Source organism: Thamnophis elegans, chromosome 6, assembly GCF_009769535.1.
Source record: "Thamnophis elegans isolate rThaEle1 chromosome 6, rThaEle1.pri, whole genome shotgun sequence".
NCBI lineage: Eukaryota > Metazoa > Chordata > Lepidosauria > Squamata > Colubridae > Thamnophis > Thamnophis elegans.
Window position 1 is genome coordinate 74950051 of NC_045546.1, and position 72089 is coordinate 75022139.

A 72089-nucleotide genomic window follows, 5' to 3' on the forward strand; every position below is an offset into this window, starting at 1 on the left:
CATCCCTTTCTGAGTCCATCCCATTCCCAAAGAGAATAGTCAGACTTTTATTTTCTCCAGGATTGAGTGATGCGTTCTTCTTTCAGGTTTGTCCTACTGTTACTGTCTCCAAATATATAATTCAAAAGCATCTATCTTCTTTCTCTTGCCCTTTCTTCACTGTCCAGTTTTCACAGTTGTAAATTTCCACTGAAAGGGCCGTTGCTCTAACTATTCTGATCTTTCTTGTCTTTGAAGTGTCCTTTTTCTTCAGGATCTTCTTCCTTAGGATTTATCTTTTTTTAGTTTTCCAGATGGTTCTTTGTGCCCCAGAAAACATAGCTATTAACACTTCATTTCCTTGCTTCCTTGCTGTGAAATGTTAAGTTGATTAAGCAGGTTGGTTGACATTTCCTTTTCTTCTTAATATTCTACATTAATCCAGGTTTTTTACTTTATATTTTATTTTCCTAATGAGTTTCTCTAGAGCATTTTTTAGCCAACAACCTTTTCGTATATCCCAGTGTGTTAATATTTCAACCATTCACTTGCCATTTTTATAACATATATAAATTAAAAAGACATGGCAGTAATAGATATTCTTCATTCACCTCCCTTCCTTATTCAGATCCACTGTGTTTCTCCAAATCTGTTGTATACAACGAGCTTACGGTATTTTTCATAATGAAATATGAAACTCATTTGTCCAGAATAAATGGGTTAAAATATACACTTGAATATTTACATTAGCTATGTATACATAGAATTGCGATCGGTTAGAGTTATATATTATACTTGGTTTCTCTTTTTTCTTTTTCCCTCTTCTTTTTGCTTTTCTTAAAGTATTTTAAAATATTTATATATCTTTTATTTTTCAAAAAGCCCTTTTATTGTTTTGCTTTAGTTTTGAGAATGCATCAGTGATGTGCAGTCACTAGAGGCAGGGGAGGCGGGGCCTCACCAGTCTCAGGAAGAAAAAGAAAGAATTTTTTAAAATAATTAAAAAGGCCAGGGTAGTTGCTCCCAGACTCCAAGTCACAGTGACTCTGAGTCTGCTTAATGCTAACTGTTGGAGGAGGCTCAGGGGTGGGTTTCTCGCCTCGTGCACGTGTGCGGCGCGCGCATGCGTACTAGCATCTGTGCGATGCTCCAGCTGCTCCTGGAGGATCGCGCAGGCGCTGTATGCGTCCTGCGCATGCGTGGAAGCGCAGAACTCGTCAAAACCAGGTAAGGAGCGCGGGCGGGCGGGTGGGCCCTTCGCCGTTCCCGGAAGTTACTTACTTCCGGATTCGCCGATCAACCGGTTCGCAGGGACCGCCGCGAACCGGTTGAAACCCACCCCTGAGGAGGCTAGAGAACTATGGGCCTCCTTTGCATAAGGAATTTTTTGGCTTTTAAGAGTTAACCAAGTTGCGCGTTTTGCTCGCCTTTTCAGCGCAGGGGTGCAGGCTGGGGTTTGGGGGCGCAGAGGAGGAAGGGGTGATCTCCCCCTCCGTTCATCTGTCCCGCTGCAGAGCTCCTCCCAGGGGAGGGGGAGGCGGCGAGTGCGCTGATCCCCGTTTGCAAGACCAGCCCTCCGCCTTCTTGTCCCGTTGGGAAGGGGGGTGGGAGACAAGAAGGGGGCAGGCTGGCCTTGCCACTTGCATTTCCCCTATTCCCCCCTCCCAATATAGGTGCAGAGAAAGAGCCAGGCTTCAGAAAGGAAAGGATATTTTTAATGATTTTCTTTGTCTGAATATGATTTCCCATTGAGGAAAAGGGGAGTTTTAATTCCCCACCAGTAAAAAAAAGAACGTTTAGTCTTTGAAGGGCCCTTGTGTGACATCTGCCTGTGTGTTGTGTGTGTATGTGTTTGTGTGTGTGTGTGTGTGTGTGTGTGTGTGACATCAGTGCCTCACCAGCCATAAACGTCACCGCACGTCACTGGAATGTATGTACTTGCATCATAATTATCTTTGGGTGTTGACATCTTTCTTTTGTTCTGTTATTATTCTAAAAGCACAATAAAATAAAAATACAGTAGATTCTTGTTCATTGTAAATATTCCTGAAAAGAATCATCGGGGGTTCTGACCCACCCAGTCCTACGTGGCTTGGTTTCCTTCATGCCTGAAAAGGGAAGCCTCAGCTCCCTTATCATTCCTCTTCTTTCAACTTTACTAGTGATGGTGATCCTACCAGGACCTTATGCTCCTTTCAGCATTATTTTCATGGTCTTTGTTGCTCCTGAACCCACTGCAGAATTGGCCAGATTGTGCAAACTATCCAAGAAAGATATCACAACCACATCTTGACATGTGTTAAGCTTGACCTATGCAAGACTGTACCCCTCAGAGAATTTAAATAGAGCCACATTGGTTAAATGCTATAGATTTGAGTTTCCTGTAAAATCTGTTTGGAATATCTAGACCAGTGATCTCCAACCTTGGCAACTTTAAGACTTGTGGACTTCAACTCCCAGAGTTCCTCAGCCAGCAAAGGAGACCACTGATCTAGACCACAATAATGATAGTGAATTCTTAGGGCAGCTGGGAAGCAGCCCTGTTTGTATTGACACCCCCTCACCTCCCCCACTCCAGTGATGTTGTTATGCCTTAATAGCACCATAGTTCTGGAAGTCCCTAATAAAATTCACAGTAGAACAATTGGGGGTGGTTTTTTTTTAAAGTTCAATCAAAATATTATAAAGCAATCAACTATTGCGTAAGGATTTTGTTGATCCTGCTTCAGCAGATGGCTGCACCAGGCTGACTTTGGCTGGTTTGAAAACTATGCAAGGTTGATTTTGGTTGGTATGTGGATTAGAAGCTACCAAGGAATTCCTTAGTTGTAGAGTAGATTGGGAAATCAATGTTAGAACATCATTTGTCGGCTGTGACCAGGGGGCCCTTTGCCCAGGTTCGCCTGGTGCACCAATTGCGACCCTATCTGGACCGGGAGGCCCTTCGGATGGTCACTCACGCCCTCGTCATCTCAAGACTGGATTACTGTAACGCGCTCTACATGGGGCTGCCCTTGAAGAGTGTTCGAAGACTCCAGTTAGTCCAGAATGCAGCCGCGCCCACGTCACACTTATCGTCACCCACGTCACACCTATCCTCCGTGAGCTGCACTGGCTTCCCATTGGTCTCTGGACACGCTTCAAAGTGCTAGTCGTCACTTATAAAGCCCTACATGGTATCAGACCTGGTTACTTGAGAGACCGCCTCCTGCCAATTACCTCCCTGAGGCCTATAAGATCCCACAGATTAGGCCTCCTCCGGATTCCATCTGCCGGTCAATGTCGGCTGGCGACCCCCCCCCCCCTGGGGAGGTCCTTCTCTGTTGCTGCTCCAGCCCTATGGAACGATCTCCCCGTGGAGATCCGGACCCTTACTACCCTTCCGGCCTTCCGCAAAGCGACTAAGACCTGGCAGGCCTGGAGCTGTTGAATTTGTCCAGCCCCATCCTAAGTTGTGAATGTTGTGGATCTTTTAATATTGTCTTGTTTTTGTATGTCCTTCCCTTCCCCTTTTTTACTTCTAAGCCGTCCTGAGTCTCTCTGAGAGTGGGCGGCATACAAATTAAATAAATAAATAAATAAATAAATAAATGAATGAATGAATGAATGAATGAATGAATGAATGAATAAATAAATAAATAAATAAATAAATAAATAAATAAATAAATAAATAAATAAATAACACAACTTTCCTGAAAAAGGAAATAGCAAACTAATTCTGTAGTGCAGCCCAAAGGTTTTATAAGCTCCAGTCAAAGGTATCTTTAGCTTTATATTGGTATTGATGAAAATATTGTCCAACTAATCTGTAATATTTGATAAGAGCCAACACAGCAATATGTTTATTTGCCTTTAATAAATTTTGGATGAAGCATAATGAAAAATTGGAATGATTATGTGGCAAACAAGTCCTAGAATCAATGGAACTAGTATGAATTTGAAGGAAGGCAAAGGAATAGGAGCATGACAGCAGTTCTTAAATGCTTTCCATTATCTACAAAGGTAGAATTAAGTCCAATACAGGTAGTCCTCGACTTACGACAATTGAACCCAAAATTTATGTTGCTAAGTGAAACATTTGGCCCGGTTTTATGATCTTTCTTGCTACGGTTGTTAAGGGAATCATTGTAGTTGTTAAGTTAGTAACATGGTTGTAAAATGATTCTGCATTTCTCATTGGCTTTGCTTGTCAGAAGCTCACAAAAGATGATCACATGTACCTAGGACACTGCAATTGTCATAAATATGAACCAGTTGCCAAGCATCTGAATTTTGATCACATGGCCCAGGGGATGCTGCAATGGTTGTAAGTGTGAACAATAGTCATAAGTCACTTTTTTCATTGCCGCTGTAACTTTGAACTCACTAAATAAGTCTAGGACTACCTGTAGGCTAGTTATGGGACAGTTATCTTGTCAGGCCTGCAATTATATTCCTTTTAGAATTTTGGCCTGCCACACTTTCTCTTATTTCATTATGCTGTTTCATTAGTATAGTTGATGGGAGGGGGGAATAGACAGGAGTAGGATTGTGGAATGTATTGTTGTCATTCTTTACTAGAAGCCAAGGTCATCTTTTGTCTCCGCACTTTTACACCTGACCGGAAGCAGCTGGGTGGAGATGCCAGCGTGGAAGAAGATTGGACCATGTGATGGATTGTGGGTGTGGGGACAAGATCATGAACTTTTAACTGGGTGGGATTCTGATGTAATTTCCAGAATTGAGATTTTCATAGCAATGTGCTAAGATGTCTGTGTTATTAAATTGGAACTTTAAGGATCGTTTTGCCTTGGACTCTGATTTAATTCTACATGATACTTGGAATGCTGACATATCTTAAATGTTAGAGTGGTCTGAATACATTACATGGGCTAGAGTTCTCTTCATTCCAAACCTTCACATGGAGACAATTAACCTTCAGTCAGAATGGAGGAGGCTCTGAGATGCCAGCTAGAGGTCGGTCATGATAGTTTTCAAGGTCTTCTTGATGTTTCTGTGCTATCAGCTTATGAAATTGTTGCTCTGAATCCCCTTAATGTTATTTTATTGCATCACTACTCATGGTCTCAGTGAAGGCCTGGTACCGCTTTGAATATCATGAAAGCTCCTGGCATTGTGATAGGATTTACTGAAAGTCCAGTGAGCCCAAACCTGATTTTGTTCATGTTTTTCACTGGAAAAAAAAAATCAGTTAAATGCCACATAAACATAACCTGTAAACATGCTGCATATTTTAGCTAAAGGCTTGATTGATTAGATTTCCTTCTGGTATCTTCCAAAGGGGCAAACCCCAATGATAACTTGGCAACGTACATTATTATAATGACCAGTTTAAACAAAATCTTTACCATCTGTTCTGGTATTCAGCAAAGAGAGACTGATTTGCAGTTGAAAGAGAAATAGGAAGTCAGAATGAGGCTCCTCCACGTTATTCTTTAGAACGTTTTTAATGGTATTGAAATGATGAACAAAGAATGAGAGGCTTTCTAATTATGGTTTCGAACTCGCCAATTTCAGGAGCTGTTTTTGAGGGTCACTGCTTTTGTGATGGAAAACTATTGGAGACCTTGGAAACCAATTGCAATACATGTTTCCTTTCATATAATATATTTTTAATCAGCCCAGTGCTGATTAATCTGCCGATACGTCTTGCTTGAGATATAGTTTTTAGCCAATGTTGCTTCTCCACAGTTATTTTCTCTATATTTGAGATAATGGTTTAATTTTCTTCTTAGAGAAGCTTGACAATGGCAACATTTCATTGCATCTCAAATGTCAAATTTCAAGTATTGCATTTCAATGTTTTCCAATTTTCCATGTTTTGCAATATTTGCTAAATAAGAATTTGACTTCCCTTAATTCATTTACAATTTCATTGCCAGCTTCTCCATGAAATTGTTGCTGGTGGCAACAAATGGTGTATGGCTTGCCATGCCTGTTCAGTTCCTTTTTTCCAAGCAGCCATTTTGATTTTTTGAAATATAACTTCCTTCCGGAATGTCTGTGGAGATTCTTAGTAATCCAGGTCATGGTTATCCCAAAGGTCCTTTCTTCTTCTTCTTCTTAAGCTTCTTAGGTGAGAAGTGAAACATCTTCAAAGAAAAACCAGAAAGTCCAGTTGCCTCTTCAAAAAGCACCTTTGGAATAACCTTCTTCCATTTCCCCCCATTCAGAGGTGGGTTCCTACCAGTTTGCACCTATTCGGTAGAACCGGTTCGTCAAATCTACCGAACCGGTTAGAAGAGGTTCCACCAGTGGACCCGGAAAGCAGGCCACACCTACAGAAGAGGTTCCAAATTTTTTTGAAACCCACCACTGGTCCTTGGATAGGATTATTCTACACTATCATGCTCCTATTTATAAAACTCCGTGCCTCTGTGAAAGGTAAGGATGACTACTGCGTTTGTGGTGCAATCAGAACATTGCGTGTGTTGAAGGTGTTTTAACGCAAACCAAAGATGCCTTTTAAAAATCATATTCTTATGCATGCCAGTGCTGTGTGTGAGGTAATTTAAGGTGGTTCTGACAAGTGTCGTCGGCATCTTCATATCCGGTCACATGGGCGGCAAGCCACTCCCATCCGGTCACATGGGCGGCAAGCCACTCCCACAAAGGAGGCCACACCCACAGGATAGGTTCAAACAATTTTTGAAACCCACCACTGCCCCCATTGTAGGGTTTTTTGGGGGGGGGGCATAACAATGGAAGCCTGTTAATCAAATACTTTCTCCACTGTTCTTCAATAATGTGCAACTGCATTGATTAAAATTTGAAGTTCAACCATCAAATACTAGGGAAGCAATCAAAGGGTGAAATAATTGGAGAAATCAGTTAGCAAACGTGCTACTTGTAACCAACAAGGAAGATTGTAACTCCTTCCAAGTGTAGGAAGGCTGGCTGTGTCCAATTAGATTGGATTTGCGTATTTTTCAAGTCTGGCAACTTTAAGATGTGTGAATTCAAATCCCAAAATTCCCCAGCTAGCATGATGGTCCCTCTTTTAGTCAGACCTTACGCCACAAAGGGCTTTCAAAGTGATTAATTGCACTTGGAAGCCAACAAGTAGCCAGTACAGTTTGTGAAGTAGCAGGGATAGTTGTATGTTCTATGACACAGCCATGTCTGAGGTAGTAGTTATAGCTGTCCTATGTAGTAAGCGTTACACTAGTCCAATTGAGAGATGACTATGAGAGATGACTATAGGAAGGTCCTTCCAGTCCAGGAATAGACACAAATGATGGACACAATGAACCTGTGCATAAATCATAAAAAGATCTCACTGAGGATGAGATGGCTTTCAGTGTCAAGCATAGCAATGTATCATCATTTTCAGTTTCAAGCTCTAGAGCAGTGTTTCTCAACCTTGGCAACTTGAAGATGTCCGGACTTCAGCGAATGCTGGCTGGGGAATTCTGGGAGTTGAAGTCCGGACATCTTCAAGTTGCCAAGGTTGAGAAACACTGCTCTAGAGCAATGTTCTGTTGCATTGTATTATAAAGCCATACTATTGGAACACTCTAATCGGACTGAAAGGCACTAAAATAGGGTTCATTTGTAATAAATTGGTTGGAATGATGGATTTGACAACAGACAACCAAGGGTTAAATCCTCTCTCATCCATTAAATTCACGAATGACCTTGGAACAGAATGGCTTTTTCAACAAAACCATTCCAGCAGCTGATACATCTTCATACTCAGAGAGCAGTGTCAGATCCAAGTAATCAAAAGATAATATCTTAAAACACAGGTCCAAACAACATTGTCCCTTGTCACATTTGTGTGTATGTATGTGTGTGTGTGTTTGTGTGTATGTGTCTGATTTCCTGCCTATAAAATTGATGCCTCTATTTTAATTTTAATCAGCTAAATTTCTTCTGCCTTTTTTGTTGTTGAACAATTTGGATCAAATCTTCCTTAAAGCATATTTTCTTCAGGCTGGTAACTATTTCATCTCTCTTTTCCAGCTCTCATTTGCATCTTTCATGAGGCTACTTACCTGAATTTCTCAATTCTTTCTCACACGGCATCCTTAACAAACCAAATGAGCTTGCCTTTGGCTAAATTTCCTGTGCTGGGTTTTTTTCAATGCAGAAGACCCCTTTCCCTCCCTCAAAAGCCCTGAACACAGTTCACAAGTGCCATCTGCTGGTAGAAAGTATAAATTTGGGGTCTCTGAAGTTAGAAAAAACATGGAAGTGAACTACCGTAGTTTATACAGTGCAGATAGGAACATGTACTGTTTACTGATGAAATGTAACAATTCTTTATTAACCAGAAGTTTGGCAATTACTTCGACATTTCATTTGACATCACAACTTAGCCAAGCAATTAGATCAGTCAGTCTATAAAGCTTATAGAGGCAACAGATCCACTTTCTCAGCATAAGGAATTTCTCATCCCATCATCATTTTTGTTTTAAATAATTCTGCTTGACTGTCTCTTGATTCCAGCTTTTATAACCAAGGCCTTTGAACAAATGCTGCTATGTATTTTCACTAATTCTTGCTGATTTGTAAAACATTGTTAAGTGTTCTGATTCCCCTCATCCCACACCACAGCACGCTGAGCCAAAGATACTTTACGGAATTTATTCACAGACAGACAGGTCCTTGTCAGCAAACCAGCACAGACAGGCCTTGGCAGCAATCCAGCACAGAAAAGCCTTGGCAGCAATCCAGCACAGACAAGCCTTGGCAGCAATCCAGCCTGCCAAGCTAACACCACAGTTCTCCAACAGTAGTTAATGCGTTGACTTCTGCAAAAGGGGTGTGTGCACAAGCATTCCTTTTATAGTCTTGAGAGGAGCCTAATTACCACCAGCTGAGTGCAATTACCTCCTGTAACTGCGCAACTGTTCCTTACGCCTATTAGCTCTCTGGTGCCGGGCATCCAGGAACAACTCCCTTGGCTCCTCCCCACTGCTGACGTCCAGATCACACTCCCTTGTCTCCTCCCTACTGGTCCAAGGCTCAGGCACCTCCTGGTGGCCAACCAGCCTCTCTGCGCCCTGCTCGGAGTCGGAACCCTGTCCAGGGTCCTCCACATCCTCCAAAGCCGACTCATAGGGCTCCTCGCTGTCGGAATCTGGTAGCAGCTCCAACGGCTCCTGCTGGGCCACTACAGTTAAGTATTATTTTGTTTTCGTTGTTTTGTAGCCTGACTGCGAAAGTACTGCCTTTGAACCCAACCAGCAGCTCAAATCTTGATTGTGGATATAGTATGGGAAGATGTTCAACTGAACATCTTTGTCCGGCTTAATGTAATTCAGTGCCTGAGCCATGGTGGTGCAGTGGTCAGAATGCAGTATTGCAGGCTGACTCTACCAACTGTCAGCAGTTCAATCCTGACTGGCTCAAATTTGAGTAAGCATTCCATCTTTCTGAGGTTGTTAAATGAGGACTCAGATTGCTGGGGCAATATGCTGATTCTGTAAACCGCTTAGAGAGGATTCAAAGCACGATGAAGAAGTATGTAAGTCTAAGTGCTATTGGCATTGCTGTTCCTTGTAATTCTTCTTTCCTGCTCTAATGTTTTATATGAGGTTGAGCCTATGTTTCTATGCTCTATTGCCGTGGCATGAAGAGCCATTTGTCCCGAGGGCACGCGAGGCATTGCCCTGTCAGCTCCAGCGCATGCACGCACTGGCCAAGTGACTTCGGCCTTTATTTTTGGCCATTTTTCGCCTTCCAGAGGCTTCCCTGAACCCTCCAGAGGGTGAAAAACAACCCAATGCACAAACTGGAAGTTCAGGAATAGACTTCGGTTTGCGCATTGGGCCATTTTTTGCCCTCTGGGGGGCGAAAAACAGCTCTACGGGCAAACCAGAAGTCTGTTCCCGAAATTCCGGGTTGCCTGTAGGCCCGTTTTTTGCTCTCTGGAGTCTTCAGGGAAGCCTCCTGAAGCCTCCGGAGAGCCTCCGGGAGAGGACAGGGGAGGCCGTTTTCGCCCTCCCCAGGCTGTTAGAAAGCCTTTGGAGCCTGGGGAGGGCAAACAACGGGCCCATCGGGCACGCCAAAAGCGGGGGGAGGGTGGGGGTTCCACACGCTTGTGTGGGTGTGGATTGTGCGCATAAAATTATGGCTTTTGGCACGCGATGGGAAAAAGGTTAGCCATCATGGCTCTATTGTCTACTGGGAAGTGTGAGGGCATGTAGAATGGACTTTGCAATGCTCACAATATGGGTTTTGTTGTAGTGTTACACTAGCTAACTAACATGAATTTTCCTGTACTTTAATTTGCCTTATTTTTTTTCTTTTAAATGTTAATGTTGGCCCTAAACCTATTGTTATTGCCTAGCAATAAGAATATAAAAAGCCTATAAAAAGAATATAGAAACCAGGCTCTTACAGAAGTATTTTGTACATTGTAAATAAACACTTTTGAGCCCAGTGCTGGGATAACACTTGGAATGTATCTTTATGTTTTTCCCTTGCACATGTTTCTTTTACTTTTAAAATCAAATCAAACCTTTATTGTCAATGCACAACATGTGTATAATGAAATTGAATGAGCCTCCCTTGGTGGCTCTCCGAAATACAAAATGCATCTGAAACTCACTCCATTATAATGCCAGGAGCTCAAAGTTACAACGTCTACGCACGCCGCCATCTTGGATGGAATTATTTATAATTATAAGTTATAATAATTAATTATAATTATTCAGAATACAATGCTCTTTTCAATCCTGATGCTTACATGTTATTGGATGTTGAATTTTTCATAATGTAATTGGACACATCATTTATTCTAAAGCAATCAACTTTTACTATGAAGTCTCTTTGTTATGCAATCTACAGAGATAAATGCAAGTGACGTTCCACATTCCTTCCTCTAAAGGGAATCCTTTTTAACTGAAACATTTTAAATGATCAATTAAATAATCTTCCTTGTCTCAGTTGCCTATTTGGGGCCCAGCATATATGAGGCTTATAGCAATAAGTTATATAGGGCCATCAAATGAGAACACCTGTCATTTATAAATGAAGCCATTCTGGTGAAAGGTTTATTTCTGTATCTGGAATGTAGGTGACATGCTACTAAATTACCTACAATCAAATTTATTAAATCAATAAAAAAGCAATGTTTGTACTACAACTGTTGAATTTATTTATGTATTTATTTTGCTGCCTATCTCTTCGCAAGATGATTTAAGTTACACAATGATTTTGTACATACAGGTCAGGGAAAGATCTAAGTCAAAATCTAACCATGGGGTCATCATCTGTGGATTATAATACTTATCACGACATAATGCTGATTACCTACTTACTTCTTCCTGGTCGGTAACTCTTGTCTCCTGGTTGGGAAATGGACTTGTAAAGATTTTAAATGGAGCAGTTTGCCTACTGGTGGCCTTAGTTGGAAATTACTGGCATTGTACAGAGAGCTTCTCTCTTGCTGACACATCATAGGTCCCTTGCACCTTTCCATATTTGTGGCATTTCCAGGATTTTCTTTAGAGTGCGCATCTCTATATTATATTCTTGACTTTCGCGATTCGGGATTCAGTTGCTTCTTCATTTCTATTTTTTTTTAAAATTCAGTGAGACTATCAGGTTTCCAAATAGGATCCAAAAGTAAATCAGAATCCGAGACAAAGTATTGCTCAATGTTCCAATTTATTAAGAGAGCCATGTTGGTACATCTGGGAAAACCTGAATCTGAAAGCTTCACGGTTTTCCCCACCAGCTGAAAGTTCAAGATCTTGCCCCCACACCCACAAGTCCATCACATGGTCCAATCTTCCACTGCCATGCTGGCGGTTCCACCCATCCAATTCTGGTCAGGTGCAGAGGTGCAAAGACAAAGGATGAACTTGGCTTTCTAGAAAAAAAATTGTTATGGCTACATCCCAACTAACTCCGTACAACCCCCCCCCCCCACCCTTTCCATTTTCCCACAATAGAGAATGCAAAGTAGAATAATAGAAATTGTGGCAGGCCAAAGATCAAAAGGAAAAGATGGCTATAGGCCTGACAGGGACTGGAAGCTGAAATTCTGTTTCAGAGGTGGTTATTCCATTCAGACTAAGCCCAAAGAGGTTGACTCTGGAGCTGATAGAAGTCAGGGAGGGGAATATTGCTGTTGTGAGTTTTGAATTCAAATTCAAATACTTTATTTCGAGGTTCGAGGTTCACGGTTCATTTTATTTATATGCCGCCCTATTCCCAGCGGGACTCGGGTGGCGCACAAACCCAAGGAGGGGAAGGGAAACACAAAAACTACAACAAAAGGTACAGGGCATTTAAAACAACCAACAGCCACACAATTCGAGAGGGGAAGGGAACTCATCGACCCCAGGCCTGCCGACACAGCCAGGTTTTAACGGCTTTTCGGAAGGCCTGGAGAGAGGTGAGGGTCCGAATCTCTGCGGGGAGTTCATTCCACAGGGCCGGAGCCGCCACAGAGAAGGCCCTCCCCCGGGTAGTGGCCAGATGACATTGGCTAGTAGACGGAACCCGGAGGAGGCCAACCCTGTGTGATCTAATGGGTCTTTGGGAGGTAATTGGCAGCAGGCGGTCTCTCAAGTACCCAGGTCCAATACCATGAAGGGCTTTATTTGGCCAAGTGTGATTAGACACACAAGGAATTTGTCTCCAGTGTTGAAGATGTATACAGCATATACGCAAAGCAACAGATACATCATCATCATCAATCATTATCATCATCCCCAAGAAAAGTGGGAGATAAGGAGGATAAATAATACTAAAGCCATACTACATGGATAAATACACAAAGATATTAGACACCACTGTGAGAATTAAGTGTTTAGCAGAGTGATGTCACGAGGGAAAAAACTTTGTGTCTAGTTCTTTTGGGCATGCAATGCCCTATAGCGACATCCCAAGAAAAGAAGTTGAAACAGTTTATGTCCAGGATGTGAGGGGCCTGCAGATATCTTCTCAACCCTCCTTCTAACCCATGGACTATACAGGTCTTCTTACGGAAGGCAGGCTGGTTGCAACTGTTATTTCTACAGTCTTACAGTCCTATCTGTTGGAGTAAGTACCTATCCTATTCGGTTGCTGTACCAAACCAGACAGTATGGAAATACAAATTACAGACTCCGTAATTAGAGTTAGTTCAGAATGAGGCTGCGCGGGCGATATTGGGTGTGCCGAGGTACACCCACATTACACCTGTCCTCCGTGAGCTGCACTGGTTACCAATTGGTCTCTGGACTCAATTTAAGGTGTTGGTTATTACCTTTAAAGCCCTACATAGCTTAGGACCAGGATACCTTCGAGACCGCCTGCTGCCACATACCTCCCAGCGGCCAGTAAGATCCCACAGATTGGGCCTCCTTCAGATGCCGTCAGCCAAACAGTGTCAGCTGGCGGGCCCTCAGAGGAGAGCCTTCTCGGTGGCTGCTCTGACTCTCTGGAACCAGCTCCCCCCGGAAATCCGGACCATACCCACTCTCATGGCCTTCAGGAAAGCTGTAAAAACTTGGCTGTTCCGGCAGGCCTGGGGCTGTTGACCTCACGGGTGAGGTCCAGCCCCGACTAGAATGAATGTATGAGGGTGTTTGTTGTTTTTAAATTGTTTTCTTTTTATCGTTATGTGGTTTTTTTTCGTATATTTTTTGTAAGCCGCCCGGAGTCCTTCGGGATTGGGCGGCATATAAATATGTTTAATAAATAAATTAATAAATAAATTCCTCTGTAAAACTGTATCAATAGTTTCTAAGTAATTATTATCACTTGCAAAATCAATCTGTGTCTCGTTTCTGTGATACTGCTATAAAATCCTGCACCTTCTATGGACCATAAATTATACTCAGTAAGATAGTGTAGCTATGCCTTAGCACATCCATTCTTGTTGTGTCACTTTTTATGAGAAGACTATTGATCCACTGGTATTCATTCATTCTTAGGGAAAACCCATTGATCCATTGGCATGATTTATTTCTATGTTTGGCTTACTGGCCACTCCAATTGCTGATGACTCTGAGTGTATCTCACATTTGTAAATCAGCTTAACAATCTACGAGTATAAAATAAAATCAAAACTGTTATCAATGTATATAAAAGTTCTTGCAGAATTGCTCCACTGTACTGTTGCAAAATGCAAGGAACACCTCTTGCCGCTTGGTTATATAAAATCCCGATGGGAAAGAGGGAAAGACAGACTCAGAGAACTGAATTCAGGGATCAACACATTGGTGATTTTTTTTTTTTTTTTTGCTTCGAGATCTCCAGCACAGCCCTTGAATTTCTACCTTCAGATGAGTGGCAAGTCAGTGGAGAATAGAAATAAAAAATTCTCTCTGCACAACCCAAGGTTGAAGGGAAGGCAGAAGCAAATCTCTTGATGCATGCTCAAAGGGTTTACAGGAAGCTTTTTGAAATGTTATGGAAGCAAGCTTGAACTAGAGACTGCTAAAGGACAAAAACAAAAAAATGGAATGAAAAGAAATGGCTATAAGATGTCATGCTGAGATCACTTGTCATCCATCTCTTTATGCAAACAAAAAATTTTCACAACCTCTCTCGGGAAACTTGAAGTCAGGAGCCCTGATGTACACGAAGAGGAGACATTTACCTATAGACCTTCTGCCCACTGACTGCCAAGTAGGAAAGACTGCAACCGTTCTTTTTTTTTTCTGATAAAGAAAAATAAAGAATTTAAAAGTATGAAAACATTTGAAATGTGTGTTTTGAACTGAAAGGAGCTGTTCCAATCTGGTTGGTTCCTGCCAGTTCTAACCTCTTCTATAGAAGAGGTTCCACAAATCTACAGTGCCATTTAGAACCGGCTCCAGCTCCCTCCCCCTGCCTGTCTGCACATCATCAAGATGAAGAGCGAGAGGAGGAATTCTGGGAGTTGAAGTCCACAAGTCTTAAAGCTGTCAAATTTGAACACCCCTGTTTTTTTCCTAAAGAGTTAGGGATGCAAGGGTCTTATAACTTGACAGCTTTAAGATTGCACACTTCAATGCCAGAGTTGCTGAGCCAACATGACTGGAGGAGGAATTCTGGGAATTGAAGTCCACAAGTCTTAAAGCTGTCAAGTTTGAACACCCCTGGGTTTTTTTCCCTAAAGGGTTAGGGGTGCAAGGGTCTTGTAACTTGACAGCTTTAAGACTTGCGTGCTTCAAATGCCAGAGTTTCTGAGCCAACATTTTGGTTGCTAAGCAAGAGCGTTGTTAAGTGAGTTTCACCACATTTTACATGTTGGCCATGCCCACCCAGTCACATGGCTGGCAAGCCACTCCCACCCGGTCACATGGCTGGTGAGCCACTCCCACAAAGCAGGCCACACCTACAGAAGAGTTTCTAAAATTTTTGGAAACCCACCACTGTTCCAATCATACTGGAAGTGTTCGAAGTACATCAAAGGTGTTGTAGGCTCAAAACCGTCTTGTTTCAAATTCTACTCAAACTCTTCCACAAAAGTCTAACAACATTTTCAGGGAGGTAGAAACAACCGTTGTTGAACTTGAAGCTCAGAACATTTCAGAATTGAAAAGTTTTACATAGTTCTAAGGGAAAAATCGAACAAAACAATCCTCCCAGTTAAGAATTCATATTTTTTATAATCAGCATTCCAGAATCAGGAACAAATTACAATGGACTCTCTTGAGACTCTGTTTGAGTTAGACTAGACCAGGGGTCATCAAACTTTTTAAACAGGGGACCAATTCACAGTGTCTCAGATTGTTGGGGGGCCGGACCAAGTGAGTGGGCATGACTAGGTGGTCATGTGCCTGAGTGGGCGTGGCTATGTCTTGTGACTAGGTAGGCATGCCCAATTTAACAGTCCATTAAACCAGGGTTTCCCAACCTTGGCAACTTGAAGATGTCCGGACTTCAACTCCCAGAATTCCCCAGCCAGCGAATGCTGGCTGGGGAATTCTGGGAGTTGAAGTCCGGACATCTTCAAGTTGCCAAGGTTGGGAAACCCTGCATTAAACAATGCACACAAATTAACCTTTAATTTGTTTTGTTCCGGATTGGGGTGGTGGTGGTGTTTTATTTGCTTTTGTTTGCATGTTGCTCTTTTGGTTGACTTTTCCTTTGACTAGATCATTTTTTAGGAGTCTAGTGATCTACTTCAGAAAACTCAAGTTTTGCAGCAATTCTCAGTCCCAAGAAGCTTGAGAAATCTTTCTCTTTTCTCTCTCTCTCCCTTTTTTTCTCTTTCTCTCTCCCCCCCCCCCTTGTCTTTCTCTATCTTCTGGAGGTGAGGTGAACAACAGGCACTTTTCACCCATCTGTGCGCCCCATTTTTCACCTACCCCGTCTCCAGCAGCATTCTGCATGCCAAAAACGGGTGAAAATGGCTCGTTTTTTTAGCCAAAAACAAGCCACTTTTGCCAGTTTTTTGGCCTCTTGGAATGCCTGTACGCCCCCATTTTTCATCTCCTCCGGCTCCAGCAGCATTCTGCAGGCCAAAATCGTTGGCCTTACCTTTTAGCTCCAGCCCACATGGCTTCCGAAGAGAAGTCCTGCGCTCTGCCGAAGAGTGGGCAGGGTGATGTGGGCGAAGCAGCCTCGTGATCCTGCGCAGGTCGGATTAATGGCTTTGGTGGGCCGCACGTGGCCCACAAGCCATAGTTTGAAGACCCATGGACTAGACCAATAAATGAACAAACTATCCAAACAACATTTAAAGGAAGTATTTTGTTCAATAGCAATAGCATTGTTCAAGCATTGTCAAAATGTTGAATAATTGCAACTTGTCATTTCCTAAATTATTTCTCCTTGCTTCTGTTCACATTTTCTTTATTTCACATATTCATGAATCTATTTTGCAGTTTTAAAAGAACAAACCAAAGGAAAAAAAGAAAAGGGATAATAATGTTATTCTCATAAAGGCAAAGTTTTAGCCCTTCCGTAGTGATATTTACTGCAGCTGCTAATTTGAAATCCTATTGTAAAAAAGGATCAATTTTCCCACTATAGTTTTATTTTTTTTAAAAAAAAGGTTACTTGGGACATTTGCTAATTAATATTTTGATGCTGACATTCACAGTGCAGATTTGTTGTAACTTAATGATTTTTTTAATTTTTAGATATTTTGGATGGTTGTATAATTGATTGAGTTAGATGCTTCAAGTACATTCAAAAGCAGAGATAGAGTAACTCACTATAAATTACTGAAATACTCATTAAAACAAAAAAGATAATACTTTTTTCATGTGCAGGTGGAAGGAAATGTTATATTATACATATTATATATTCAAATTTTGACAGTAGTTGTATGATGCTTTGGCAGTTAGGATTAGCAACACTTGGCATGAAAACTATGCAGCTAGGAAAGACACAAACCATATTTATTAGGAAAAAAGTGTTTATATTTTTATATATAAGTGAAAATAAATGAAACTTCATTGAGCAGTGCAAGTGTCTTTCTTTCTCATTTCTATATACAGATAATAAAGTTCCGAAACTGGAACAACGTGCAATGTGAAACACATTATTTGAATATAACATATATACAAATTCTCATAGAGAAGTCATCTCAATATTCTATATATAATGTGGAGGTTAAATATTGCAGAAAACACATTATGCCTCCTTTAAATAATTAAAAGCAGGAGGGCTACTGCTAGTATTTTTTTAAAGTCATGATTTGGTCTAGATTAAGACATTTACAGTAGAAACAAATCTATTTTAAAGTTGAGAGGTACATCACTTCCCATGACACAAATATCTCTCTTTTGTCCTAGTGCCATTTTCTAATAAGAAAATATGCAGTATTTTGAAACAACAGGGATTTATAATATCCATTTAAAGAAAGAAGTGGGAGGAATGTTCACACTATTAGGAACAGACTTTTTTTTAGAAAAAAAAACCAATCCAATTCTCTGAAGTTAGCATGCTTAAACATAATCAATGGACAAACTCAGTTTACTTAAAAAAGATTTCAACTAATTTCCAATGAAGATACTCTGGAGACCATTTGGCCTATAAAAGCATATGACTCCCAATTTGGAAGATCATATCTAAGAGAACACTTATTTTCATAAATGATTTTTTTTTCTGATTTAAAGAAAGCCATGACCCGACAAATACGTGCCCAACAACAGTGCGCCGACGAAACCATGGCGATAAAACTGCAATGTCGACAGCGCGGCCACAAAGGCGTGCCGACAAAAGTGCCGACAGAAGCACGATTACGGTTAAGGTAAGGGTTGGGGTAAGGGTAAGGTTTAGGGTTAGGTTTAGAGCGCGCTGTTGTCAGCACGCTTCTTCGCTCATTCGTTGCCACAATTTCGAACTCTTGGTTTTCTCCCCACGGTTTCGTCGGTGCGCTTTTGTCGAGCGCGCATTTGTCGGTGAACCAAAGAGAGCTAGTACACAAGACAGTCTGCCATTTATTTCCTATGCTAGTAATATAAGGACACACTCATCTGCAAAGTAACCTATTTCAGGATATATTGGCTATGAATATACCTATGCAAGAATTCATACTTTCTGCTGTCCCTCAAAGTCTCTTCTGCTTCGGAGGAAGTGCCTCCATTTTCTATTGGAAACCTTATGCTAATGAACAATCTTCTGTTCTTCTGTGCATGTTAGTAGACTATTGACTTCACTTATGCCATTTAGAACAGCAGAGGGAAGGCTGATGGTGTTTACTGCTTTCCATGCATGGATGGCCTCCAGGATTTTGGATGGATTGCTAGGTCCCAAATCAAAGAGTGCATATGCGGCTGCTAACTGGACACCCCAGGCCACATCTGGAAAAGATGGAAATGTAACAATCAATAGTACCCTTGACTAAAGGGAATTTTAAATCACTGCGGCAACATGCAACTATTAGAATAATATTGGTCCTACTACCAGGAGCTCAAAAATAGGGCTATCCTATGACTTGTAGGACATGCAAGCCTCATGTGGAATGAGAGCCGAGGTGGCACAGTGGTTAAATGCAGCACTGCAGGCTACTTCTGCAGTTCTGCAGTTCGGTTGTTCAAATCTCACCAGCTCAGGGTTGACTCAGCCTTCCATCCTTCCGAGGTGGGTAAAATGAGGACCCGGATTGTTGTTGGGGGCAATATGCTGACTCTGTAAACTGCTTAGAGAGGGCTGAAAGCCCTATGAAGCGGTATATAAGTCTAATTGCTATTGCTATTGCTATTGATTCAGGAAAACCTTTTACTGGTTCACTGAAAACGGACACCTTGTAATTTGCAACATCTTCAAGCCCAACTTCCCTTCCGAGAGCAGTCTCTCTAATATGCATGCTGGGAATTTAATGTGCTGGAAAGAATAGGGCGTTGCACCTTGTTCCAAAAACAGAACTTGGTACATTCTGTGGATATACCCATAGCATGGGGGTGTATATACACATACAGACATACAAAATGCCTGGAGTGAAATGAAATCTGGTATGAAATCTTTCAGATGTTTCATTTAGGAAGGAGTAGATATAAAGGACATTATGCTACGCCTTCTGTAAGGCTTTGATGACCAGGCTCTTCTCCCAAGTCCTGGGAGAAGAGGCCATATGATTTTGGTGACAGGTTTCTGTTATTTTCACGGTTTTAAAAGTATTTAGTTTTATTATGGTTTTTATGTTGTGTATACTTTCGGTTGGGAACCAGTTACATTTGGTTGTAAGATGGATGGTTATATAAATGTTTTAAATAAGTAAATAAAATTGACTCCAAGAAAGCCAGTAAGGATCCCAACTGGATCAGAATACATAAAAGTAACTGTAAACTGTAACTTATGTCTTGTACTTCTAGTAAGAAACTCCATTTGCAAAAACTGAAGTTAAATGAACAATAAATAAGTTGTTGGAGGTTTTGTTCTTTGGATCTTACTGGGAACAGAGGTGGGTGGAATGCCCTTAAGCCCACTCCAGGTTAGAAAATATGAATTTTCCCAGATTTTAATAAGGTAAATCACATGCAGACTTCAACGTAAATATATATTTTATTTTTAATGTACTTGATTCTTTGCCTAGCTTTTTACAGTTAAAGCTCAGTCCCCATTTTTTGGAGAACCGAACCTATTGTCCCTTTCCTCTAAGCCAGTGGTAGTCAACCTGGTCCCTACCGCCCACTAGTGGGCATTCCAGCTTTCATGGTGGGTGGTACAGGTTTTGTCCGATACTGAAGCACTTTCCTTTTTCAAATTTAATTGACTTCCCAACTTTATAATCACCATTACTGTGGAACCAGTGGGCGGTTCAAAAATTTTGCTACTAACAGAGATACAAAAGTGGGCGGTAGGTATAAAAAGGTTGACTACCCCTGCTCTAAGCCTTCTTCTCTAAGCCCAACATCCAATTGTGTTTCCTTTGTTGCTGTATGTTTCCTAATTAAATACATACCAGTTCCAGCAGATATATTTGGCGTTACTTTGTATCCTGGGATAAGATGACTCAATATGCTTAAACTATCAGTTATTGACTTTAAACCACCTCTGTGCTTTTCAATTAGATTATTTTTGGTTTTCTTTTTTGGGTCCCTGCTTAGTGCCAGAGAGAAACATGGCAGCCTGAACTGTCTTGTCTGGTTGGAGCAAACTTGTGGGATTGAGTAACACTCCCCAAGTAGTCCTCTGGGAATAACCACGGTTTCACTGTCCTCATTTGCATTTTTACTTTATCCTCTGTCAATTCATTTATCCAGCTTTCCATTTTTCTCCTCTCTACAACATAGTTCAATTTCTTATTTTGATTAAAGATTTTTTTTTCATTTCCCCACCTCTGTGACCCGACAAATGCGCGCACGTGAAAAGCGCGTCGCCGAAACCACGGGAACAAAAACCGCAACATCATACACGTGCCCACAACAACGCGCCGACAAAACCGCGCCCACAAAAGCACGATTTCAGTTAAGGTAAGGGTTAGGTTCAGGGTTCTGTTTAGGGTTAGGTTTAGTGTTATGTTTAGGGTTATTCGGTTGTTATTACTTGTTCGTTGAAGGCGCGCTTTTGTCGGCGCGCTGTTGTCGACGCGCTTCTACGCTCATTTGTCAGCGCGATTTCGAACTTACGGTTTTTGTCGCCGCGGTTTCGTCGGCACGCTTTTGTCGAGCGCGCATTTGTCGCTGAACCCCCCCATCCCCAATGCCTCCCACTGTATTAACTTCTATTTTATTTTCTCTGCTGGCCTTTTTCTTGTCTTTTCCCATTTTGAACAGTGCCCTCCCTTCCACCAAATTCTATGTCACTCTTTTTATAGCGAACATTTTATATGTATTCATATTACAGGTAACAGTGGCACAGTTTTCTGAGCAAGACTACTGAACAGGAAATAAATAGATACAAACCACCTGCCACCCTTGCTGCTTGCATCAGAGGGGAGATAAGAATCTATGTGATTCTTGTGTAGCCCTACTGTTATATCCCAATCCAACTCATTTCCCAACTCTCCTTACTTAAAGGAAAAAAGACTTACCGGGATGGCTGACAAGACAATTCATTTTGCTAACTACCATGCAATACATAGGATTATTACCTTTTTCCTTTGCGTGCTGTAGAAAGGCTCCAATAACAGAACTGATATTTTCCACAGCAGGGAAAAATCCTTCTCTCAGACCTATTTGTCCTAGACGACCTACAAAGTGTCAAAAAAAAGAAAAGAAAAAAGAAGTAACAGATTTATTTCTCAATTATCTGCTCAACCTGCCTCATAGCTGTACTGCTGTAGGTTGCAGTTGGGGGCTCATGTAACTGAATGGTTCCACATGGTACCGTAGATGAGATGCTGAAATGGTATTCTGTTAAAAAAAAGCTCCATTTCCAAGTTTTTTTTCCTTGATAGTTTACAGCTCATAAAGTGTTAATGTGGCCATGAGTCTACCAAGGAAAATTGGAGGGAAACAGTTTAATAGTGTGCCACTTATACCGTATAACACAAAAGACCCGTTAGGGGCCTCTTTCTTTCTTCTTTCTTTCTTTCTTTCTTTCTTTCTTTCTTTCTTTCTTTCTTTCTTTCTTTCTTTCTCTTTCTTTCTTTCCTTCCTTCCTTCTTCCTTCCTTCCTCCTTCCTTCCTTCTTTCCTTCCTTCTTTATTTATTTATTTCTTTCTCTTTCTTTCTTTCTTCCTTCCTTCCTTCCTTCCTTCCTTCCTTCTTCCTTCTCCTTCCTTCCTTCCTTCTTTCTTTCTTTCTTTCTTTCTCTTTCTTTCTTTTCTTTTCCTCTCATGACTGACCTGCTTTGCCTTCCTCCTTGGATATTTTCCTGAGCACACACTTCCTTTGTGGTGCTATGAAAGTTCAGAGGCAAGAAAGGAGAAGAAAGAGACAAAAAATAATTGGCAGAAAGGACTTCTGGAAATGAGGGACTTTTTGCACTCAGTTTGCCTTTTAAAAAAAGTAGAACTTTTGTTGGAAAGAAATGGAACATATCATGTATCAAATCTGAGCACGGACGCTGAGTTCACTCATCCTGGATATCCCTCAGTTCAATGAGAAAAAAACTTCTATCATCTTTGCCTTATGTGGGGAATTGAAGTGTCAGACTATAAATATACTTGTTGGGTGTGTCGTGGAGCAATAAGGTGGAGAACGATGTGACTTTTATATATTCTCACTCTTTAGAATTTAAGGACCATCCTGTCATTATTAAAGATAGGAAAAAAAGACTATTTACTCCTTAATACTAAGAAACTGTCTTAAATCACCTGCAGCTGATTACAATATTTCATCAGTTCGCCTAAGGAGGTGTAGGAGATAAAAGGGGGGAAACCACTGAGCCGAGGTGGCGCAGTGGTTAAATGCAGCACTGCAGGCTACTTCAGCTGATTGCAGTTCTGCAGTTCGGCTGTTCAAATCTCACCGGCTCAAGGTTGACTCAGCCTTCCATCCTTCCGAGGTGGGTAAAATGAGGACCCGGATTCTTGTTGGGGGCAATATGCTGACTCTGTAAACCGCTTAGAGAGGGCTGAAAGCCCTATGAAGCGGTATATAAGTCTAACTGCTATTGCTATTGCTAACTGCTATCTAAGAGCCTGATATCTGCAGTGAAAATCCCACATGCTTACCAATCAGTCTCAGCACAGTGGCAATGATTATATTAGAAGAGGAGGAAATGCTTCCATTGCCATTCCTGTTCTTTATCCAATTATCCATGATTGGCCACAGCTCTTTGCTATGAAAGAAAATCGAGAATTACAGGCACATTCTTGTTCAAAGCTAGCACAGTCTGCCAAATTCTTCTGAAAGACAAAAAGCTTTTGCTTGAGATGATTTCAACTAATGCTAGTACAAAACAATAAGCCTTTCCCACCTTACTTTTTTTCCTTGCTGCCGTTAGGCATCTATTCTCTGCCGTACAGAAAGCCTCTCTATTCCAATCCTTCCCTTAACATGCAATCAGTTACATTGGCTGATGTTCACACTGTTTGGGGGAAAATAACGGTAGATAGTCTTCTGTTGTGGCCCAGCAGGAGCCGTTGGAGCTGCCACCAGACTCCGACAGCGAGGGGCCCGATGAGTCGGCTCTGGAGGATGTGGAGGACCCTGGACAGGGTTCCGACTCCGAGCAGGGCGCAGAGAGGCTGGTTGGCCACCAGGAGGTGCCTGAGCCTTGGACCAGTGGGGAGGAGACAAGGGAGTGTGAGCCTGAGGTCAGCAGTGAGTTGTTCCTGGATGCCCGGCACCGAAGAGCTAATAGGCGTCAGGAACAGTTGCGCAAGTACAGGAGGTAATTGCACTCAGCTGGTGGTCATTAGGCTCCTCTCCAGACTATAAAAGGACTGCTTGTGCACATGCCCCTCTTGCAGAAGTCAACGCAGGAACTAATGTCGGAGAACATTATTGCGAGCTTGGCAGGCTGGATTGCTGCCACGGCTTATCTGTGCTGGATTGCTGCCCATGCTTGTCTGTGCCAGTTTGCTGCCAAGGACCTGTCTTTCTGTTAATTAAATGCCGTAACTTATCTTTGGCTCGGAGTGTGTGTTAGTGTAGGACGAGGGGGGTCAGAACAGCCTTCCACTGTTAGAATTGGGAAAGAGGAATTGAAGGGTTTATTTGAGCTCTGGAGTGAATTACTGAGGTACTCAATAAAGGGAAGATTCTCCCAAAGCCGTTGTACATCTTGACATCAATAAAAAGGCTGGCTTCTTGGCTGCCACAGATGTCAAGTTGGCCATGGAGATAAGTGAATGGGGAATTCTGGGAGCTGAAGTCAACACGTTTTAAAGCTGCTAAGTTTGAAAACACTGGTCTAGAGTGGTACTGTATGTAGAAATATGAAATTAAACATGGTACCTTATGATATTATCATGGGTCCAGCACCACTTTTGATAGGAGCATAAGAGGTCAATAGCAAACACATATTGCCATGTATTCTCTTTCAGATCTTCTCCATATTTTTCACTTAGCTGAAATTCCATTTGTGGACACAACTGTATTGCCCAAAGCAGACTGGAAATCATCATACTAATATCTACTGGTGCACTCTAAGGCGAAGAAAGACAATAAAAACATGAATTTAGCTTAAATTAAATTTCTATGACAGAAAAATATATGAAAGTACTGAATTCTGATCCAGGAGATAAAAAATGCTTGTTTCCTTTAGAAAATATATAACAATCTCCCAACAAACAAACAACACACACAAAAAAAACTGTAAAAGAAGTAAATTAAGTATAACTGCTTAGAGATAACTGCTTTGGCAAAGATCAAATCTGCATTTCTAACTTTTGTAACTTTCTAACTTACAAAAAAACTGTAAAAGAAGTAAATTAAGTATAACTGCTTAGAGATAACTGCTTTGGCAAACATCAAATCTGCATTTCTAACTTTTTTTGGGGGGGAATTCGTATTACTTTTTGGAAACCAGCATTTGAGCAACAGATAATCAAAGAAGTACGCAACATTGCCCTTTGTATCTTAAAAGATAAATCAAATGGGATTCTGATCTTATATAATCACTAAGAAATCAATGTGGAGTCTGTCCTTTCATTACACACAAAGAAAACATCAAATATTTGTACCTCTTCCCAATTGAGGTAGGTTTTCAGGCATTTCAACACATCTCCTTTTGCACGCTGTCTAACTACTAACTGGATTGCTTTGTTGATCACACTTTCAGAGCAGAACACTTCACTCCATATATTTGCAATAAACAATATCAACTGCTCAGACCGTGGGAAATCTGGAAGGGATAAAGAAAAATTAAACAAAAGGAAAAAAAAATGACTAGACCTCCCTTAGGCATAAAAGTTGCCGCACAGGGTTGTTGCTGTTAAGAAAAAAACTGGGGGAGAAGTACTAGGTACATTTGCCATCTTTGGTTGTTGTGGCCCAGCAGGAGCTGTTGGAGCTGCCACCAGACTCCGACAGCGAGGAGCCCTATGAGTCAGCTCTGGAAGATGTGGAGGACCCTGGACAGGGTTTCGACTCAGAGCAGGGCGCAGAGAGGCTGGTTGGCTACCAGGAGGCGCCTGAGCCTTGGAGCAGTGGGGAGGAGACAAGGGAGTGTGATCCTGACGTCATGTATTGGAGCAGTGGGGAGGAGACAAGGGAGTTGGTCCTGGATGCCTGGCAACGGAGGGCTAATAGGCATAAGGAACAGTTACACAGTTACAGGAGATAATTGAACTCAGCTGGTGGTAATTAGGCTCTTCTCAAGACTATAAAAGGAATGACTTTCCACACGCTCATCGCAGGAATCAACATATTTACTAGAGCTGGAGAAGCTATCGTGGCTAGCTTGGCAGGCTGGCCAGGTTAGTCTGTGCTGGATTGTTGCCAAGGCCTAGTCTGTGTGTTAATAAATCCTTGAAGTATCTTTTTCTTGGCGTGCTTTGGTGTATGAAGGGGGGGTCAGAACATTTGGTTATATATAAAAGACGGGATAGAAATATTTAATAGTATAATAATGATACAAATGATGCCTGCTACAAAATGGGGCAGTGCATCCTCTCTGTCTCAAAGAGAGAAATGATTCTGCCCACATTGCTGGCAGTCAGCTTCTCCTACTTTCAATGATAATATAAAACCGAGAATTTAAAAGAGAACTGGCTAATCTGTAGCCATTAGTGCAATGGTTGTGATCTCTAAAGCATTCCAGATCAAATTGCTGATATATTTTTTTTGACAAACCCATTTTATTAAAAGAAGGGTTAAAGTGAGTTAAACTCTGCAACTATTCGAATCCTCTCCCCTATGATCATGAAATATTTTAATACAGGCCAAAATTCCAGCTCCATCACCCTATGGCAATCAAAGCCTGAACATTCTTTTTATTAAAAAAATAAAACTCACCAAGGGTTGGTCACCCAGATTTGAATAATTAAAATAAATAAAAGTAGGTGCCTCAGTTTGGATCTCTGAATGGCCTCAAGAGTAGCTTCCTATAACAATCCAGCAGAAGAAAGGTAGGAAATTATTCCAACCTAATAGTTTGCAATTAAGAGTAGGATCACAGACTGTTCTTGCCTGAAAAATATAGTTCAGGGTTGAGAATGTTTTAAATGAAGGCCAGTCAAATATTCTGAAGCAGTAAGCTGGATGTTTATGAGGCATAAAGTTAGTGTTATTCACAGGAGTTTTTTGAGTCTTCTGTCTCTAACTGAAATAGTTATCTAATTGGTTATGCTTCTGAATCTTCTAGATACTTGGTACTTTATAACAACACATAAACTGCAAGTTATACTATACCTTCCTTAAGTAGAGTGTAGCAGAAGAGGCGTGCTTTTTCTAAGTCTCCAAGCTGATGGCATATTCCAACATAGATCCTGCAGAGGGACTGAATATAATTGTGGCCCAAGGATGTCTTCTGCTTTTTCAGTTTATTTAGAATAGTCTGTAAAGCTGGCTCAGCTAAGGACTATAAATGCAAAACATTATTTGCTTTTGAGTTTCAACAAGTGTCAGCGTAATGAGAAAGCAATAGTAAAATGAACAGATAGAACAATGATCTCCAGAATTAGCAATTTATCAATACAAGGAAGAATAGACTCAATGCTGAGAAAAGATACAGCTACTGTAACGAATTCTTGACAGATACTACATAAATGTCCATCTGTGCTCCCCAGCATTTTTTTCCCCTTTGAATCCAAAGCACTGCACTGTCCTTTGGTATCTCTCATTAAATACACTACAGAAGAATCTATTGCTTGGACTTTCTCCTGCCTTTTTACTTAGATCCAGTGTCAACTGAGTAAGAGCTATCTATGGTTATGTAAGGGTCTTAAATAAGCAGAATTTGCTAGTCGTCTTCTTTTGCTTCTATCAACTACAGTATCATGATTTTCAAATCTACCGGTAGCAATTGGTGCTTCCTATTTCCATTTTCTCATGGCACTAAAGACTAAAAAGTATTTTCATTGAAAAGGTTCGAAGTTATATTTTGTATATTGCTGGAGGCAACTTTAAAATCATCCGATTTTAAAGCTTCCGATCGGTCTCCGAACGCGCTTCAAGGTGCTGGTCATTACCTTTAAAGCCCTACATGGCCTAGGACCTGGATATCTGAGAGACCGCCTCCTGCCACATACCTCCCAACGGCCGATAAGAACTCACAGACTAGGCCTTCTCCGGGTACTGTCGACCGGACAATGCCGGCTGGTGGCCCCTCAGGGGAGGGCCTTCTCTGTTGCTGCTCCGACCCTGTGGAACGATCTACCCGCAGAGTTCCGGACCCTTCCCACTCTCTCGGCCTTCCGAAAAGCCACTAAAACCTGGCTATTCCGGCAGGCCTGGGGCTGCTGACCTCATGAATGAGGTCCAGCCCCACTCAGATTGAGTGTATGGTGCGTCGTTTTTAAATTGTTTCTCTTTTTTCTATTTTTAAATTGTTTCTCTTTTCCTATTTTTAACTCCTTATTTTAATCTTGTTTCTGTAAACCGCCTGGAGTCCTACGGGATTGGGCGGCATATAAATTTATTAAAAATTAAAAGTTAAGTTAATCCATTTGTGGAAAGACATCATCTATGAAAGTCAGGTGGCACTGAATCCATAAAATATCTGACACTGTACTTACTATAAGTTTCATTATAGTCCTCAAGAACTGCATCCTTTTCCTTGAGTCAGTTTTAGGTCAATTACTTCCTTTCACAAATTGGTTAATAACTCTCTGAAAATGGTTACTTTTAAAAACTCCGCTATCACATTGATAATACCATTGTAAAATGTTTTTTGAACAATTGATTATACGGGGAAATCTGATAGGCTGAGTTAAGTAGCAATTCACCAACGCTTAGTTCCTATCAAGTCAATTGGTGTCCTAGTTTTACTTACATATTGTGCCACTATTTGATCCTTTAAAACCTTTACCTGCAGCTCTCAGAAATTATGGCAAACAACTTAGAAAAGGTGCTGTGGTTTCCCAAAGGGGGGGAAAATCTGGGCAAACCTTAATTTAAGATCAACGCACCTAAAAATACCCCAAGCCCTCAAAATGATTCCCCTGAAGTTTGGCCATGCCTATCTAGTGCTATTAATGTATCATCTCCTATTCCCATTATGATCTTTAGTTCTAATTCTTGCTTTTATATCAAATCTTTGATTATTAAAAAAAAATTAGCCCTTTCTGGATGATTTAGTTCAAGTCTTATGCAATTTGTGGTGGACATGAATGGGATGGGATATATGAATAATGGATGGAAAAAGAGAGGTGGCTCTGGGGAAGGCCACATCTTAGTAGTATTGTATAAACATTATATGAAAAAGATAGATTGATATTTCACACTTCTTAACCATCCATCTTCTTCAGAGTGGGCTCTGGACAATTCTTTGCCAAACATTTCCAATTAGAAGTGATTTCTGCCTGGTGGATTGAAAAGGCACTGCTTTTCAGAAAAGACCAACTAAATTACAGTTCTGAAGAAGCTTCTTCAAGGAAAAAACAAAGAGTGTCCTGTTGTCTGTTGGAAAAAAGAACCTTTGGGATTCTCTAGAACAGTGTTTCTCAACCTTGGCAACTTGAAGATGTCTGGACTTCAACTCATTCTGGGAGTTGAAGTCCAGACATCTTCAAGTTGCCAAGGTTGAGAAACACTGCTCTAGAAAACCTTTCACTTATGCCTAATCACACAACTGTAGTCCTGCCACATAAACAATATGGAATTCTTGCAAAATACATTCTAAAGATCTATATAGCAGCAAAAATTAAAAGTTAAACTAAACAAATTAAGATCTTTAAAACAGTAACCCACGCCAAGGTACTTGACCTTTAGATCATCCAGTAGAATTTTAAACAATAGGACAGGCCAACCTTTGATATATGTGATATAGCCAAAAGGAGGACAAATATTCAAAGGAGGGATAAGTTTTTTTTTAAGAAAAGCACTTCCTTTCTCTAACTGAAATTTACATGGATGCAAAGCTGAACTGCACAGCACTCTTCAAAGCACATTGGATTTATGGGGACATCATTTCACTTCCAAAGAAGTATTGCTATTTCATTTTATAGTACTCAAAAAAGTACCCTAAGTGACAATCTAATGCTAATGTTGGGATTAGGACCTCAACCCATAGATTCTCTGAGATAGTAATGAGGGGAGAAATGTTGATTTAAGCAAAACCCCTAAACCTCTATGTCTAATGGAGATTCTCAATTATCCAAGTCATGGTGATCCCAAAAGTGCTTTGTCAAAAGGCAACTGGACTTTTTAGCAGTTAGACTTATATACCGCTTCATAGGGCTTTCAGCCCTCTCTAAGCGGTTTACAGAGTCAGCATATTGCCCCCAACCATCCGGGTCATCATTTTACCCACCTCGGAAGGATGGAAGGCTGAGTCAACCTTGAGCCGGTGAGATTTGAACAGCCAAACTGCAGAACTGCAGTCAGCTGAAGTAGCGTGTAGTGCTGCATTTAACCACTGCGCCACCTCGGCTCTTTTCCTTCTTCCTTGAAGATGTTTTGCTTCTCATCCAAGAAGCTTCCTTGAAGAAACGTCTTCAAATAAAAACAAAGTCCAGCTGCCTTTTGAAGAAGCACCTTTGGGACCTAAATACCTATGCATAGTAGCTATGATTGATTTTAAAAAATCTATATTATTCATTGAAGCAATATTTATCTTTAGATAATTAGAAATGATACATCATCAAAAGAACTCTTAAATGCCTCTTCTAACATGACTTAAGTCTCAAAGTATTATTCCAGAAATTTTTTTTTACTATTTCTTTTAATAAATGAAAAAACACACACACACACGAGATATAAAGCTGACCTTCTTTTCAACAGCAAGTTCATAAACAACTTCTTTCTCTTCATCTCTCAGTATGGGAACCTTTGATGTATTACCAACAAGAACACGGCTACGAATAACAGGCAACAGGTCAAAGCAAGCTTCAGAAACTTTTTCCAATGCTACAGTCACAGCCGACGTATCAGGATCCTCCGTTTTCTCCATTTCCGAAAGTGATTTTGAATTACAGTCATCTGTTGACTTAATAGCATTCCCATTGTCCAGAGAGTCACCATCAGGAATGCACTGTCGGTCACCATCGGAGCGCTCTTCTGAGCAGGGGTTCAGTGTTGATGATCTGCTGCCCTCTAAACATGGTCTTTTGACGTTCTTTGGCATAGTCACAGATGGCAACTTCCTTTTCCCTGTCTCATTCACATTGGAGAGCAGCTTCTCTGGATCAGATTTAAATCTGATCCTTGTTTTCACAAAAGCAGTCGATGGGGAAGCAATTGCTTTAAAGCCACTAATTTGATGGCTACCCTTTCCATCTAGAGAAGACGACCTATTAAACTGAATGTTACCTTTCAGGATATTGAGTGTTCTTGCCCGAGCAGATAATTCTGGATACATACTGTCCAAAATTTTCACGGAGTTTTCCTGAGGCGCAGGTGGAACAGAATTGCTTGGTGTAGATGGAGGCAGTCTACCTGGAACAGGAAGGGCATGTTTAGGAGTGCTGGAACAAAACTGAAGAGGGGACGATAACATTCTCTGACCTACTGACATTTCAGAGGGTGATAAAGTGGAAGATGATGATGATGAAGAGGACTTGTGTTTTGAGATCTGTGGCAGTGCTGACGTTAGAGGAGGAACTGGGGTTTTATGCAAAGGAGAAATCAGTTCATCAAGTGGAGATGGTAAGGAAGATTGGCTTGAAGTTGATGCTACAGGGGAACTGTGCTGAACAGTTCTTGGAGGGGTAGCTAGCAAAGGTGGAAGTAACGGAGGTAATGGTGGGCCCATCTCTTGCATAATTTTTGTTAAAGTTTTTGGATAATACATAGTTCGTGTAGAAGTATCTACATTGGCTAGAATGGTTTCAGCTGGTAGGGCAGACTGGTTTTTCTTTTTTCTCTTACAGATAGGTACGGTCTGGAGATGGGTATCATCACTATCGTTAATCTCTTCCTGCGCTTTAACTTTGACGAAGTCTGAAGAGTTGAATGTTTGGTCTACTCTATTCTTTGCAGAAGGAACCGGCGGTGACAATTTTCCTGATAGCAATTTTTGTAGTTTATTATTAGAATTGGAAGACCCAGAGATAGGGGATATGGATGTCCTGTGGGTCTTAGATGCAGTGCTTCCTTTATCATTATTTATATCATGAGCCTTGTTATGGGACGTATCACTGCCATCATCAATGTGACAAGCCAGGATGTAACTGTGGTCTGTATCTGATCTGGATTCCGAAGTGGAAACACTCCTTTTTAATTCCATGTTGGATTTTTCTACAGGTAAGTCAGAATGGACTTCCCTATCGACAGGGTATTTTGTATGTAGTACAGCTGTATTATCATTAGCATCTGGATCATTCATAGAGGACTTCCCAGAGATAGTTTTCTTGTTAGATAACTCCTGACTTGGCAATAAAGTAATTACTGAAGCATTTTCTTCTAACTTTTCTATTGCAGAGGAGGGTTCTGTTTTTAAGGTTGTATTCTCATTAGTGCAGGGCCATTCTGCTGCATACGAATGTTCCCATGTCTTTTCAACCCCTTCATTTACAGACGAGTCAGTGTAACCTACTTTAGCTTCCTTATCTTTTGAGCATTCCTCTATCGTGACCACAGGGAACACCTCATGTCTGGCACCATCTGAAGAAGTCGTACTGGGGGGAAGACTAGCTTCACTATTTTTGATTGGACAAGGTATATCACTGGACACTGCACATCCTGGGTGTATTTTTGCGCAATTCACTTTTCTTATTGGATAAAATTCTTCTTCCGATGAATCTGTGACAGAGGACTTCCCCACTGAAACAGAATTTTCTAACATACACACTTCATCTATTCCTCTAGACCTTATTTCAGTACTCGATACAGCATCAGCATCCCTAGCTGTTTTTTCATTGATATTTTTAATAGTATCATTTCTTGACCGCGCGTCCCTGGGAATAAGAAGTTCCCCATGATTCAGCAGCAATTTGTTTTCTGTATTAGTATCTATGCTCTTAATATTGTTTGGACAATATCCCTCAGAAGACAGCATTTCAGAGCTGTCTTTACTGCAACTTTTAAGAGTAACGGATGCCTGGGGCTTGTTGAAAGTGCCATCATTTTTATCTTGTTCAAAATCAATTTTATCTTTCTTATTACTAGGATTGTGGTAATCCCACTTTATATCTCTCTGAGTCAACATCTTATCTCCCTCCGATTCAACAGCTTTTGATTTTTTATTCTTCCAATTTTCCTTAGAATGATGTGGATCAGTGTGATCAGCATTTTCCTTGTCAGGAGAGGGAGAAGCAACATCCATAGATTCTATATTTGCCTCAGAATCACCTGTCATAACAGACAAGGCTGATTCAATTTCTCCATTTTTGCTCTGTGACCTATTTTGCATCGGTTGAACTGTATTATTGCTCATGTTCTGTGCTGAAGCTGCTTCATTTGAAGCGGAACAATAATTCAGGCCTTTTTCTTCCGTGGCATACTTTTTTGTATCAGGTAGTTCATTTGTGATCATTGAGCTATTTTTTTCAAACTGTGAATCCCCATGCATCGAACTACGTGAATCTTTTTCACTTAATCCTACTTTAAGGGATTGTATAGTTCCCGCTTCAGCGAGTTTTCTTGATTCATAATTTATCTCCATAAGCCTCTCTCTTAGCGGATTTAAGTCTTCCGTGTAACTGTTTAAACTACTCCCAATGCTTTCTACTTTGGACATGTTCTTGGGTGTAATGTTTGCATTTTCAACTTGTCCCACTTGAAAAGCATTTTCAGTGGCATTGTGTACTTCAAGGGGTACTTGACTTGGTTCAGTGAATCCCTCAGATTTTAACAAAGAGTCTTCAGCAGTAGATGCCTCGGTTGGTAACTTGGTACTGCTTTTGCAAATTAATTCCTCTTGTGTTGATTTAATATATATATTTTCATCAAGTAACCGTTCTAATTGTAGATGTTTTTCCTTTGGTGTATCTTCTAACTTTGTCCCCTCACTAGCTCCATCAGACAGGTTTTTTCTGGACCTATAATTCATGGCTTCAATTATTTCGCCGCCATGATATGACTGCTTCAAACCCCTAGTTAATGTTCCAATATATGTTGCAACATCAGCTTGCTCATTTTTTCCATTTACCTTGCTTCCATTTTGTTGGTTGCCCGTCTCCACTACAGAATGAGGTTTGTTAGATGCTTCCAAAGAATTAAAGTTCTTTTCAATAGATTCCGCACACGTTATGCTGGCACCCGGTTGCTCAACTCTTTCACTAAGATTTGTTTCAGGGAGGAATTCACAATTACTGACATTCTTTTCCCCTTCTATTAATGGTTCGTTATTTCTTTCAGCTGCTGCATTTTGTCCTTTTACTGTTATATGTTCAATTTGCTTTTCACAAAGTAGGCTTGCTTTTCCCGAGTAAGATTCTGTCTGGAGGTCCTCAAATACACTCTCCATCACTCTTCCTTCTTTATCATTGGAAGGATCCATCACATTTTTAGAAGTCACTGGTGGGTTTTCAGCAGTTGAAATAGGTTCTTTGGTTTGCTGTTCTTCACTGCCCTGGGATCCTTGACCGCAATCATCTTTTGTTTCAATTAACCTTTTCTTTTCCTCCTTTTGAACGAAATCATTAGTCTTTTCCAGCACATGCCCAATTTCTGTTTTGCTAATCATTTTTTCACTGAGTTTCTCTCTACTGGGAGATATTGTTTCAGGGGCTGCGTGCGTTTGTTCAAAGTCAGATTCTTTATTTAGGTGTTTTTCTTCAGTCTCTGATTTAGTATTGTTCTCATGAAGGTACTCTGATGTTCTGAGCATGGAGTCAGATGACAGCATCGATTCTTCATTTTCTAATTTTTGGGAACTTTCATGTGATTCCTGTAGATGAGTCTTTACACTGCTGTTTTTTAAAACTTGTGAGCAAAATTCTGTCAGATGCAAAGTTTCTGATGCTGGTTTCTCCTCATCATATTCGTCTATAATATTTTCAAGTGTTTGCGCGTTCTGCTCCATTTCATCATCACTGGAGTCTGTGATCTCTCCAAATAAAGTGTCCTTAAAAGAGAAAAAATGTAAATATTAATGTACTAATTAATAATATAGTTGTTACAAAAATTAGCCTGAAAAATATATTGCTTAAATATCAGAAATGCTTAGAAGTATTCTGGTCTGATATTGCACTGGAACAGGCTTATTTCATCTGGAATATTGTGTCCAAAGTACTTTAAATCATTTCTGATGAACAACATTTTATTTTGGAAAATATGATCTGCCTTCAGAATAACATAATATGGAAGAACTTCAGCAGAGTCGATAGAGAAAAGGTGCATTCTGGAGTTCTCTGGAAGAATCTGGTCACATGGGAACAAATTTTGTTCAGATAGTTGCAAATGTTATAACTGAAATATATTCTGCTCCACATGCACTGATTCTCGTGTATCAATTTCATCATTATCTCTACAGAAAAAAAGTATCTATTAAAATTCTGAAATTCTTATCTTTGAAAGAGCCCCCCCCCACCAAAAAAAGAAAGAAGTTCAATCTTGAAACTTATAAAACTTCTTTACCAGAAATAACTGCTGGCTAGAAGATCATCACAGATATCAATGTCTTTTTCATATTACTTTTGGCCAAAAAATTACCTCCAGCCAGAAGAGTTGACATAATCTCTGAAGTTAAATAAGTAAAATATTTAATTTTAATCCCCTTTTGGAACTTACTGGAGTAGTAGCAGGTGAAAACTGAATGGGTGACAGAAGAGGAGGAAGAGGCCTAATCCATTTCAAAACATCTCGCAGACTTTCACCAAACTCTTCCTGCTCTTTGTTGAGAAGATCCATGTTATTTGTTGCAAAATCTGCCTCGGCAAAACCTTCTAGGCACCTGTCTTCATCAGAAATAGCACCGTTGTTCGTTTTAGTAGTCTCCATAAATTTGTTTTCTATCAAGTGACTATTTCCAGCAATGTTTTTGTCCACCTGTATCTTCAGTGACGTTGGAGAAGTTTGTATTATAGAGGGCTCTGATAGCCATGCTCTTTCAGATTTCTTCACTTTTTCAGGATTTTGCCCTCTTTCTGTAAGACAAAATATACATATATACATATATACATACATACTTACATACAGATACACACACACACACACACACACACACACACACACACACATATATTCTTCGATGTATTTTATTTCCATTCCCTGGAAGTTTAGGATAGCAAAAATATACTTTTCAAAATGATTTGTGCCAGTTGTTAGACGTTAGCCAAAACACATTTCCCTTCCCTTCCCCTTCGAATTCCAAGAGGGAATTATATATAGGAGTAGATTAGGTTAGTGCAGTGCTTCTTAACCTTGGCTACTTGAAGATGTCTGGACTTCAACTCCCAGAATTCCCCAGCCAGCGACTGCTGACTGGGGAATTCTGGGAGTTGAAGTCCGGACATCTTCAAGTGGCCAAGGTTGAGAAACACTGGGTTAGTGTCACCTATAGGGGGAAACATTCCTGTGATGTCTCCAAATAAACTCCTTGATTTTTCACAAGTTACTCTTGTGAAGAAAAATGAAAGGACTGCCCACTCTTCCCATCCTGGGGAGCTGTTGCATGTGTTAATATGTGCACACCTTAAGGTGCTACCAACACTACAAACGCTACTGCAGTATACAAGCTGACCTGTAAGCATCCTTCCTTTGAGCAAAGAGGCACTTCTGACCATAAACAAAATAAAATTTCGTTTCTGCAGAGATTGAGCCTGAGGATTACAATATTATTATCTCTACTCCAGTTTTGTCTCCGTAAACCAAAAGAACTCCAACCAAGTAGGACGGAATCCCTTAATATGATTGTTGCTCTCGAAGTGACAAGGAAGAGAGTATAAGTGCTGAGCCGAGGTGGCACAGTGGTTAAATGCAGCACTGCAGGCTACTTCAGCTGACTGCAGTTCTGCAGTTCGGCGGTTCAAATCTCACCGGCTCAAGGTTGACTCAGCCTTCCATCCTTCCAAGGTGGGTAAAATGAGGACCCGGATTGTTGTTGGGGGCAATATGCTGACTCTGTAAACCGCTTAGAGAGGGCTGAAAGCCCTATGAAGCGGTATATAAGTCTAACTGCTATTGCTATTGATATTGCTCAAGTACTGATAGCTATGGGGACATGTATGGCTTGCTCAAATAGTATCTTGACATAATTCCACATTCGTAAGGGAGGGTGGCCCTGTTGTCTGACTGTTTATCTCTGCTTTTCTCTTTCAGAGAAAGATACACAGAGGAGCAGATTACAATGCTATCAGACACAGATACACAATGTTGGCACACAATAAAAGATTGACAGCAAATACACAGAAAGAATAAAACACAAAGGTGAGTAGGTTGCAGAGAAAGAAGGGAAGACAGAAGAAGGGCAGACATAGGCAAAAAAACCCGAAACCCGATAAACCAATGTACAAGTGAATAGGAAGAATATTGCATTTCAGTCTTTCAGTCTAAGATGTGTGTGAGTTAGGAAGCTATTTAGGTTTTTTTAAATTAATAATAAATAAATTTGTAAATTACTTACTTATCTTTTTACGTGTTTCTGAAGGAGCAGAAATCCAGCAGTTAGAGAGAGAAAAGGGGGGGGGGGAGAGAGCATGAATGTTACTTACTTTTATTAAAATATGAGAAGGTTTTTTTTAAAAAAAATATTTTAAATTTCCTTTAAAGCACTGGTACTTGATCTCACCTACTGCCTGCTCACGTTTGTTGATCTGCTTTTTTCCTGTAGAGTTTTCAATACATTGCCAGAGTTCTTCCAACAGAAATTTAATTTTTTCTGTAAAAAGAAATCCACATCATTATGTTTATATTTAGTTTGATGTGCTGGGACATGGCATATATGCAATTAAAGACACTGCTAAAAAGAAAAATTCAGGTGGATACTTGTGCTGTATCTCTAAACAAAAACATGAAGCCTATCGCCACAATGTTAAGATATACAGTAGATACGCCAAACAAGGGGCATATGTGTAGAATGTACACAATTCAGAAAGCTAATTTTTAGCAAAGTTTGAAGAAAAACGTGTTGGTCATTCTAAAGTATAACACATTAACAAAAGGAATGGAAAATCACAGATATCCTGGACCCCGCTGAGTTCTTTCTATTGAACTGTCTTTCATATATAATTGATGGAGATATAAAAAATCATTGTCACAAATAAAATATTGTTTTTCTTTTTTACAGTTCAATCAGCAATGAAGATGGCTATAAGAAATAAGAGATTTCCAGTAGCATCATGGAACACAGATCTATGTTTACAGAATACATAATTAGGGATCCTAGATAGTCCAAAATAGATATCAAAATAAATATTTAAACACAAAACGGAATCAGAATTCAACTATACATATGTATATAAATATATATTCCTGTATATATTTTGATTTTATCTATTGTATTTTTTGGAGTATAAGACGCACCTTTTTCCTCAGGCTGAAAATCTGGGTGCGTCTTATACACTGAATACAGCATTTTTTGCCTCCCAAAACCCCGCTCCCTTCTCCATAATGACTGCATAGCCTTTAGGAGCCTTGCAGAATGCTCCTGGGGGCTGGGGAGGGCAGAAATGAGCGAAAAATGGGCCAGTTTTTGCTTGTTTTTGCCCCCCCCCTCCCCGGAGCACTCTATGAGCCTCCTAAAGGTTATTCATGGCCTTTTTGGGAAAGAAAACAGGCCCATTTTTGTGAAAAACGGGCCATTTTTGGGAGGTTTGCCAAGTGCAAAAACTTTTTTTTAAATTTGCCTCTTCAAAACCTTGGTGCATTTTATACTCCGGTGCGACTTATACTCCGAAAAATACAATAAGTGTTAAGTCATAAGGTTCTTTTTCCTTCTCTACAAGTCTCCTGGGTTTTGCACCTCCTTGGAGAATTCAGGCCATTGGTATGATAAACAATACCAAGAAGTCAAGCACGTCAATTTAAATTGCATCATTTCCTTGTAATTCCGGCTAGTCCCTTCATTAACTAAATAATGAATCCAGAAATGAAATAAAATATAATTTTAACCTGATTTTTTTTTCTTAGCATTCAAATTACTTTGTTCTATACTTCCTGCATATAAAAAATACATAATTTAAACCATATCACCTGGGATAAGGGGAAAAAAAGATCACTTTTAAGTTGACCAAGCAGGAAAGCATTTGAAAAAACACCTTTTCCTTCATTTCCCCCCTCAGATGTTATCATGTGCATAAAATATACTTGTCTTGGTAGATGAGCTGGGAGAATGTTTTGAAAAACTACCAGCTTTTACGTGTTTGCTTCCAAGGGTAATGATTTGTACTTATAAATGGTAAATGTATCCTTAAATAGTTTTAATTAATTCTATAGCGTGCTGCGTCTCGCAGACATTTTTTTATTGTGTTAAATTCAAACAGAGAAGATTCAGCCTAGAGATGTCCAATCTTCACATTGTCACCTGTTAATAATCTCAAATAAACGATTTTGTGGGCAAAGTTGATAGGACCAATGATTTCATTCCTAAAATACCAAATAATTTCTATCTGTCACTTCCTTACAGTCTTCCTTCCCAAATTTCTCCACTAGCTTCATAACCAATCTCAGAAAGTTGCTCTTTTGTCATGCTTGTTACTTACTGTGTCTTCCAGTTTTCTACCATCACACTGGGTCTCCCCCACCCCCTAAAATGGGGTAAATTACTGAGTCCTCTTTCTGTTCCAATGCTTTTAACTCTTATCTTCGCAATCTGTACATTTCTGCTCTGGCTTTTAGGTGAGCAGAGAGTCAGCCTCTTTATTCTGCATCCCACTCTCAATGTCTATGGAGCTTGTAAGTCATCCAAGCCATGCCTGTCCCATAAGGGCTCTTTCAAGAGGCAACTGGACTTTCTTGTTTTTTCTTTGAAGCCATTTCGCTTCTCATCCAGGAAGCTACTTCAGAAATTAAAGACATTTCTTCCTCATCCAAGAAACTGAAGAAGCTTCTTGGATGAGAAGCGAAATGTCTTCCAAGAAAAAACAAGAAAGTCCAGTTGCCTCTTGAAAAAAAGCACCTTTGGGGCTCACCCTCAATGTTTCATTAATTTTAACACTGTGGCGGAACACAAATATTACATCAAAGAAATCTTTTGCAGCCTTTGTGAAAATCTCCAATTTGTGGTCCTCCCGCAAAGAATGAACCTGGTTCCCATGATAAAGAGAACCACTGCATCATTATAGATTAGGTGATTTCCCCTGGGTCATCAGGAGACTTTGAAATGTGGAAGTAAAAACCGTAGCATTCACATTGTGCATCAGAAAGATTTGTCTTCTGGGAACTGAGCAACTCATCTCTATGTATGTATAATTTTATCCTGTCTGTGATAAAGAGACTGTGTCCTAAATAAGGGGGTGTCTAGAGTTCCTAGATACATAGTCATACCCGACTGAAACCTGACAATCCATACATACCAAAGCATCAGAGCCTTCTACTGAATAAGCCAACTATTCCAGTTACCAAAGAACAGAAGAATAATCAACGGCAATATATACAAGACTTACATATACCAACCTTTGTCCACATTTGCTACTAAATTCTCACTCTCGCTCTGAGTCTCTGCATTTTTCAACACTGAGAAGAAAGAGAACCAGCTATATCAGATTAAAAATTAAACTGTGAATCAAAATAAAATATTTCCTCCCCCCCCCCCACCCGAAAGAGATACAAATCGTGAAAAGTCACCTTTCTTTTGCTTTCTGTTAGGGAAGCCATCAATCTTTTCCTATTATTAACCAAAAAAGGGGAGAAGAACAATTTAAATTAATGAATGTGACACCGAAAAAGATGTTTGATTTTGTTTTCCTGTTCACTACTAAAAACACCAAAGTTGTCACCTTCCAGGTGCCTTTGAAAGGTACTTCTCAGAATCTCCACCAAGCTATGCTGGGAAGGAATTTTGGGAGTTGTAATCACAACATATCTGAGCAACATCGTGTTCAAGAATGCTACTTTACATGCACATCATCAAATTAGAAACATCCAGTTTATAACCATTTATTCTTACAATTGTTAAATGGTTAAACAGTAGTCTTTGCTTCTACTTTCCTCTAGTTTGACGTGTATTTTGCCTCTTTCTTTGCCCATTCAAAGTTAAGGCAAATGTTCTGTGCTTAGGGCAAACCTCTCCCCTCTATGCATACAAAGGTACCATGCATCCTGGATATTTTTCAAATATTATCATTATCATCCCAGTTAATTGGAATAAACATCATTTCTAAAGATGCCATTTCTGTTGCCAAACTGAAGAAGCTATAAATCAAACAGTTCAGTTCTACAGTTTCAGTCCCTTTTTTTTGCATTAGTAAACTTATCGAAATAATAGGCACGTCTCATATAAATGTGAGGAGCAATGGAAGGTGTCTTTCAGTTGTGGGAATTGTGCCCAAGAGAGCACAAGACCTTCTTATGTCTCAAATGACTCCTGACAATATTCATTCCTTATCTTAGAACACATTAAATACCCGTGATGCTGGATGACTACTTACAACTTAACAATACTGCAAACTGTAGTCTTTTTTTTTTAAAGGAAAAAAATGTATATGTATATTATTGCTTTAAAAAGTTACCTGTGCTTTCTTCAATTCCTTCTCAAGTACTTTCTTCTCTGCTTTCAGTTGTTTAAATTCCTGAGTGTGCTTTGCTGCAGCTTCTTCATTTAAAGAAACAAAGTAATAAAAATGCATTAAACAACACAAGATAGCTTTCAAACGTAAGAATCTATGAGTGCACTTGGATGTTAGTACCTTTCTGTTTGGTTTAGCCTTCTAATATTTAGTCAGGGTTTGCAACACTGAGCTCTGTACCAGTATGTATTTCATTAGGATTTCATCACACTGGATGTGTGTACAGTTTTGCTTTGTTAAGAGTCATAGTAAAACATGAACAGCAGACACCAGTTCCACAGCTTTTCTCTAAATGTATAAACAAAAAACCTTATGTGCTTGGAGTCTCTTTTTGGTGGTCTCACAAACCAAAATGATTCTTAGTGAATAAGAGTATTTGAAAGAAACTGCTTTCATATAGTTAAGTTATATGTTAAATATACAAAGTGCGTATCCAGAATGATGCTTCTTATACATCAGTACTTCCTCAATGTTTCTTGACAGACTATAAAATGCAAATATTAGTCATAATGATTCCACTATATATTTTCAGAATGCAATATATAGATTCACATTTCTGCAGAACTTATTCAGGTTCGTCATCGTCTAATCAAATTCATTAAAATATAACTCAAATATGCAAATATATTCTGATCACAATTGGCAACTGCAACTCCATTGTTAAGTGATGTGGTTGTAAAGCAAGCGTCATGTGACTGGGCCATTTATTGACTGGCCATGATTGATAAGCAAATCACTGCAGTCATTAAATGCAATCTCGTGTAACTATGATCTGTGAATTCCTGCTGGTTTCCCCAATGCTTGTTGGAAGCCAGCTGTGACAGTTACCAAGTGCCAAAATTGCAATCACCAGACCATGGGGACATGACAATGGCTGCATGTTTAAGGACTGGTCATAAAACTTCCTTTTTCAGCAGTCATAACTTACGATGGCTAAATGAGCAGTCAGTAAGCAAGAACTACCTGTATTAAGGCAATTGTAAGCTAGATGTCCAATCTCAAGTACTCTGTGGTTTCTCAACAGCATAAATGGAATTTTATAGTTAAACAGTCTTAGTTTTCTCCTTAATTTTCAAGCAGATATGTATAGAATTGCATTGAGAGACTCAGTGAATAGGAGCTTAATTATAAGTAAATGGATCTAGAGCTTGGTGTTAATGTTTGCTGACATGTACACAAAATTAATTACTAACAATTATTAATTTCAGTTCTACAAATATTTCAATCTGTTTCCACATAAAAGTAATGATGCTTTCCAAATATGTATCAGAAAAAAAGCAGTTAGGTTCTTGAATTCTGTACCTCTACTGGATCACCATGGATAATCCAATTTATCATTACTGAGCACAGTGGCTTGGCTGAACCACACAACAAGACGTTTTCAACCCAGAAACCTTATTCACGCCTTGGCTCCACCCTATCTGTTTGGTCATTTCCTTGGCAGTTCCTGCTGCTGCCATCTATTTTTTAAGGGGTCCATCACCTGATCTCCTACTCTTAAACCCAATGAGTTATCACAACCAGTTTTGATGGGGCTGTGGTTTTTCTGCTTGCACACTTACACTGATGATGTTAGTTAATCAGGTAATGAAATGCGTGGCACGACAAAACCGCGGTCCACTAAAGCGCGCCCGATTAAAGTGCGTCGCTGACGTCATCAGCAGCGCGACAACAGCGACCACGGAGAAAAAAGGGCGCTTTAAAAAGCACTTTGAAAGCAAGCCGATTCACGTTAAGGTAAGGGTTAGGTTTAGGGTTAGGTTTAGGGTTAGGTTAAGGGTTAGGGTTAGGTTAAGCGTTAGGGTTAGGTTTAGGGTTAGGTTAAGGGTTAGCGTTAGGTTTAGGGTTAGGTTAAGGGTTAGGTTTAGGGTTAGGGTTAGGTTTAGGGTTAGGTTAAGGGTTAGGTTTAGGATTAAGTTTCGGGGGGTTAGGTTTAGGGGTTAATTTTAGCTTTAGCGCTCACAGCGTGCTTTTTTCGTCGCGCTGTGATGACGTCAGGTACGCAGTTTCGTCGAGCGCGCTTTAGTCGAACGTGGTTTTGTGGTGGAACCAATGAAATGTCTCCCAGCAAACAACCAAGTTTAGAGAATACCAAGAACTCCACAAAAAAGATTTATTGCATGACTTCTAGACCATTTAAATTTATTCCCTTACAAACAGATTAAAGGAGTGTTTTCCAAACTTTTTCTTTCATTACCCAAAACCTTTTATCAGACAGGATTTTTTTTTGGTCAATGAAGGTAAAACACATTAAATATTTTTGTTGTGTTTGGATAATTGGGTCATATGTCATTAAAGAAAATTTTGTTTTATCTAATTTTGGATAATTTACCCAGATTTGGGACACACTGGGTTACAATTAAACTCCACCTTATTTCATATTTCCTTTTTCAATTAAAAACAAAGCAAGAAGAACTAGGCTGGAAACGATTGTGCATTATCTATGGCAATGTTTCAGTTTTTTGCTAGAGAGACAATGCAGAGAGATAATGTTCCACTTTCTTTTCCCAGAAGAATATAAGAGCTTTTTAGCTTTCCATCTTTTTCCTTTATTAATGTTGATAATTAAGACAATGGATAAACATTAGTAAATGGATGCTTTAACCCTGATTATAATGCATGGCATTGCATGAAATATATTTCATCCCTCGTTTACAGGGATGAAGAAGAGATAACAGTTTGAGAAGCAAGTTCAATTTTATGGCCAAAATCTCTTTTTTGTATATTTAAATATTTTTTGCCAATTATACATTTGTGTTATAACTACCCCACAACAATAAATACTAAATTACCTTCTAGCTTTTTCACTTTATTTTCTAATTTTTTCTTCCTGAAATTATAAAATAAACACATTTTTAAAATGCATATGTGAAACATGAGCAAAGAACTTCAATATATTTTTGTTTTTGTTTAATTGATGTAATCCATTATGTTTAATTCAAAGTTGCATTTTAGATTTAACTCTATTTCACAATTTGGTTAGCTTTATGAGGTGTTGGCTACCCATAGTGTTCGTTACAGATAACAATTGGAATTGTGGAACCATTAAAGGTGGGTGTTGTGCAAAACCTGTAAAGGTGAGTGAAGCACCTGGTTCTTTTAACAGTGAGGCAACCATGTCGTTTGAAAGATTTCAAAAGCTGCCCTGAGCTACCTGCATATGCATACTCACTTTGCTTCTCTGGTGGTACTACCGGAAGTGTTGTCTGTGCATGCTCAGAGACACACTTCAAGGACAGACACTTCAAGCTTTATTGAGGGTCCCCTTCAAATACTTTGTACATCCCTAACAAAGACTGCTCATAACATACAATAAACTCATCAAGAGAAGGTTTGAAGGTTTGAAGGTTTATTAACATTTATAGGCCGCCCTTTTCCCTGAGGGGACTCAGGGCGGCTTACATAAGATCGGGGGAGGGAAATACAAACAGTGACGTAGACAAACATAGAGTAAAATAATGAGCAACATTCATTCATCATTCGGGAGGGGCACTTATCTTTGTCCCCAGGCCTGACGGGCTAGCCAGGTCTTAAGGGCTATGCGGAAGGCCTGGACGGTGGTGAGAGTACGAATCTCCACGGGGAGCTCGTTCCAAAGGGTCGGAGCTACTACTGAAAAGGCTCTCCTCCTTGTAGTTGCCAGCCGGCACTGGCTGGCAGATGGAATACGGAGGAGAAACAGGAAGGGAAATTGTGGAGAAAACTTACTAACCTGGTTGGCAACTAGCTTGAGGTGTTTGCTTTCCTGAACTACTGAAAGGTACAGAATTAAGTCTACTTCTCTCATCAAGCATTTGGTTACACTGTTTATCACTGCAGAAGAAGAGGCAATCTATGCAAAAAGGGAACGAGTCATCAGAAAGGCTAAATGGTAGTTCCCTGTTATGGCCCAGCAGGAGCCGTTGGAGCTGCCACCAGACTCTGACAGCGAGGGGCCCTATGAGTCGACTCTGGAGGATGTGGAGGACCCTGGACAGGGTTCTGACTCCAAGCAGGGTGCAGAGAGGCTGGTTGGCCACCAGGAGGCGCCTGAGCCTTGGACCAGTGGGGAGGAGACAAGGGAGTGTGATCCGGACATCATGCATTGGAGCAGTGGGGAGGAGCCAAGGGAGTTGTTCCTGGATACCCAGCACAGAAGAGCTAATAGGCGTAAGGAACAGTTGCGCAGTTACAGGAGATAATTGCACTGAGCTGGTGGTAATTAGGCTCCTCTCAAGACTATAAAAGGAATGATTGTGCGCATGCCCTTTTGCAGGAGTCAACGTATTCACTAAAGTTGGAGAACTTTCGTGGCTAGCTTGGCAGGCTGGATTGCTGCCAAGGTTAGTCTGTGCTGGATTGCTGCCAAGGTCCTGTCTGTGTGTTGATAAATCCTTGCAGTATCTTTATCTCGGCATGCTTTGGTGTAGGACAAGGGGGGTCAGAACAGTTCCCTAGATGATATTCTTCCCTTTATAGGGATTACACTTGCTTTCCCATAAAAAATGGGAATTATGTTCTGGTCTTGCTGATGTGGAAGCATATTAACCAATTCTTTTCCTCTTACCAAATCTGCCAAGGAAGTCAATAACTGTCCTCACCCAAAGGTCCATCTCCCTCTCTAACACACATTGTCTCTCTTTTTACCTCTAAAATTACAGGAAGAGCTTGGATGATTATTTGGATTTTTTAATTAAAAAAAAGGCAAATGCAGTCTACACCTATTAGTTAGTTCCATTACAATGACTCACACGCTGTCACTTTTATCCATTTCTTCTCTCACTCGAACATATTCCAGATGAGTCTCTTGGTATATCTTAAGTGAACTCTAAAAAAAAAGACGATATGAACACATGTATATATGTATATGCATATAGAGGGAATTTTCTGGGTTCATACATCTTTTGGACAATTCATCGATGTTTCTTTTTTAAAAAAATATATTTTTATTTTCAAAACAAACATACAAATCCTCCTTCTTTACATACTGTAGAAAGTGTATCAGTTGGTTACAAAAGGCGTTTGTGCATCTCTTCCACCGTCATCAAATATAATTTATATTAATTCTAATATCTTAACTCGGATATTTATTATATTACCATCATCATACCTCCACTTTTATTTGACTATGGTTGTTTAAACGTCCTTCATCATAAAATATACCAAGATTTAATACATAACCACATACTGGCATTTCATTTACTTATTTATAAAATCCTCCATTAACATTAAATCCTCATATCCTATTCTAGCTAACATCCATAATATTTAATGCCAAAATTTTCTAATCCTCCTTTCCAAATCCCTGTTTACCATTTACGTCCAATTCCCTCATATTGTACTCATAGCATGTATATAATTTATTATCATTATCCTTTCTTTCTTTAACTATATCCTATATCATAACATTTCCCCCCCAAATAATTAAAACTTAGCTGTGTCTAATTTTGTTCTTTTTTATTGTTATTGTTATTAATAACCTTTATATATAGTCCAAAAGTATTTCTAACCTTCCCTTCACGGTTCACCCACAAATGTGCGAATGACAAAAGTGCGCCTGACTAAACCACGCCGACAAAAGCGCGCCGACAAATGAGCACTGAAGCGCGACGACAACAGCGCGCCGACAGAAGCGCGCTGTAACCCTAACCCTAAACCTAACCCTAAACCTAACCCTAAACCTTACCTTAACTTAAATCGCGCTTTTGTCGGCGCGCTGTTGTCGGCGCGCTTTTGACATCGCAGTTTTAGTGCCGCGGTTTTGTTGCCGCGGTTTTGTCATTCGCGCATTTGTCGGGTCACGTCCCTTCACGGGTAACATTCAATATTCATATCCATTTATTACTTATCATAACAGCTCAACATTGTATACATTACTATCATTATCAATTTTTATTTAACTATACCTCATCGATGTTTTTTAATTCATACCATGGCCCTGCAAAACCTCTCATTACTATATAATAATCAGTCATAAGGCATTAACATGTTCATTTTTTAATTTTGTATCTACGGTGAGCTACATTAGTTTGTCAATGTGCATCCCTAAAGTGTTGAAGTTTTAGTGCCACATTTAAGGATGGGGCAAAAGCAGGTCTCTGGAACTGCTAATGAAGTAAAAATTGGCAACTAAAATCACCCATCCACTCACTAATGTTCACTGCTAACAGTTCTCCTTTGAGAGGGGGAAAAATGGGCCTCTGGAGCCTGGGGGAAGGTTTAGGTTTAGTTTTATTTATATGCCGCCCTATTCCCAGCGGGACTCAGGGCGGCTTACAAACCCAAGGGGGGAAGGGAAGCACAGAAACTACAAATACAAGCATTTAAAAATAACCAACAGACACACAGATCGAGAGGGGAAGGGAACTCATTGACCTCAGGCCTGCCGACACAGCCAGGTTTTAACGGCTTTTCGGAAGGCTTGGAGAGAGGTGAGGGCCCGGATCTCTGGGGGGAGTTCGTTCCAAAGGGCGGAGCTGCCACAGAGAAGGCCCTCCCCTGGGTAGTAGCCAGATGACATTGGCTGGTAGACGGAACCCGGAGGCGGCCAACCCTGTGTGATCTAATGGGTCTTTGGGATGTAATTGGCAGCAGGCGGTCTCTCCAGTACCCAGGTCCAATACCATGGGCTTTATAAGTGACGACTAGCATGAAGCAGTTTTTGCCCTCCCAGATGCTCAAGGAAAGCCTCCAGAGCCCAGGGAAGGCGAAAACATACACCACCACCACCGACATGGTGCAGGAGGCTGACTAGGCCACACCCACCATAGCCACGCCCACCCAGCAACTAGGCAGAGAACCCGTTGCTGAAATTTTTGAAGCCCACCCCTGGTTAGCCTGTATGTTCCTCACCAGAAGTCAAACAATGTACTAGGCATGAGATGATACTAATCATAAAAGGAGGCCCATTGAGATAAAAGATGGACTTATGACTGAAACAGCACAGTGAAGTGTTAAATCTCCAGCAAGTCACACTACCTCATTCTCTTTTTAGATTTTATAATTATAAATAATATACAATCTTAATTACATGGTTATAATTTACAGCTGCTAGTCAACAAGGGAGTGAAAGCTAACTTTTCAAGTCCTGGTCTTGAATTAGTATGGTATCAAGGCATGCAAATTCCAAAGTAATAATTTTTTTTAACCAAAACTTTATGCATAAATTTCCAGCTACAAATCATAATTTATTATGTTTAAAAAAAATGCAGTGCCTCTAAGCAATCTGGATCTCTATTTCAAAAAAGAGGAAACTACCTTTTTTTCTTCTAGCTCTGCTTTTACAGATCCCAGCTCTTCTTGACACTTTTTCAGAGGTGATATTTTCTGGAACATTTGTTCCACTTGGTGATGAAGTGTACTGTTTTCTCTGAAACAGACACAGGAAACTTTACAGAAAGAAAGCATAGCTTTAAAAATGATTAGAAAAAAACTTAAAACTCAGCTGAAATTCTGTTTTGTGTATTTGTTTTGTCAAAGGTCCAAAGAAGCAATAAAGCCAGAATATCCTACATTGTATAGAGCCGAGGTGGCGCAGTGGTTAAATGCAGCACTGCAGGCTACTTCAGCTGACTGCAGTTCGGCTGTTCAAATCTCACCGGCTCAAGGTTGACTCAGCCTTCCATCCTTCCGAGGTGGGTAAAATGAGGACCTGGATTGTTGTTGGGGGTAATATGCTGACTCTGTAAACCGCTTAGAGAGGGCTGAAAGCCCTATGAAGCGGTATATAAGTCTAACTGCTATTGCTATTGCTATTGTATTCAAAGATGAATTCTACAGAAGCTATTTTGTCATGTTATGTTGCTTGGGGAAGAGTTACATTATAAGCAACTATTAATACACAGAAACTCATACAACTCCAAACAATGGGAAATTGAACTGGAATAAATTCTTACCTTTTAGCAAATTGAAGCTGTGTTGACTTGTTAAAGAAAACTGGATATACAGAATTATATTTGCTACATATGCTAGAGCTGGGAAGGTGGGGGGAAATAAACCCACTCAAAAGAGAACAGGTTTCTTGAAAGTATGAATCCATAATGAGAAACTTGGGGTGCTGCCTGAATTAAGAAATGAAAATTGTTAAAGGGTGTTAAAATCTTAAAGGTACCTTTGAAATGGGAGAGAAAAACTGAAGGAGATCAAATCCTATGACAGTGTAGAATCAATTAAGGATCACGACTGTTAGAAGCCAAAGGAAGGAATTCAAAGTTGACTGGTTCAACATTTCTTTATAAAATCCTGAAATCCCTTTAGGGATGTTTGCCAACATCCAGATATCTATTACTGATTCGTGGATTTATGAATGGATAAGGGATGGGTTATTTCCCTTAATACCTGCTTTTTTTTTTACTAGCAGAGATGCATTTTAAATTTGGTAGAAACGTATCAGCATTCAATGGTTTTTTTAAAAAAATATCTTGAAGTCATCAGTTAAGCTTCATGACTGAAGAGTCAGAAGAGTATAATAATTGGTGACTCTTACTTTATGGGTGCTTTGTAACCCCCCACACACACACAAACCACACAATCTCATTGTCATGGAAACAAGGCAGATGCTTTCTACTAAAGTTGTTGTGGCTGCTGCTCCCTACCTAGCTGCTAATGCCTGATGCAACTCTGGGTAATCAAAGCCCAGGCAGATTACACCAGCAAGATTTCAGAAGTCAGAATGAATACAATATATAGTATATGCACTTCAGCATTTCATCAAAACACTGCTCCTCACTTGTTAGAAGCTTCCGATGCCGCTGTTGAAAATGCTACAATTTAAATTCCCAACAATAAAGCAAGACATTGCAGGTTTCATTTTTAATGTAGAAAAAGGATATCATTGCACTTTTGTTGGTATTCTGCAAGTAGGTGGCTATAAAAAAAAAAAAGGACAGGAGAAGGGTTAGGTGACAAACAACACATATGACAAACAAACAAGACAGATTGCTGACTGGCAAAGGGGGGAAAAATAACTCAAGAGACCAAAATCTAAACAGCAATATCTTGAATATCATTGTCTGGTAGTTGCAGAAAATGGTCTCTTAGAAAAAGAAAAGGTTCCACCACAAAACAGCGGAGGACAAAATCGCGCTTGACGAAAGCGCGCATTTGACGTCATCACAGCGCGACGAAAACATCGCGCTGTGATAGAAAAATGTAAAAATAAAGCGAAAACCTTACCCTAACCCCCCCAAACCTAACCCTAAACCTAACCCTTAACCTAACCCTAAATCTAACCCTAAAGCTAACCGTTAACGTAACGCTAAACCTAACGCTAACCCTTAACCTAACGCTAAACCTAACGCTAACGCTCTAAACCTAACCCTTAACCTAACCCTAACCCTAACCCTAACCCTTACCTTTATGTGAATCGGCTTGCTTTAATTTTAATTCAATTTTTAATTTTTTTCATTGCGCTGTGCTGACGTCACATGCGCGCTTTCGTCGAGCGCGATTTTGTCCTCCGCGCTTTTGACGGGTCACGAAAGAAAAGGGAAGACATTCTTTTCCTTTTGAGCAAATATAAGATATGCTTGAGATCTGATTCCTCACAGCAGACATTTTTGTTTTATAAACGTATCCCCAAAAGTGGAGATGTGGATTTATTTCACCCTGATGACTAAACTGCTTCCAAGTAAGTATATCAAGGACTGTAAATAGTAGAGGGGGGAGTCACACAATTGTGGGGGGACTGTTCCCCATGTGCTTAAGTGAGCACATACTCTGTCTGTTTGCCTGCCTGCCTACCTACTACCTCCCTCCTTATCGTTATTGTCGAGGTGGTCATCTTATTGTCCCTTGCCGTCTCCATAAAGATCCCTTGACACTACACTAGAAAGCAAAATGTGGTCCTTTACACTACCATACCCATCCATGGGAAATCCATGGCTCATCTGCAGTTCTCTATCATCCAAGATTATATTGCAAACATTTGGCAGGAAAATGCCTGGTATTTGACAATGCAGTTTCTTGGGTTCTCTCTCAAGTAAGGGTGAGGATGGGAGGAAAGTTTTGCTCCCATTCCAGTGTTTAAACCCATTGACCTGGCCAAATATGCCCCAAATATTTGCTCCATCCCTTCTAACAATGTTATTGTGTCAAAAAGACACAATAAGACATTTTGCAGTGATATAATTGACAGGAGAGAGTTGTACCCCATGGCTGAAAAAAGGTTGCCTATTTATGTTTTAGGCCTGAGGAAGTGAAAACCAGAGCATCAGCTGTGCTTGGAAGAAAATGATTTCAGTGAAAATTAATGAATGGTTAGTATAAAATGGTTTCCAAAGAATATTCCCGTGAAAATGTTTCCAAACACTTTTTGAATCACAGGTATTCCATGTGAAAAACATTGTTATCATAGCAGCAAAGTATATCAGGTTGACATCTTTGCCACACCATCTTCCACAGTAGTGTTGGAACAGTGGTGGGTTGCAGACGGTACGCCCCAGTACGGGTGTACCGGAGCCTGCCCGCAGCACCGGATACCATTCCGGTACGGTGCTCCAGAGGGCCCACCCGCCCGCCCGAGCTCCTTGCTGATCTTTTAAGTCTTTGGAGCTTTCGCGCACGGCACGTACAGCGCCTGCGCAACACTCCGCTGAGCAGCTAGAGCGTCACAGAGGCTCATGTAGGTGCTAAGATGCGTGCACGGGCGCTGCACTCATCCATGTGCCCACCACCGGAACCCGGAACCCACCACTATGTTGGACATAACAGAACTCCCAAAATGTGTTAAAAGTTATACCCCAAAGTATTTTATCAGATAACATGGATTATATTCCATGTTAGATTCCTTTTGCTCATTATGCCCAATATATTTGCAGTATCACATATTTCTAGCCTTCCATCTAGTCCCTTAATTATATTGCAACAATATAATTTGTAGTTTTGTAGTTTAGGACTATAAAAATAAATAAATCCGTGCAAAAAGAGATGAAAAGGTACTTACTCAGCATCAAGTATTTTTTGTTTTAAAGCTATTAAGGCAGCAATATATTCATTCAAATTCTGGGGAAAAAAAGATGACAAATTATTAAGAATATTTATTAGAGCTGTCACGTTTTGAAAATGATTTAGATGAAATGCTTTGGACCTTGTACAATCTTTTTTCTAGACGGGCTGCCTTCATCCACAACAAAGAAGTGAAGCACTTGTACAAATTCTGAACTGTTTTTCCAAATCACTGTCAAGTTTGCACTTTCATAAAAATATTTTATAAAAACCATTATCTAAACATATTTTAAATCAAGCTAGAGATTTGACAGAAACACTCCTTTATATAGGACATTTTTAAATAAGGTTTAATCTGCTGCAGTAATTTTATTTTAAAAAGCTAGAAAGGTTTAACACCATTATAGGTAAGATTGTATTAGAAAAATAAGGTGGTAAACCGAACCCTCAAAAGTGCTATAGAAGAAATGTGAATGAATTTGTGAACAAGTGTGAATAAGTGGAAGCTCTTTCTAAAGCTATCATTTTCTAGCATCACAACTTTCCTGGTCTTCTTAGTTGTTTCATTAATTCTTTCTTCATCTATTTATTCTGTAGTTTAATCCTCGTTCATTCTCTCTATATTACCAAACCACCTCAATGTACTTCTTTCACACTAGTTATTAACTTCTCTATTCAGCATTCTCAGCCATTCAGCATCCATTTGCTATTCATCCTATTTCTTCTTACTTTACTACACATGCTTAAGCACTCCATTCTCATAGTAATCCACTCCAGTTGGGTTGAGAGGGGAGGATTAAGTGCTCAGGCAGAAATGTGGATATGGGAAGGCTTATTACTATAGTAAAGGGAAGGAGGTAGGACAGGAGTTAGATTACAGAAGACTGGCTGATACCCATCCCATCTTCTAATGCAGTGGTTCCCAAACTTGGCCACTTTAAGACTTGTGGACTTCAACTCCCAGAATTCTCCAGCCAGCAGAGCTGGAGAATTCTGGGAGTTGAAGTCCACAAGTCTTAAAGTGGCCAAGTTTGGGAACCACTGTTCTAATGCAACTGCCTCCTAGAATACAGGAAGCTGAATTCCCAGCATTTATCCTCAGGCTGCTTTTAGTGAATTCATGTGTAATAAGACCTTGTTTGAAATACTTTCTTAGGGATCATTACAAACATTTTGCATGTATAACCCGAGAACTGTTTGGGCAAGAATAAAGAAGTGCCATCTCTGACATCTGTCTCAGTTTTGGTAGTTTAGAAGGTCTCACACAATGCTGGGATGGTGGAGGTTATAGTAATTTGAGAACAGATTGCCCAGAAAATTGGCAGCACCTGTGTTGCTTTCTTCCCTTCGCTTTAAACCCTCTCCCCAAGGACAGCGTGACAAGGTTAACAATAAAAAACTTTGCTATGAAATAATTGAATGTGTGTGGGAGATAGAAAGAGAGAGAGAGAGAGGGAGCGAGAAGTGTGTAAAAATGTAAAGCAGCCTAAAGCAGCAAGAAAACGATGTTTTTTCTGTAGCATTACTCACAAGGAGTAGTAGGTAGAGTGGCAGAAGTTGTAGCAGCAGTGTAGAAGAGTGGAAAATAGCAATAGCAATAGCAGTTAGACTTATATACCGCTTCATAGGGCTTTCAGCCCTCTCTAAGCGGTTTACAGAGTCAGCATATTGCCCCCAACAACAATCCGGGTCCTCATTTTACCCACCTCGGAAGGATGGAAGGCTGAGTCAACCTTGAGCCGGTGAGTTTTGAACCGCTGAACTGCTGAACTAGCAGTCAGCTGACGTGGCCTGCAGTGCTGCACTCTACCCACTGAGCCACCTCGGCTAGTGAATAATAGTTATGTGAGTGCTTGTGTGAATTTTTTAGGGACCTGGGTTGCTGTTAGATCTTTTGGCATCTTGGACCCACAAAATTGGATATAGTTTAAAAGAACTTGTGACAAATACTTTGGGAGGTAGTTATCAGGTGTCCTGTTATGACCGGATGTGAGTAAATCTACTTGAAATTGGGTTGTGCGGACAGGCTGAGTATAATGCTGATATGTTACCACCCTATTGTTCAACATTATTGCTCTTGAGTTTCTAGATCTCATTGAAATTGCTTAGTTATTTTTGGTTGGGGCAGCATAAAAGCCACAACAGAAAATAAAGTTCAGGTTTGATGTTGAATTTCATATCTTTGCTACTGCTGGTAGACAATCTCCCTTATATATTCAGGTAGCTCTCAACTTGCAATCACAACTGAGCCCAGAATTTGGTTGCTGTACTTTATTAAGCAAGTCACCATGTGATCTGATTTGACTTTATTATGACAACTATTTTTTGAAGATTGGTAAGGTTTTTTTATTAGTTTTTATGTATTTTATATTATAAATTAATAAAAAGAAAAAAGTGACACCACCATGTGGTTGTTCAGCAAATCCAGCATATACAATGGGCAGAAAAATGTCCACTGACCCCATCATTTTGTAACACCTTACTACCAAAGGCCAACATAGCTCCTACAGTCTTTTTTCAAGAGAGGAGAAAGGTAAAAATGATTGTTTTTGCCAGATATTTAGAGTACAAGGGGGGGTTCCTTAATTTTATGGTTTAAGGAATTGCTGGATTTAGTTCTATGTTAATTAGACATCTGAAATTGATCTTTGAATTGTGTGTGGTTATTTGAATTAGTAAATTTTTACTGACTATGATCCATTTGAACTCCATGAATATCAATACTGGAAAGAAAGAATAAGAACAAATATCTATAAACAGATTTATGCTTAAACTACATATTCAAAACAAATAGGCCTTTTTCTAAGCAGATATTATATTCGCATTCTTCTGGGTTTTTTTCCAAATGGAACAATAACTTTTTCTGTTTCTATTTTTCTTCTTGATCACATTCATTTACAATGTTGCATAATTTTTCCCAAATTCTTATTTTTCATTGCTACCTTCAATACAACATAACACAAAACTATTGCCATCTTATAGATTTCTCCTTTCTTATTAACCATAACCATGACATCAATTCATATCTTCTGACTTTTAGTCCTTTCATAATTAAACCTACAGCTTTACTTCTTTACACGTATTCAACTCTATGTTAGACTACCTTCATTTAGTAACCATCATTCCCTAAATACCACAGATATACACAGCTTATCTATTTTCTAATACATTTTACCTATTTTACTTTTGTTCATTTTTCACATTAAATCCTGTCCTTAGCTCATGAATTTATTCTTTTGCTATTCCAAATTACAGTCTTCCGTGTGCATTGTGATAAGATGTGCCCATAAATATCAAACATATTGCTCTAATCAACTTTCACTTAATGCTTAGGAGCGCAGTGGCTCACTTGGTTAGAGCACTGGGTTGACGATCCCATAGAGCCATGTTCAAGACCCAAGTGCTGCTATGTGACGAGGTGAGCTCCTGTCCTTTGCTCCATCTCCTTCCAATCTAGGAGTTTGAAAGCATGGTACCACTTCAGTGGGCTCATTAATGGGAACATGAAAGGAACCCCTAACTTGTGCATCTCCTGGGCAATGGTGATATCATCTGCTAATCATTCCAACTTCTACAGAGAAAATGTAGATTGGATACCAATCAAAACAATACAGTATTCCCTGCTAATGATAAGGGCAATTATTTGGTAAGGGCAATACCAGTCAGATTTGATTATGGCTCAAATTCCACAAACATAACCAAATACCACTTTTACCACAAGCACACTTCTATGCAAGCTAGAATCTCTAAAAGGTACAAGCAGTGTAGTGAATGCCTAATAATGCTTACTGGGATGGGGAAATCACAATTCAACTTGTAAACAGAAACCTTTTTGCTTTATGACCACCTAATACAATGTTCTGAAGTAAATCCAAACACCAGAATCAATGGAGAAAACTCAGAGAGGTGCCTACTCCAGACGTCTATTTCTCAGATTCTAGAAATTATAGATAAGGATTCTACTACAAATCAAGTCCAATACTTAAGTATGGCTAGTTTCTAAATGGCCAGATTAGCCTTGGTTGTAACAAGGAAGAATTACCTTCAAAAAGAATGCTTTACTGAAATTGTTAGTGAGTGACCAGCTTCCTTTTATGGCTTGTTTGACCTAAGGTTTTGTGAGCAGAACAGACTATTCAATAGTCAGTGGATTTGTTACTTTGTAGGAAAAAAAGTGCAAAGATACTATATAAACACAATTGTTTCAGTTTATCTGCCAAACTAATCTAAGTATTTTAATAGTAAAATAGAATGTGCTTGGGTGAATAAACAGAACACTTGTGTCATCTAATATTGACCAAAGCTACTTTCAATGGTATTCATTTTTGTATTTTGCTTCCATTCATCAAGCATCATATTAAACTACAATAACTATGTGGAAAAAAAATCAATGATGTACTGCAGAGAGATTAGCAGATTCATGGCTACGATTTCTACAGACTACTTCAAATAAATGCTAGAGTAGATTTTTATTAGATTCTTGTTGAAACACCTTGTTCGCTTAGACAAAAATAAAGATTTTATGTCTTGGAAAGCAGACTAACAAAGCCTTAACCAGAATGAAAAGCTGAAAATGCATTATTGCTTTGTATATGCAGCATGAGTAAATAAGTACTTTAGTAAAAAAAAAAAAAATCATCACACAGAATTTAACTCAGCACCTGGACAAAATATACTTATCAAGCTCTTAATTTAGGGAAGAGAGAGAGGGAGGGAGAGAGAATTCTGCTGAGTCAGAGTTTAACTTGAAGGTCTAAAAGAAAATTAATAAATAGCACTAAAAGCAAGCTAATAATAATTTTAAGAAAGAACATTATTTTATGATGGCATGAAAAAGTGGAAGAAAGTCAAAGACTAAGATAAAAAGAATGAAGAGTACAATAAAAAGGATAAAATTATTCATCTAAAAGATATGTTTGAGCTTCTAAACAATTTATTGGTCTGAAACAGATATCAAAGTAAATAAACGAAAGCAAAACATAATTAAGAGGTGATAGGATATTTTGAAAACTTTTTAAGATGAAAAAACTTTAGGAATATGATTCAGTTCACTTTTCTTTAACTGTCCTTCTATAAACTAAAGACAACTTAAGAAAAATGAATTGATTCATATTCCTATAGTGTTTTTTCAACTTAAATAGTATTCAAAATACTCAGACAACATCACTTATTCATGAAATTTCTTTAAGATGGAATCCATCCTGATCATTTGGACATCAATGTCGCTTGAAAAAATGAATTCTAGTATTTTAATGATACATTGATTATTAAAAGCAGTAAAAAATAGTTTCATATAGTAAAAGTTATAAACTCTAATATTAATATTAACTATTGTACATCTCCATTTACATTATATTAAATCAGATGAAAATCTGGCAAGGTGGCTTACTCTCAAGAAAGCAAAATCTTACTGAAAGGGGCAATTTAAATACAGTATTCCTTGGTTACATTACACATACTTCTTTGTGAAGTGACTTCAGATCTTAATCTTATACAGTAATGCTGAAATATGGATTCTGTTTCTAAGATTGGATAACATATTTACAATTGGAATTCTTTAAATTTCTTCGTTCCAAATTGGCAAAACTTACAAAATACTACAACAACAATAACTATGTGGAAATTTGTTTTGCTTTAAAGGCAAATTGCTTAAGTTCCAAGGAACTTAAGCAAAAAATGTCAGCACAATTCAACAGGGGTAACTATCACCCCAAAATTACATTGACTATCCAACAAGGGCAATGACCTTGAGATTAGGAAATGATCAAAAATTGATAGGTTCAAGATACAGAGATAGGTTTAAGATACAGAAGGATCTTAATAGATTTAAACACTGGGCCCTATCCAACAAAATGAAATTCAATGTAGAGAAAAGGTTTTATATCTAGACAAGAAAAAAACAAATGTACAGGTATAGTATGGTACCTGGCTCCAGGTCATAGGCTGTCCTAGTGGACAATCACTTAAATATGAACCAGAAGTGTGCTGCTAAAAAAAGCCAACACAGTTCTAGGCTGCATTAAGAGAGAGATAGAATGAAGATCATGTGAAGTGTTAATACCACTTTATAATGCCTTGGTAAGGCCACATTTGGAATACTGCATCCAGTTTCAGTGGCCACGATATAAAAAAGATGTTGAGACTCTAGAAAGAGTGTAGAGGAGAGTAACAAAGATGATTAGGGCATTGGAGACTAAAACATATGAAGAACGGTTGCAGGAACTGGGTATGTCTAGTTTAATGAAAAGAAGGACCAGGGGAAACATGATAGCAGTGTTCCAATATCTCAGAGGTTGCCATAAAGAAGGAGTCAAGCTATTCTCCAAAGCAGCTGAGGGCAGGACAAGAAGCAATGGGTGGAAACTAATCAAGGAGAGAAGCAACTTAGAACTAACAGAAATTTCCTGATAGTTAACAATAGCTCAGTGGAACAACTTGTCTCCAGAAATTGTGAGTACTCCAACACTGGAAGTTTTTAAGATGTTGGACAACATCTTTGTCTGAAATGGCATAACCCATAACCCAACCTGTAGGGGGTTGGACTAGGAGACCTCCAAGGTCCCTTCCAATTCTGTTATTCTGTTAAGACTGTCTCCTAATGGACAGCTCACCCCATGCTGGAGGATGCAAAAGTGTTTGGGAACTTCATTCAAGAGAGCCCAAGAAAACCGAACCATCCTCCACATCAATTTGCTCCCCGCGTACTTCGCTCCGTCCTTAAAACACCAGCCAGTCATTTATTCCAAGGGTCTCCAACCTTGGCCGCTTTAAGACTTGTGGACTTCAACTCCCAGAATTCCTCAGCCAGCGTTGCTGGCTGAGGAATTCTGGGAATTGAAGTCCACAAGTCTTAAAGTGGCCAAAGGTTGGAGACCCCTGATTTATTCAATAAGGCCGTCTTAAAACGGGGCTGCCCAATTCGGCAAAAACAACAACAACAACAACAACAACAACCCTCCCCAGCACGACGGGCTTCAACGGGCAAAGGGGCTAAAGATTAAGAGCTCCACCTGCTGAAGGGCTCCGCAGTTGGCGCAGGCCGTGGCCGCCTCCGCCGTGATCGCCGCCGTGTTGGCCGCCGGCGGGGTCTCCCCGGGCATCATGATTCCCAACGCAGCGCAAGCGGCCCATCCGTCGCCCGTTGCGAGCCTCGGGCGCTGGTGGAGGCGACAGCGGTAGCGGTAAGCAGCAAGTAGCGAAATCTTGCCTAGAAGCCAGTGCGACGAGTGCGACGCAAGAGGGAAGAAAGACCCCCCCTTCGCCGGCGCTGCGATTAGCTGCCCCGCGCAGTGCCTGATTTAAAAAAAAAAGGGGGGGGGGAATCGGCGAACTGCAACTCCCAGCCTACTACGCAACTTCGACTTTCGCTTTCTCAAATCGAGGGCTTGAACTTAAAGACGTGAGGTTTTTCTAATGGGTGATGTTATCTCCGCAAGGGCGGTTCTCTTAGGAAGTTGCAAACTCTCCAAATCGTGCTGTTTTTGCAAACAGGATAGCAGGATGGGAACAAATAAAATATATTCATTCAATAAAATTGAACTTTTGTACTTAATTATAATCACGTATACCTGTCAAATTTTAATTAAAGTTCCCTGTGTTTTGGAATGTGGTGGTTGCTATGTTTCTCGAGGGCCAGGTGCAATTTCCAGGCAAAAATTAGTAAAATTTGGAATTGCATTTAAAAAAAGGCACACTTTTTTAATTCTACCTGATAAAATTTATTCATTCAATAAAATTAAACTTCTGTATTTAATTATAATCACATATAAATGTCAAACTTTTTTTATCCTACCTGATAAAATTTATTCATTCAATAAAATTTAACTTCTGTATTTAATTATAATCCCATATAAATCTCAACCTTTTTTTTATCCTACCTGATAAAATTTATTCATTAAATAAAATTTAACTTCAATCTTTAATTATAATCACATATAAATGTCAAACTTTTTTTATCCTACCTGATAAAATTTATTCATTCAATAAAATTTAACATCTGTATTATAATCACATATTCATGTCAAATTTTTAATTAAAATTCCCTGTGTTTTGGAATGTGGTTGTAGCTATGCTTCTCGGGGGTCAGGTGCAATTTCCAGCCAAAAATTAGTAAAATTTGGAATTGCATTTAAAAAAAAGCGCACTTTTTTTATCCTAACTGAACCGGGATCCTAAGTGTACAAAAAATGTATTCATTAAATAAAATTTAACTTCTGTATTTAATTATAATCACATATTCATGTCAAATTTTTAATTAAAATTCCCTGTGTTTTGGAATGTGGTTGTTGCCATGCTTCTCGAGGGCCAGGTGCAATTTCCAGCCAAAAATTAGTAAAATTTGGAATTGCATTTAAAAAAGGCGCACTTTTTTTATCCTACCTGAACCGGGATCCTAAGTGTACAAAAAATGTATTCATTAAATAAAATTTAACCTCTGTATTTAATTATAATCACATATAAATGTCAAATTTTTAATTAAAATTCCCTGTGTTTTGGAATGTGGTTGTTGCTATGCTTCTCGAGGGTCAGGTGCAATTTCCAGCCAAAAATTAATAAAATTTGGAATTGCATTAAAAAAAAAAAGCCAAACTTTTTAAATCCTATCTGAACCGGGATCCTAAGTGTACAAAACAAGACAGCAGCGACAGACATCATTCTGATAACAAGGGGTGCGAAGGGGAGAAGCAATACCAAGGCAATCTGGAGGAGGAGAAATAATTCCAGAGAAGAACAGAAGAAACCCGAGCAGGCATGAAAGACTATGTGTTAGGTATGGATATCAGCAATGCAGTTTTCCCCTTCTTTTTCTCCTTGCGCTTAGCATTTTTTAAAAAAAAATCCTCTTGTTGAAGAGTCGGGGGATCTCAATAGCTTGCAAAAGTTTTGTGACCTTTGAGTTGGTCTAATAAAGATATTGTCGTAATACACATTTTGAACTGATTTACAGATTTTGTTTTGGGGCCATTCAATTAGCAGGGAGCAAGACTTCATTTTAACGGAAACTGTCCTAACAAAACCCGAAATCACAGGCAGAATTTATACAGAATCCAATCTGAGTCGGCCACTGCGACCAGAGGTTTATTCTTGCAAACTTTTGGATTAGTGCTTGAGGCCATCCTCAAGGAACCTCCCTCCCTCTCTCTCCAGTGGTTCCAATGACAGGCTTAGATTGGATCCTGCAACATTCTCCTGGGGGCACATAATTTGTGCCTTAATTTGTGAGGATTCATACACTAAAATGCATATATTTTGGATACGCAAAATAATTTATATATTTGAAAACATGTTGAAGAAAGGCTTTTAAAATGACTTTGGGAAAAATGTTGGGGAACAAACTTTAAAATGACACTATCAGTTGCATACAAGGAAAACCAGTACAAAATGTTTTACAGATGGCACCTGGCACCAACAAGGTTAGCTAAAATCTTAACAAATACCTCCCCAAAATGTTGGAAATGCGAATCAATACACGGAACATATTACCATTTATGGTGGACCTGTGGGGAGGCTAAAATTTTTTGGAAAAGGATCAAAAATTGGCTGGAGGCAATAACAAGGGTTAAAATAGAATGGAAACCTGAAGTTTTTTTATTAGGAATTATGTCTGCAAAATACAAAAAAGAAATCCAGTATTTAACACTACATATAATTACAGCGGCAAGGATTGCCTTTGCCCAGAAATGGAAAAACAAATTAATTCCAAGCAAAGATGAAATAATAAAAAAGGTTATGGGCTGTGCTGAAATGGACAAACTAACTAAAGAAATCCAGGGAAAGGAAGAATCAGAATTCTACCAGATATGGGATAAATGGTATATGTGGATGGAGGAAAGAAACAAGAATCAATGAAGGAATATAATAAAACTCAAAAAACAATAGTTATGAGTAAAATAAGAGGGTTAAGAATGGTGAAATCCTAATGAAATACAATAGAAGGGGAAATAATATAAGGTGAGCGGTATCGATTGATGATTGCTATTATAAAGAACATGAAGTTCCTGTTCCGTATTGTATTGCATAAATGTAGTGTGTATGTCTAAAAAAATATATATGACTTTGTGAAAGAATTGAAGTGGTGCATATAAGTCATGCTTCCAGAATGCTCACACCCAATGTCTCCAAATCCAGTCTTCTTGTATTTTCCTGGAAATCTGAAAGGAATTCCATAAAAAAACAGGAGTACAGTCCTCTGATTTTATTTTAGCCCACAACATCTTTTTTCATTACCTATAATTCCACCTTGTATGTGAAAGCTGTAATAAAACCAATAGAATATTTCTATAATGAAGAAGAGTCAGAGGAATATTTATAATGAAGAATCAGAAGATTCTTCATTACAAAATATTCCATTCGTTTTGGGGACAATAGTTCATAGCAAATATTCGGTTGGTTTTTGAGACTATATCATGGCAAACTGCTTAGATGAATAATGACTAACAGCTGGAATCAAAAGAGCAGTGTGTACTTATCTTGATCGGCATATAGGGCTTTTTCCTCAGACCAATTAAGGCTTATCTTTCTGAGAACTTGTACTTACCTCTTGCACCTGAGTTAGTAATTAGCAATCATGAGAAGTGAATTGTGATTGTGACCTTCTGAACATCTGTGCCTTGTTTTTTTCCCTATGTTGCACCCTTTTAGAAATCAGGCATAGCATGGTCCTTGCCTATTCCAGATACAAATAATACAAGATACATTTTTGGAAGTCTCATATCATTGAACTTTGCAATGATCAAAGACCCATAATATGCCCCATAGGTAGGCAATAGTTGCAGAAATGTGTTGCTGTTTGGGTTGCCCGGTAAATTAGAGGATAAAAGCTAAATTTAAAAAATTGTCAGGTTATTGCCCAGTCTGTCTCTTTAATCTTTGCCTTTAGCAGTGTTGAAAGAAATGTCCTCCTGGGTTCAGCTCCAAGTGGGGGAAAAGACACTGGAGACATGGAGGCTGCTTGGAAAGATGGTTTATTGGTGGACAGGGCCACATGGCTTGAGCCCTGAACAGAAAAGGTGATCACATGCTTCAATGTAGGTGGAGAAGAAGAGAAGGGCTGAGGAAGGGGCTTGCTAGGCTTTTTATACCCTGTTTAGTCCCACCTCTCTGTTTCCTGTTCCTGTGTAAGAAATGTATTCTGATTGGTTGTCAGACTCCCATGGTGCCATGCAGGGGGCTACTCTCTAGGCTGTTTTGAATCCATAGATGAGTTCTCAGATGCCATGTGAAGAGTTGAGTAATATCCCTTCCCCCTACAGCTGCAGTGGAGAAGTCTTTATTATGTAAAGTGGGCTAGCCTGGCCTTCTCAATGGCCTATTGACAAAGTGTGGATGGGCAGGAAGCTACAGGAAACTATTCTGTCTTTTAAAGTATGTTTCTTTCTTTTCACATCCAGAGAAATATTCTGCCTTTTCAATATTTCCAAGGATATTTCATTTTTCTGGGAGAGGGCTGGATGATAACTTCCCACAGCAGAATGAAAGATCTGAATGGGAAAAAAATTACACATTCCTCATAATTTTTTACAATATCTTTATAATTAGGTTTCTTTTTAAGTATAAGATGTTTAATCAAAAGGTGAATCTACCCATTAAAAGATTCAAGCTGGGTTTAGGAATATTGAGAGAAATCAATGTATTTTGGAAACTGAAACTTTGTTACAAAAAATTATTAAATTTTTTGTTACTCAGTTGTTCAGTCTACTTCCAACTCTTCACGATCTGATGTATGTAATTTTGCAAGGATTGTCAAATCGTGTTTTTATTTTTTTACTATTGAATAGTAGACCAATTTTTGCACTCTCTGTTTACCCTTCATTCCTTAAGGTGTGTATATTGTGCATTTGTTTTTAAGATCTGACATACAATAAACCAAAGGATGGCTTAATTTTCAAAAACTGAATGTGACATTCACATAGTGTTACCAAGTTGGTGTTGACTTTTAGCAACCATATAAGGTTTTTCCCCATGATGATCTGTTCTAAGTCTGGTCCGTCAGATTTTCCAACAGTGTACTGATTGCTGCTCTAAATCAGTCCCTCCACATTGCTGCTGGCCATCCCCGTCTCTGTTATTTCACCTGGTTCCACCACAAAACCGCGTTAGACTAAACCGCGCCCGACTAAACTGCGTTCGCTGACGTCATCAACAGGGCGACAACAGCGCGGAGACAGAAGCACGCTGTAAACCCTAAACCTAAAATTAACCCCTAAACCTAAACCTAACCCTTAACCTAACCCTAAACCTAATCCTTAACCTAACCCTAACCCTAACCCTAACCCTAACCCTAACCCTAACCCTAACCCTAACCCTAACCCTAACCCTAACCCTAACCCTAACCCTAACCCTTAACCTAACCCTAAACCTAACCCTAAACCTAACCCTAAACCTAACCCTTACCTTAAGTTGAATCGGCTTGCTTTCAAAGCGCTATTTAAAGCGCCCTTCTTTCTCCGCGCTGGCTGTTGTCGCCCTGTTGATGACGTCAGCGACGCGGTTTAATCGGGCGCGGCTTAGTCAAGCGCGGTTTTGACGGGTCACGATTTCACCTTTCTCAGCATCATTTTTTCCCCCACAATATGTCCCAAATGTACTGTATTTTTCAGAGTATAAGATGCTTCGGAGTATAAGATGCACCTCAGTTTCTGGGGGAGGGAAATAAGGGGGAAAAATCTGCCTCTGCCTACCAGCATCCATCGGTGTTCATCTGGCTAGAATCTTTAGCAAATAGCCTGGTCAGCTTCAGCCAGTGGTGGGATTCAAATAATTTAACAACCGGTTCTCTGCCCTAATGACCAACTGGGTAGGTGTGGCTTGGTGGTCATGTGACTGGGTGGGCGTGGCCAACTCAGCAGCACTTATGTCAATGGGCGCTTCGCCTTAGGAGTTACAATGTAATAAGGGTTAACCAGAGAGGCAGTTTCTGTAAACAGGGCAATAAAGATTAGGCTAGAAACAACACCAGAATATTTCCTTCCTGCCTTCCTTACAGGATTAGCCCTGTAAAGTGGGAAAAAACAAAATGAGATTTCTTCCAACAACTGGTTCTCTGAACTGCTTAGAAAGTTAACAACCGGTTCTCCCAAATAGGTGTGAACTGGCTGAATCCCACCACTGTATTCAGCACATTAGCCTGATTCAGAATGAGCAGAGTGGATCGGCATCCCGTAATACCCCCATTCAGCTGTTCCCAGAGGTGAACTTTTACAGCAGTTTCGTTGATTGTGAGCACACGCTCGTTGGGGCTGATATGCAGCTTCAAAAAAACAGCTGATCGTCGCAGGCACTCCAGTGAGTACAGCAGGCGAAGTGCGGAACTGGTCAGACAAGGCAGCAGCTGGTTGCCATTTTGGCCTGTGTGCCTGGTGTTTTCAGCCTCCGAACGCTCTTGTTTGAGACCTGTTCAAGGCCGCGAAGATTGCCAAAGCACATCACCACCAAGCGCTGCCTGAAAAACGATGCACAGAGGCCAAAAATGGGCGGTGCGGAGGCAAAAAATGTGATGTGCAGAGGCCGAAAACGCAATGCAATTGGCGGCGTTGTGCTCTTGGGATCCCTGCAGTCTTAAATGGGTCTCAAATGGAGACTGAAAACGTGAGGTGCAGAGGCCAAAAATGCAAGTCACCGGGGGGGGGGGGAGGTGTGTATGTGTGTCTTTCTGTGGCAATCCCTGTAGCCTGGAATAGAATAGATCTAAAATGCGGCATGAAGAGACCGAAGGGTGGGGGCTAGCAGGTGGATGGGGCTACATTCAGTGTATAAGACATACCCACATTTTCATCCTCTTTTAGAGGGGGGGGGGGAAAAGTAAGCCTTACACTCCGAAAAATACGGTAATACCTTAAGCATGGTAATTTGTGTCTCAATTGAGAGCTCTGATTTGATTTATTCAGTAATCCATTTATTTGTTTACTTGCTTACCTAGAGTTTTTTCAAATTTCAAAAATAATCTTTCTATCCTGTTTTCAGAGCCCAAGAGTTCTGATCTTGGGAGATATTAATGCATTGCGGCATTTGAATATGTTATCTGTTGTGGCCCAGCAGGAGCTGTTGGAGCTGCCACCAGACTCCAACAGTGAGGGGCCCTATGAGTCGGCTCTGGAGGATGTGGAGGACCCTGGGCAGGGTTCCGACTCTGAGCAGGGCGCAGAGAGGCTGGTTGGCCACCAGGAGGCACCTGAGCCTTGGACCAGTGTGGAGGAGATAAGGGAGTGTGATCTGGACGTCAGCAGTGGGGAGGAGCCAAGGGAGTTGTTCCTAGATGCCTGGCACCGAAGAGCTAATAGGCGTTAAGGAACAGTTACGCAAGTACAGGAGGTAATTGCACTCAGCTGGTGGTCATTAGGCTCCTCTCCAGAATATAAAAGGACTGCTTGTGCACACGCCCCTTTTCCAGAAGTCAACGCAGGAACTAATGTTGGAGAACATTATTGTGAGCTTGGCAGGCTGGATTGCTGCCACGGCTTATCTGTGCTGGATTGCTGCCCAAGCTTGTCTGTGCCGGTTTGCTGCCAAGGACCTGTCTGTCTGTTAATTAAATGCCGTAACTTATCTTTGGCTCGGAGTGTGTTTGTGTGGGACGAGTGGGTTCAGAACAATTATCCAAGGCCTTCATGGCTACTGTCTGTGGTGTATTTCTTGACTGCTGATTCCAGAAACTATCTGCCACTCCAATATATTCATTGTCAATTTTAAGGCCAATTTTCGTGTCTGTCATTAATTTGGTCATCTTTATATTTATCTTAATCCCATTTTTGTTTCATAGTGCTCCTTGACTTTCATTAATAGAGTCTGCACATACATTCCTTGTGGGAAACTGGCAGGCGGTGTCAGAAATCCTTCCTCCCTCCCTCCCTCCTTCCCTCTTTGCTATTATAATTGAATACTTCCTCATTTGACTTCTGTGTTTATTTATGTATATAGGCATCTTTTTGATTGTTGAGAAACTGTGTTAGCAACATAGAAATCATGGAATTGACAGAAATGTGTCAGTTGTTCTCCTGTTTCATTTCAATTTCCTAGGCTCTGCAGTACAACTACATTTTCCTTCTCAAGGTTATTTCTTTGACATTTCAGTTCCCAATCAGAAGCAACACATTATTCATAGGAAAAGAAATACAGAACAGTGTACCCTACTAGTTTTCCAGAACTATTCAGCATGCTTTGACACCACAATGTTTTGCATTTGGAATGTCTGGCGGATAGGACCCAGGAACACTGTTTGAGAGTGCATCTGTTCCAGTGGTGGGTTTCAAATTTTTTTTCGAACCTACTCTGTTGGTGTAGCCACCTTTGTGGGAGTGGCTTGCCGTCCATGTGACTTGGTGGGAGTGGCTTGCCAGCCATGTGTTTTCTCTCTCTCTCTCTCTCTCTCTCTCTCTCTCTCTCTCTCTCTCTCTCTCCTTCCTTTTGTCTCTCTGTCCCTTTTTCCTTTTTTTCTTTCATCTCTCTCTCACTTTTTCTTTCTTGTTTCTTTTTTTCTTTATTTCTTTCTTCCTTTCTTTCTCTTTCTCTCTCTGTGTGAGTCTGTGTGTGTGTCTGTGTGTCTGTGTGTCTGTGTGTGTCAGTGGTGGGTTTCAAATTTTTTTTGAACCTCTTCTGTAAGTGTGGCCTGCTTTCTGGTGGAACCTCTTCTAATCGGTTCGGTAGATTTGACGAATCGGTTTTACCGAACTGGTGCGAACTGGTAGGAACACACCTCTGATCTGTTCCTTTCCATTTTGCCACATTCAGAAAGTGAGGCTAGGGGCTAGTTTGATACCTAGGCTATTGCTCTATGGTTTTCCACAGGCATGACATCTATAGAACATTATAATGGGAAGAAAACAATGATGCAGCTTCTCAATACTTGAAAGCATTAATGGGGCATTACTTTTCAGTTCATTAAACCATTTTTTAAGTTCTGCATGTCTGTTTCAAGATGGAAAAATTATTAGTACATAGAAAACTGGATTCAGAAATTGAAACTGTAAACTTTTGTTTTTTTTTTTTTAATGTTTTTGGTGGGAGACAAATGAAACAGATAAAGTAAGAAAATACAAAGAGCATTTCATCAATGGGTTTTTATTTGTAACAGTTTCAAGAAAGTTTGACATTCCAGACAACATACTGTAGATGGCACCAAAGATTGCGCCAGAGCTCCTATTCAGTATTATGATAGCATTGTTGAAGCAGCATGCAAAAAATGTTGGGCAACTTGATAACTGTAATAGAGGAAATTCCAGTCCAGTAATGATTCTCCTATCAGGCCACTTCATCTCAAAAATCTGTATTTAGAGAGAATTGTACATTATTATCTCTGCCAGTGTTATCAAAATAACTTTATCATATGCCCTTAAAGCAGGGAAATTTGAAGCATTCACTGATAGTAATTAACTAGCATGAAGAAAAAAAAATGATGCTGATAGTACACCTGTTAAATAACGACCTTTTAAATGGAAAATAAAAAGGGGGGAAAGCAAGCAAGCAAAGAACCATTAGCAAGACTGAGTAACTACATCTGATAGTAGTCTGGCAAATATCTCCTTCCAAGTGTAGGCATTTATGTTATTGATAATAAATGGTAATGATTGACAGAAGCATGCTAACTGGATGCCATAGAAATATAGTCCCGGAGACATACTATTGTTCTCTGAATCAAAGACCACATTAAAATGGATTTATAGTCCCAAATTTGGAAATAGCCAAAAGAGGGGGGGGGAAATTGAAGTGTTGTTGAATTTACAAGATGACACAGAACAACTTAATACAGGGTTGTGGCCAGGATTACTTTATGGCAGAGTTCCCCAACATTTGCAGACTAGCTCCGGGGTGGTGGTGGTTCTGTGTGAGCAGCGGGCATATGCACCCGCTGCTTATCCAAATGGAGTTGCCTAAGTTGATTCACAGTTTTGCAACTGCTTTACGTGCTGCTGAATTTGGGTGTCCTCCTATATCGTCCCCCAGTCCTAGCATATATTTTACTTATTAGAAAGACATCATTTCTGGGGAACTTGTAGCATCTTCTAGAACAAGGGTGTCAAACTGGTGGCTGTTGTGGCCCAGCAGGAGCCGTTGGAGCGGCCACCAGACTCCGACAGCAAGGGGCCCTATGAGTCAGCTCTGGAGGATGTGGAGGACCCTGGACAGGATTCCTACTCCGAGCAGGGCGCAGAGAGGCTGGTTGGCCACCAGGAGACACCTGAGCCTTGGACCAGTGGTGAGGAGACAAGGGAGAGTGATCCAGAAGCCAGCAGTGAGTTGTTCCTGGATGCACGCCATCGAAGCGCTACTCGGGCGTCAGGAACAATTACGCAATTACAGGAGGTAATTGCGCTCAGCTGAAGGTCATTAGATTCCTCTCCAGACTATAAAAAGACTGCTTGTGGCACGCCCCTCTTGCAGAAGTCAACGCATTGGCTAAAGAGAACGTAACTAACTTGGCAGGCTGGATTGCTGCCAAGGTTTGTCTGACTTGCTGCCAAGGTTTGTCTGACTTGCTGCCAAGGTCCTTATCTATTTGTTTGCTTGGCTTTCAGCCACTGAGATTTTGGCTTCTTGCTATTAAAAGTACATTCTAGTTAAGCTTGTCTCGGCTTTCGTTACTGGACGGAGGAGGGGGTCAGAACAGGTGGCCAGGCAAGGCCACGCCCACCAGCTCTACGAAGGGAAAAAATGTCGCAAAACATCATGTGATGGCAACATGAAGCCGTGGATTTGACACCCGTGTTCTAGAATCATCCAACTATATTTGTGGTAAAGTAATCATAATGAGATTGTCAGGTCTGCATTTATATTCCTTTTAGAATTTTGGCCTGCCACACTTTCTCTTATTTCATTATGCTGTTTCTTTAAGTATAGTCAATGGGATGGGGGAATAGACAGGAGTGAGATTGTGGAATGTATTGTTTTCATTTTTTACTAGAAGCCAAGGTCATCCTTTGTCTCCGGACTTTTACACCTGACCGGAAGCAGCTGGGGGTGGATGCCAGCGTGAAAGAAGAAGATTGGGCCATGTGATGGATTGTGGGTGTGAGGACAAGATCATGAACTTTTAACTGGGTGGAATCCTGATGTCATTTCCAGTATTGGGATTAACACAGATGTGCCTAAGATGTCTGTCTTATTAAATTGGAACAAAAAGGATCGTTTTGCCTTGGACTCTGATTTAATTCTGCATGATACTTGGAACGCTGACGGAGATTATGTTTATACCATTGTAATGACAAGATTTGATAGCAGTATTCCAGAATTTGAGAGACTGCTACAAAGAGGAGGCTGGTCAATTTATTTTCCAAAGCACCAGAGGGCAGGAGAAGAAACAATTGATGGAAACTAATCAAGGAGAAATACAACCTGGAGAAACTTTCTAACAGCAAGAACAATTAACCAATGGAACAGCTTGTCTTCAAACGTGGGTGCTTCATCACTGGAGGTTTTTTTAAGAAAAGACTGGACAGTCACTTGTCTGAAATGATATAGGATCTCCTCCTTCAACAGAGGGCAAGACTAGAAGACCTCCAAGGTCTCTTCCAGCTCTATTCTGATTCAAATAACCAAAGTATGAACAAGCTGAATAATTGCTAGTTTAGCTAAATAGCTGCCAAGAAAAAAAGCATTAGTTTTTTTAAAAAAACTTTCCCAATGAGGTGGGGGGGGACCCACAACCCTTGGCAAAATGAATGTAAATTTGTAATAAAATCAATAAAAGAATTTGGCGGTCAGTTTGTTCAAGACATAAAAATAACCCAGTATTTATTTCTATTTATTAGGAGAAGGAAGGAAATTTGCCTTAAAAGTATTTCCAGATATAGGACTTTTTAGTGCCACTAGTAAAAAAAAGTAACATGAAAAGCTATTTTTCTCCTTTCCAGTGGAAATAGACAGAAACATGGTAAAATATGGGAAAGTTATAAGAGAAAATGATGTCATTTCGACTGCCCTCTTTGAATTCTTTCATTGGGGCACAATAATTGTACAACAAAGCCTCATTTTGACTTTATTGGCTAAGGTCTGCTGAGTTCTTTGAAAAATGCATATTTTTGAGAGATCTGTTATCTATTCACATTTGTTGAGAAATCAACTAGCTATAATAACTAAATGGATCATCCATGTTCAGGAGTAGTGTACCTATGAATGTGAGGGCATATGATGGGGGAAAATGGCTTTATTCTTGACTTTGAACTTTTTTCAAGAGGTCTGTTTACACTAAGCAATGGACTGGAAGATGGCTCTTCAGCCTGGTCTAAGCAAACACTTCAGAGATTATGTCACAATGCATACAATATCCCTTTTGTGAGATGAACTGTCTCACATTGTTATACAACAACGATCCGTTTTGAATCTATCAGTTTGGTAATTCAGTAATCCCATATGAATGATACATAAGTGCCTTCTCTGGCCTCCAAACTGTGACTCATAATCAGTGCAAATTACTCCTCCAGGACATTCCACAAACAAAATTACTTTCGCAGGAGATAGTAAAACTATTTTAACAACTATGTCACTCTGTGTAAGTGGCATAATACCCAATTGTAAGAAGTAAAATGTGGATAGGCTTCGTGGCCCGACAAATGGACGCACAACAAAAGCGAACCGACAAAATTGCGTCGAGAAAACCGTGATGTCAAAATCGCGCCGACAACAGCGCGCCGACAAAACCGCGCCCACAGAAGCACGATTAGGGTTAAGGTAAGGGTTAGGTTTAGGGTTAGGTTTAGGTTTAGGTTTAGGGTTAGGGTTAGGGTTAGGGTTAGGGTTAGGGTTAGGGTTAGGTTTAGCGTTAGGTTTAGGGTTAAGGTTATTACCTTGTTTTCACGTTGTTTGTTGATGGCCCGCTTTTATCGGCGCGCTGTTGTCGGCGCAATTTCAACGTCACGGTTTTCTCACTGCGGTTTTGTTGGCATGCTTTTGTTGTGCGCGCATTTGTTGATGAACCGATGAATAAGACATTAAGGAAAAAATCAGATGCTATTCCCTGAGTGTCCAATGTGCTTTTTTTTGTCCCCATCATCTCTTGCCATCATCCTTATTTCTGAGGATTCCTATGAGCTTTCCATACAGGAATTCCTATAGGCATTTTATAGGTCCAATTGCCCTTTATCATAAATACCATGAAGGATACCACTTTCAGTGGCAGCTACTTACTATCCATGGTTACCAGTTGTGATGCTTAGGTTCTTATGCTTGAATTAAAATTCTATCCACCAGTCCTTGCAGAGAACTATAAAAAATAATGTTTATTGCCCTCATTAGTGGTCTTTATCCTGTCACAGGTGCTTCCTTTGCA

At 39.9% G+C, this 72089-nt stretch overlaps 1 protein-coding gene across 1 annotated transcript; it reads right to left on the minus strand.

The window, feature by feature from the left end:
- Positions 1–17237: 17237 nt before the first annotated feature.
- On the minus strand, positions 17238–59047 carry ICE1 (interactor of little elongation complex ELL subunit 1). The gene is made up of 20 exons (XM_032219788.1): positions 58840–59047; positions 51828–51886; positions 49717–49751; positions 48781–48799; positions 48143–48254; positions 45637–45713; positions 43699–43736; positions 40850–40932; positions 39966–40005; positions 39795–39854; positions 36970–37059; positions 36805–36822; positions 34971–35326; positions 30067–34305; positions 26550–26718; positions 24881–25041; positions 24153–24343; positions 22925–23031; positions 21398–21496; positions 17238–18665 (listed from the first exon to the last, which is right to left on the minus strand). Exons 1-20 carry the CDS (start codon positions 58930–58932, stop codon positions 18469–18471), a joined length of 6243 nt encoding a protein of 2080 aa, XP_032075679.1. The 5' UTR covers positions 58933–59047; the 3' UTR covers positions 17238–18468.
- Positions 59048–72089: the final 13042 nt, after the last annotated feature.

Excerpts from the sequence above, each read along its gene's own strand:
- ICE1 (XM_032219788.1), bottom strand. The coding sequence starts at position 58,932 with ATGATGCCCGGGGAGACCCCGCCGGCGGCCAACACGGCGGCGATCACG. Across the intron at positions 40,933-43,698 it reads TAAAGTGAAAAAGCTAGAAG|AAGCTGCAGCAAAGCACACT; the intron begins GTAATTTAGTAT and ends CTTTAAATGAAG. Across the intron at positions 40,006-40,849 it reads AGGAATTGAAGAAAGCACAG|GAAAAGATTGATGGCTTCCC; the intron begins GTAACTTTTTAA and ends GGTTAATAATAG.